The sequence below is a fragment of the Prinia subflava genome, chromosome 11 (genome assembly GCF_021018805.1).
Source record: "Prinia subflava isolate CZ2003 ecotype Zambia chromosome 11, Cam_Psub_1.2, whole genome shotgun sequence".
Taxonomy (NCBI): domain Eukaryota; kingdom Metazoa; phylum Chordata; class Aves; order Passeriformes; family Cisticolidae; genus Prinia; species Prinia subflava.
In genome coordinates, this window is record NC_086257.1 from 8,463,342 (window position 1) to 8,529,211 (window position 65,870).

General features: G+C 46.5%; 2 protein-coding genes across 4 annotated transcripts; one reads left to right on the plus strand and one right to left on the minus strand.

Annotated features, from left to right (window-relative positions):
- Nucleotides 1-4,561: 4,561 nt before the first annotated feature.
- On the minus strand, nucleotides 4,562-8,610 carry LOC134556256 (RING finger protein 223). The gene has a single exon (XM_063408635.1). The coding sequence runs from the start codon at nucleotides 8,474-8,476 to the stop codon at nucleotides 7,634-7,636; it is 843 nt and encodes a 280-aa protein (XP_063264705.1). The 5' UTR covers nucleotides 8,477-8,610; the 3' UTR covers nucleotides 4,562-7,633.
- A 16,791-nt stretch (nucleotides 8,611-25,401) lies between these two features.
- SGPP2 (sphingosine-1-phosphate phosphatase 2) lies at nucleotides 25,402-60,094 on the plus strand. Of its 3 annotated transcripts, XM_063407987.1 has the most exons (6): nucleotides 25,579-25,694; nucleotides 30,905-30,967; nucleotides 40,592-40,750; nucleotides 50,602-50,781; nucleotides 52,934-53,023; nucleotides 58,554-60,094. In XM_063407987.1, the coding sequence occupies exons 3-6, from the start codon at nucleotides 40,733-40,735 to the stop codon at nucleotides 59,094-59,096; spliced, it is 831 nt and encodes a 276-aa protein (XP_063264057.1). In that variant the 5' UTR covers nucleotides 25,579-25,694; nucleotides 30,905-30,967; nucleotides 40,592-40,732; the 3' UTR covers nucleotides 59,097-60,094. The 3 variants fall into 3 exon arrangements, with proteins under 3 accessions (XP_063264055.1, XP_063264057.1, XP_063264056.1); XM_063407985.1 differs by lacking the exon at nucleotides 30,905-30,967 and having other exon boundaries at nucleotides 25,402-25,694; XM_063407986.1 differs by lacking the exons at nucleotides 25,579-25,694; nucleotides 30,905-30,967; nucleotides 40,592-40,750 and adding an exon at nucleotides 40,798-40,925.
- Nucleotides 60,095-65,870: the final 5,776 nt, after the last annotated feature.

Genomic DNA, 65,870 nt, shown 5'->3' on the forward strand with positions numbered 1-65,870 from the left:
CTCTAGCCCCAGCTCCAGCTCCAGCTCCCGGCTCTAGCCCCAGCTCCAGCTCCAGCTCCAGCTCCAGCTCCAGCTCCAGGCTCTAGCCCCAGCTCCCGGCTCTAGCCCCAGTTCCAGGCTCTAGCCCCAGCTCCCAGCTCTAGCCCCAGTTCCAGGCTATAGCCCCAGCTCCCGGCTCTAGCCCCAGCTCCAGGCTATAGCCCCAGCTCCCGGCTCTAGCCCCAGCCCCAGCCCCCGCTCCCGGCTCCAGCCCCCGCTCCCCGCAGCGAGCACTGCCCATTCCCGAGGGGGCCGGGAGCCGGCTGATGCCGCTGTTTTGCCTCCTTCCCCGCCACCCATCCCCTGCTGGAATAGAGGGATGCCGCTCCACAGCTCCCGGCAGTGCCGAGCGCTCACTTCACCGTCGGAGCATCACCGGGCCGAGCGAAGCGCAGCGGGGCGGGCGCAGCGCGACCTGCGGGGCTCGGGGCGCGCTCAGCCCTGCCCCGGGAGCAGCTCCTGGCCCGGACCCTCCGCTGGCCCCGCTCACGGCCCCCGGGGCGAGGGCAAAATAAAATAACCGCCCACAAAAAATAAAGAACTTGGGGTGTTCGTTTGTTGGGGTTTTGTTGTTGTTGGGTTTTTTTGGGTTTTTTATTCCGGGAGCAACAGACACAATTAATATCTGGACTAACAGTATCAGTGATCAGTACCGAAGACACTTTTCTCTCCCCTTCAGAAAGAAAGCAGAAGGAACTTCCAAACTAGAATGTCACCTGTTTTCCAAGCAATGTTGATACTTACATAATGCGGGGAGATCTAAATTTATTCTCACATAGAAAGGTTTGCCACCTAACTAGAAGAAAGCGTGTTTTCTATTTTATGGTTTCATTTAATTTACTTCGAAGTTTTCAACAGTTTCAGATTTTTTTTTTTTTTTTTTCCACAGGGGAATACTTTTTTCTCCTAATATTAACTGTCCAACTAACAAATCTTTAATTTCCACACGGAAACCAAGTTGGCATTATTGCTCAACATCACTTTTCTAAGTCATAAAAAGTTTTGTTCTTCCCATTTTAAAAGAAAGCAAATTTTGATCCTTATCACTCTCTTAATTCCTCAAATTTCACTCACGAAAACACACAATTAAACAAACAAAACCTCAACCTCAACTAAAACCCAAATGCCGTTGTTGCTATTTCTTACTAATAAAAATATCACAAGATAATAACTAAAATGTATTTGTTAGATTTTGCTAAACAATTAAACAACTTATAGGTAGGATGGGGAAACGTAGCTTACATCTAGACTTATAATGAGCTGAAGTCTAAAATTTAGATTTCCTGACGAATCAGAAGGTTTGGGGGAGAAAAAAAAATGAATAATTCAAGTTATTCCCCTCAAATTTCATAATCCAATGAGACTAATCAACCTCGTGGTATTTGATTACTGTAAAAATCTTCTTAAAACAGCTGAAATATTTCTCATTTGAAGCTATTTGTAAGAGATTATGACCACCTTGATGCCAAATCTCTCAATCTGCATGACATGTGAACAGCACGCCTGACACAGCTCAGGCGGAGCCGCTTTCAGAGCCAGGTGTTTTCAGTAAGACCAGATACAGCCAACACTGCTCCTTCCCTGCACACAGGCAAGAGTATTTTATACTGCATTGATCAAAGATCGACGTAGTTGAATGTGTCTAGCATGAATGTTTGCCTCCCCCATGACACAAACCATATTTTGTTGATGCAGTTGAGGCATTTCTTCCAGCTCTCTCCATTTCTACACGCACTGGGTAAAATGTGAAAGCAAGGTAAATTGCAGGATTTTCTAACTTTAACAAAAGCGAGCCACCAAATTTAAATAACTTTCAGAAACATTAGGAACAGTCGCCATGAAAAACTCTTTGTTTTTTTGACCTGTTTGTAACATGAAGGGAACTCTTTTACTGTTTGTGTGAGAATTTTGCACCAACAAACAGGACAACTGACAGGGAGATGCCTCTGATGTGGTTTAAATGAGATGATCATAAGCAAATATAAATATTTATCTTTCTATCTTTTTCTTGTATTTTTAATCTTTATTTTTTTAGATTTTTTGGCAATGTAACATGATAAAAAAATGAACTAAAAGCTTCTCCTCTAGACTGGTAGAACAGACAAGGACAGAATAGCTACAAAACATCCATAACACAGGGGAAAGGGCCACTGAGCTCAGGAAGGCTTAAGTGCACACGAGGAGCTCTGACAAAGTCAGACACATTCAATTTCAATAAATTTTAGGCTCTCAATTTTGTGTCCATAGACATCTCACACCATATTAATAACTGCACTGTTTATGCTTAAGTTGGCAGGTCAGGGATGGTTAAAAACCATTCCCCTGGACACATTCATGTTTAAATATTGGCTTCTCCAGCAGCTGGTAAAATTTTTGGTGATGTAGAAAATACACTGTTATGAGAAAAAGATGGGATTGTGCCAGTCATAAACACGAGGAAGGTGCTGCAACAGCACCTTCCCTTGGCATTCAGCAATTCCCCTGCCCAAGCAAGGCCCAGGTGTGAACACACAGAGCACACCTACAGAGAAACTGCACTTCACACACTTCACACTCCCAATTCCCATCAGTGGGGTTCTGTCTGTCTGCACAACCAGGACAGCCAGCTGGAAGGGTTCTCCCACTCCAGTGAAACCCTTCAGACATGTAGGATTTAAACAGGGAATCCACATGAACCCTGTGATTATGCCTGTACCTCTCAGCCTGTGGTAACTGCCTGTGTGCAGAAACTCACTCTCCCATCATACAGAAAAGGGGTGTTTATACAAAGTGTCATCCCACAGTGAGCTACCCTAGGGATGCAAGCCTTGAAAGCAAGCCCTGTGAATGATGATTTGGGCTACAAAGAAAGCACATTAAGTTAAGAAGCAACAATGTTTCCATTGCACTTGTCCTTCACTGTATTTTAAAAATATCTTTTTACAGTACAAGGAAAAAAATAACAGAAATTTTTTTTTCTGTTCTTTGAAGTATAAATGCAGACAGAAACTCACTTTTCAGAGTAAGATGGTCGAGGTTCTCAGCTCACAGTACTATGATTAATCATGATTTTCAGAATATGCTTCCAAAATGCTGTCTCAACACAGACAAAACCAGATGGGAAGCAAACTACCAGTCACTTTGGGAAATACAGGTCATTGCTCTAACTGGAGAGATGTACAGCCCAGTACCCACTGCTGTTAGCTGCTTTTCTATTATTTGACTTTGTGCTAAATTACAAATTATCATAAACATGGGAGTAACTGCTATGTTGCTTTTCGCATGATAAAACAGAAAATCCTCTCCATAAGCAGGCCTTTAAACCAACCAACTAAATAATATTCCTTCCATGCATTTATGAAACACTTTTAAGTGTTTTTCTGTCAAACCTGCCTTTCCAAGATGAATACCCACCATTATACAAATGAACATTGTGTGATTCTTTACTACTTATGGGCTAGAGGTAAAAATGGAATATAATTTCTTCTCTGCAGCTGCAGGATTTATTAGAGACACTTTCCAAGGAGAGAGCAGAAATAACTGTGTCACTGAAGGTACAGGATTAATACTAAAAACATAACTGTTTTTTAAAAAAATAACTTTTGAGCACAAGTTACACAGAAGGGGAACATTAAAGAAATTGTGGTAGTGATTGCTCCAATGTATCCCCACATACTGTCAAAGGCAGGAGCTGCCCACAAACAGCACATATTGTTCTTTTTCCTGCAGCTGCTGTTTGGTCCACTGAGAACTTTCCTCCAGCAGAAGTTGCCTCCTGTCCCAGGTGAGACAGAAAAGCCCCGTGTGCAGCACATGACTGCTCACCCAGGTTGTTTGTTTATTATCTGGGCTCTTCCCTCCTGATTTTCTTTCCTCCTCTTGGTCTAATCTGACTGACATCTGGCAGCCTATTCCAAATCTCAAATTTCACATTTGATCTTCCCATTTGGAGTCCAGTACACTCCAGTTAGGCAGAGGAACTGGGGGTTATTGCCACAAAAATATTAAGATCTTTAGGCACAACAGGAAACTACAGATCTTTCAGAGTTCACCCAGACTGTGATCGTGGAGAGGTCAAAAAATTTCTGAGCAAACGTCAGGCCTTTGTTTATTTTCTTGGTCTTTCCACTCCCTGTACCCCACACTGGGTAACACAGGAAAATATTGCACAGTAGAAAAAAAACCAAAACAACAACAAAAAAACCCCAACAGCAACAACAAAACTGAGAACGTGAAAAAACCCGAGCCAGCAGCTCGTATTTCCCATTATTTCCCCCATGGTGTTGTGGATTATCCTGCCTTGCCTGCTTTCCCACAGAGTGCCTCAAAGTGACAATTCTGCAGGATGTGTGGATTGTGTGACTGATGCACACCCCTTCTGCTGCATATCTCTGTGTGGTTTTAAACAAGCAGAGCACACAAGTGTTGTGACTGAAATAGCTACAATAATAAAACACCACCAGCCACGCAGATTTTATCTTTCTGTATTTTTACTTAACTTTTTTTTACTCAAACTTGAGCAAAGTTTTACTTTGGATAAGCAATCTGTACACTCAAAGGAACCCAAAATACAATACTGGGATTCTACAGTAGCCAGAGATGTATACAATGCATGATTTATTCTGACTGATACTATGATGTGGATCCAGACTAACACTCCTGAAACCAGTGGAGTTTCCCAAAATTTGTGTAAGCAGAGAGAAGGATTTGGCATAAGATCAGACTGTCCATTTTAATTTGGCTCTGATATATTTTCAAATATATGGGTAAGAACCTGATACGCAATATGATCGTTCAATGTGAATAAGCCTGAAAATCCTGTTTAGGCCAGCGATCGTCAATATTTTGTAATGTGCCAACCTCTAAATGCTTTAAGGTTGACCCTCACACAACAGATTTAAGTTTCTGATGACCAGTTTGCTTTCTTACTTACCTTTCACGGCTCTTTTAGTAGTCCATGGATCCCAGTTGAAACGATTGGTTTAGCCAAAATGGCAAATTCTGTTTACAGAGAAAAGGCAAGAATAAAGCTATGGTGTGGCAAGTGAAGAAGACGATGGAGTACACACATCTTACTGTGTCCAGTGCTTCAGCTCCATCACAGCCTCCGTGGGACAGCAGCTCCTACACCCATTCCCACAGGGGAGGAGCTCCCTGGCAGCACCCCCGGCACACCCCAGCAGCTCCCTGCAGCCCAAGCCTGCAGGACTAAGGCAAAGTAAAGGAAAGAACCATGCAGGGAGCTCCAGCTGAGCTCCAGGAGCACTCAGAGCCACCTCTGGGTGTCTGCAGGACGGAGTTGGAGCAGCGACTGCTGGCTGGGCTCACCTGAACTGCAAGGGGCTGGAGCTGACCTGGCTGAACAGAAATGCAGATACACACACTGCGTGTGCAGAGAAGCACAACAAGGTAAATCATGTGTTGGTGCATATGATGTACACATGTACATATTTGATATATTTATTTTTCTTAGAAAACATTGCTGCTGTTTATGTCCATTAATTTACATATATTTATTCCTACTACAGTATCATTTACAATAATACTTTCACTTCTATAGCACCTCCTCTTCAAGGATCTCCAATTGCTTAAAAACATTAATAAATAAAGCCTCACATCTTGCCTGTGAGGTAGGTCAAGGCTATTATCAAACTTTACAGATGCATTAACCGAAGAACAGATAGGTTAAGGCCCAAATTTTCAAATATTTGTACCTGAAGTCAAGCACCTAAATTCTCATTTAGATGCTTAAATAAAAGTCTCGTGATTTTCTTTGGTGCAGAACATCTACAACTACTGCTGAAGTCAACAGGGGCTAATGGTCAGGCCTGATTTTAGGAGGCATAACCTTTTAGACAGCTAACAAGCAACTCCAAGTTGGAAAACACTGGTCTAAGTACACAAATCTTGGTCAGAGCCACAGTTGATCCCAGTAATTTATCTCTTCAGGGCCTTTATATTATGATATACAACTTTAAAAGGCTGGTGCGGATCTTTTTCAACAGACATAAGTGACACAAAAATCATCTGCTGTTCCCACAAACTGCGTCCATCATCAGAGTCTATACAAATACTGCTTGGTTTGTGGGGTTTCTTGGGTGTCAGGGGGTTGTTTTTCACACATTTGTGATAATCAAGACGTTGCACAGCACACATCACTGGTGCAGTCATAAAACACATCACACATCTTCACCTGCTGCCTTTACATTTCTACAGAATCAATTTCTTTGCACTTGTGATAAACAGAAGTGGTCAAGTAAAGGTCTATTAAGAGGATACTTGTCAGAATATCATGCAGACAGCTTGCAAAATACACATACTAAAAGATCACTTTTAAAATTTTCGAATTGTTAAGCACGAAAATAATTACCTCATTCCATTACAGTACTGTGTAGAAACACGGAATAAGCAGCATTATCTTATTCCCAATAGAATAGATTATAACAACTAATTAAGTTTAAAAAATTCAGGCACCAAATGAATTATCCTGCAACACAGAACAGTATCTATATAGAGTGCTCTCCTTAATATACTACAAAACCAGCTGTATGGCAATGTTTTTCCTTTTCATATCATGAACATCTTGTCACATTTCAAAGACACCTTTGATGTCCCAGCCTCACAGAATAAAAACGTTTTCTACTGTCCATTCCAGAAACTTCCAAGACAGAAGACAAACTTACCAAAAGGGAAAACCACCACCTTACTACAACTATCTCGATCAAATTTTCAATCACAAATTACACTACCGCATTTCACTTTTACAGTGATGCCAAAAGTCCATACTTTAATGTGGGCTCCTCTCACTGCATAAAAATTGAAATCAATGGCCAGTGAAATATTAATCCCTATGACAGCAGTCTCTTAGCTCTGTCTTGGAGCTCCATTAATTAAATAATCTTCCATAAATTGTTTTAAGTGTTCAATGTAATGTTTCAGTCTCCCACATTAAATTAGAATTTCAAAGAATTAAATAATACAGCTTATTTTAAGCAACCGTCAGAGGGCTCAACAGCCTTCTAATAAAATTATAATGAAACCATACTCAGTACACTGTAGGAAACTTTGGCTCAGTCTCTTAAGATAATACACTTCTGTTACAGCTTCTTCTATATATTAACTTGTTAACGTCATAAAAGGGAAAAAACGAAGCGCATTTAACAACGCGTTCCTGTTCTGCTCCTAACCACAGTGAACCTCTCCAATTATCTTCCAGGTGGGGGCAACAGTAAGCCAGTTTTCTTTAATCGCGATCGTGTCCTTCTGCCCAGGAGCTCAGCACCCGGGATGCGCTCCCGCAGAGGCGCGGACCGCGCACCTCTCCGGCTCCCCAGGGAGGCCCCTCCAGCCACCTCTGCGGCACGGCGGGCCCTGCGCTCCCTCCTGAGCGGCCGGACCTCCGTGACTCCTCACCGGGTCACCCTGCAGCCCATCCCCACGGCCTCGGGCTGGGACATCGGGCCGGCGGCCGCGCTGGCACTGTCAGCCCGCCAAGCCCGTGCGCTCCCCGGCCGCGGCCCGCCCGCCCCGCGGCCGCTCGGGGCTCAGCCCCCGGCCGGGGCTCCCGGAGCAGCGGCCGCGCTCAGCCCGGCGCGGCGCGGCCCCGCTCCCGGCGCTACGTGTCGCTCCTGCGGGCGGCCCGGCCCCGCGCGGACCCGTTGGCCGTGGCCCCGCCGGTGGCCGCCTCGGGCCGGTACTTGAGCCAGCAGATGAGCCATGTGACGACCACGGAGAAGAGGGCGAGGATGCTGGCGACCGACAGGCAGATGGGCCCCACCGGCGACGGTGATGCCGCGGCGCCGGGCGCGGCGTCCCCGCCGTACTGGTTGACGAAGATGAGGCCGGTGAAGAGCAGCACCACCATGGAGAGGAAGGAGACGACGACGCACACGCAGCCGGCGCTCAGCGCCGCCCGCTTGCAGCTCTGGCAGCTCTCGTAGCCGCCGCCCGAGGAGCGCGGCCCGGCGGGGGCGGGGGGCGGCGGGGCCAGCGCGGCCGCCGCCTCCCGGGCGCGGGGCGGGCGGCGGGGCGGCAGCGGCGGCAGGCGGTCCTGCGGCACCGGGTCGCGGGCCCGCAGCTGCGGCGGGCAGGCGGCGGCCAGCTTGGTGTTGACCGGGAGGCCGTGGACGCGGTGGTCGGGCAGCGCCGTGCGGTGGCGGCAGAGCGGGCAGGCCAGCGAGCCGCCGGGAGAGCGCCCCGGGCCCGGCTCGGCGCCGGCGGCAGGGGGATGCTGCGCGGCGCGCAGGTGCAGCTGGCTCAGGCACTCCTGGCAGAAGGTGTGCAGGCACTCCAGCAGCTTGGGCGCCCGCCGCTCCTGGTCGAAATAGTTGTAGCAGATCTTGCACTCGTAGTCCTCCGAGCTGGGGGCGGCGGCCGCCGGCGGCGCCGCCACCGCCGCCGCCTCATCCTCCCGCCGCCCGCCCTGCCCTACGCCGCCCGTCTGCGCCGGCTCGGCCATAACATCTCGCCGGAGGGGGACGGAGAGCCGCGGAAAGGCGTGGAGTGCCGGGCGGCAGCCGGGGCAGCCGCGACCCCGCCGCCTCCTGGCCGCGCCCGCGGGCTGCGGCGGGCCCGGCGGGGAGGGCGGGGGAGAGGCAGGGCCGCCGGCCGCCCGCCTGCGTCGCCCGCCGCGCTGGCGGCTGCCGGGGGCTGCTGGCGGCTGCCGCGGGCGGGGGGCGGGATCGGCGCCGCCCGCCCCCGGGAGCGGCCGCCGGTGCGCGGCGGCGGCTGCGGGGCCTCTCTCCTGCCGGCACGGCACGGCACGGCACGGCACGGCACGGCACGGCACGGCACGGCACGGCACGGCACGGCACGGCCCTCCGGAGAGCCGCGATGCCGGTTCCCAGCGCCTCGCTGCCGGCTCGCCGGCGGGAGCCGCCCCCGCAGCACGACCCGGCGGGCTCGGTGCTCTCCCGCAGTCCCCCCGCCCTGCAGCGCTGCGGGGAACACGCCTGGGTGCCGGGCAGCCTTTTTAATCCCGGAGTGCCTTTTTTAAAGCGATCTTGACGAGGATTCCCCACTGTCAGTATGCCTTGGGACCAGCAGTTACCATGACGTGACACCCGCTAGGCGCGAACGCGGCCGATGAAGGGTTAATGTGGAAGGCTGGGTGACAGCTCTTCCAACACCGCAGCTCACAGGCTAAATGGTATTTTACTGCTTTTGGGAAAGAACATTTTGTGCGCTGTGATTCTCGTTCATTGTGCACACTGCAGAGTAAGAGGTGTTTTGGTTTGGAAGCTGGGGGCGGAAGGAGGAGCTGATGTTGTTATTTACATCCTGACATCGGTGTACAATTGAGAGCTTTTGCCCAGTTTACTGAAACCCCATCCAAACAGTGAGACATCCATAGCTGGTAACATCATATATTAAACAACCAATAGATTTCATACATCAAAGTCTGCACTGTCTCATCAGGGAACTCTCTAGAGAAATACTTTTATCTTCAGGTGTAGCAGAGGCCATAACAGTGATTATTTCTCTCTGTAGTTCTGAGGATAGCTCTAGGCAAATAAGGCCCGTGTTTCAGGTACTCTGCATTGCCTTGCCATCCTGCTCAAGCTGCATCTTGGCCATATCAGCTCCGGAGTGAGAGCTGTGTCATCTTGGATGCCTTCTCCCCTCCTCTGCCACGGCACAGGCTGGATCAGGCATGCTTCACAGCAAACGCTGAGGAAAGCCCTCTGCTTCTCAGTGCTGTCTGTGCTAGGACTTTGTTCTTGAGCTCTGAGCATTCTTGAAGAACCAAATAAAGTGAGGGAACCATTGTTTAGAAAGACTGACTTGTTGGGAAGATGAAAAACAACACCTTTGTAAACTGTGATGACAGATTTGATGGTTGTCCTAGCAAAAGAAGGAGCATAGCTTAGCATAAACTGAAATTGTTGGCTAAAGTTGAACAAAAAGTAGGAATGGTCTTTGTACAGAGAGACAGCGTTTTTATAATTTATCCGAAGAGGTGTTTTAAAATCCTTTGAAAATGTTGGTTATGTCTTTCAAAAAAAAGAAAGAGGATGACTTTTGCTGTCATTGTCCATAGTGAGCAGCTACTCAGACTGTGAAGTCAAAAATTACCCTTTTTTAAAAGCCCACACTGGTTTGCAACCTCACATCTGCCTGATGAATTTGGACCTCTTCGTCTAACTCTAGTAACGTCCTTTTTTAAAGTGAAATCTCATTGTATTTACTCAGGCATTCCTATATTCTAAAATGTTTATTTCTGGTACTTTGTCTATTTTGGTTTTGGGGTTTTTTTGTGTGGATTTTTATTTTGCTTTGATTTGGTCTTTTTTTACTTGCTACTCTTTCCCAGTTAGCATCATCTTCCTATTTAATTAGTTCACTGTTAAAAGATGTCAGATTGTCCCAGGCATCATCCTTTTCTTCAATATTACTGCTACTTTTATAACCCTACAACTTCCAACAATTTTCAAAACACGTGAAAGTCCTCAGAGACGCACAAATATGAATTAATATTTCAAGGACATTTTCTTTGAGGCACTGTATCAAATGCTTTAATAAGGTCCAGATACATCAGCCACATTTCTGGTTCAAACTGCTTGGCCCCTACCTTTTGTGTTCTGAGTTTTCTTATCTGATGTGTATCTGCCTTGAGGTCAACTGAAACTCCATCTAATAAGTATATGAAAGTCAGCATTGGGAAAGCTTCCTGTAATTCTGGCATGAAAACTACACAGAATAGATGAGGAAGTTGAGCATAACTAAAAAAATAATAATCATAAAAACAGCTAAATGCAAAATTAGGGTTGAATTTACTCTTTTCTTTGCTAAAATTAAGAATGAGAAAAACTGGAGAGTAGTCACAGAAAGCTCCTTGTTCACAATTACCCCAGTGAGCTCAGCGCTGGATAACTCTGTGCCATGCAAGTGAGGTTATCCCTGCTGTGCAGTCCCTAGGGAACATTATTTAGCACAACATGTAAGGTGCATGGGGCTCACTCCTGGTGAAGTGCTGCTTTGTTCTGGAGCAGCACAACTTCACCTCTTTGTGTCTCTAGTGGCATTTGCAGGTTCTGTCCTTACCCTTCTGCCAGCATAGGAACCCGTGTGATGACACGGCCACTCAGTTCTTGGGGACAGTCCAGCTGGACACTTTTTACTTTTTAAATGAGGTTTTCTGCTGCTCAGGAACAGCTCAGGGAAGCAGGTTGTTGTCTGGGTGCATGAGGTCTGCAGCCAGTGCAAGGGAAACTGCCAGAGGCTGTGTGGTCAGGAGAGGAAATGAGGTGGGAGCACAGCGTGGTTGATTTACGTACATTTACCTTACCATGGAACAAAGCCATGAATGATCTCAGCCCTCCTGTCACAGGCCAGCATCCTGTCATGTGTGTATTACAGCTGTGTCATGGGATGTACAGAGCAGAGCCAGGCTTGAAAGCCTGCTGGGACAAGCTGAAGGATCAGCTGTGCTGCTGCATCCCCTGGCAGCCCTGTCCTTACCTCTGCAGGACAGTGTCCCACTGTGGCTCTCTGGGGAGCTGTGGGATCACCAGGCAGGGATTTGTGCCACATCTGCTCCCTGTGACATGGTGCTGCCCTGGCTCCTCAGTCACTTGGACAGGGAGGGTGCCCAGCCTGGAATTAAAGGTGGCTTCTTACCTGGATCCTTCTGGTGATTTACCCTGTGACTCTTCACAAGCAGAGGAGCTTGACAATAAGTACTGGAAAACACCTCCATGCTGAATTTAAAGACTTCCTGGGCAGGGACTGAAGAGGTGAAATATTTGTTCAAAGTTTTGGAAAAGTTACCATATTTCTGGAGATCCAGATGTATTCTTTTAGTCACTTTAATGAGTGTTTATTATTTGGATTGTCAGCTTGTAGGGACTGTTTTTTTTAGTGGGAAACCTGTATTAGTTATTGTAAGGAAACCCCAGAATGTGGCTGAGCTGATTCTGAGGGCTGACTTTTGTCTGAAACACCACAGGGGACTTTGGATGTTATTCAGCAGAAGTTGTGTCAGAAATTCAGAGCCAAAGTGGCAAACAACCCTTACAAAATACACATTTCACTTAATCATTCTGCAGCTGCTAAGAATTGATTTTTAGTGTGTTAAGTATTGGGCCTGATTTATCCTGTGCAGTGTGCCAGTTTCATGCTGGTGCAGAACTTGATCTAAGAAGAATTGTTACAGTAGAAATTAACTCATTGATGAGTCAAGGCCAAAACCTCATAGAAGAATCCTCCTGTTTTTCAAAAGGGACATACTGACAGACACCCCTGCAGCAATAATGTCTCATTAAGCTAGTTTAATTCCCCAGAAAGTCTGTGTTCTTAAACAACAGGTATGATTTTCACTTTTGATGGGTGGCAAAAGATCTGTCTTATTTTGATGCCTTATCATTGCATAATAGGATGCTGCATCATCTTCCACTTTCTTCACATTGACATTTTATTTCATATAAAGTATTTCTGAATAATTTATAATTAAAGTGCTTTTTTTTCTTTTCTGTATTGGAACTTGTGTAAAAGCTATTACATGTTGAAAGGAACGTTCATTTTCAATAATACTTGAAGGCCGTTTCAGAGAGCTGAAAAGGAGAAAAAGGATTACAATTATGAGCAATTCTACATCGGTCACAGCCATATAAAAATATGTTAATCTCTTAATGTATATAATGTAGATACAGGAATACAATGTTTGACATCACTCTCCCTCTAGAAAAACCTTTCTTGTATCTTTTGAGTACCATCCTATTTCAGTTGACTCAGGAAATTAAAAATGTGTGAAGGACAGACCCTCTCTGGCCACTCACCTCTGCTTGTGAGGTCTCTGCTTTCTTTTTTCTTCTAGGTTAAGTTTTAACCTTCTCCTTCTCAGTGTTGACCTGCAGCCCCAAGCACAGACGCACCCTCGTTGGCATCAGACTGATGCCAAATTGTGCAACAGGTTTATTGGCAACAAAAGGCTGAGGGCTTAAACCTGATGGGAATAATTTCTTGGTTCCTGATGGAAATAATTTCTTGTTGTTCCCATCCATTCCTTTTCCATAATGTGTTTTCAGCACATCCCGAATAGGTGACTGCATTACAAGCTTTTGTTAAGAAAAGATGAGGAACCATTTGAAACTGTGAGGGCGTGTTCAGTGCGTGCATCTCCCTCTCAGATAGCTAAGCTTGAACAGCCCAAAGAGATCCCTACAGATGTGCTATCCATAGGAAACCCAGCTCAGAAATGTCAAAGCTGATGCAGATATGGGCTGGCTCTGCAGTCTGGCAGAGGTGACTCTGCTGTTCCCTGCACACCCCTAGGTTTGATCCAGCCCATGGATATCAGGATGGAGGGTTTGGGCTCCAGAGCTGTGCACCCCTGTGTCCCTTGGGCTGCAGGAGGGACACACACCAAAGGAGTCCCCATCTCCTGTGGTGTGGCACGTTACTAATGGCTCCTTGGAGCAGCAGCTATGTCAGGGCAGATCTGCCCTGGGTGTTTGCAGGGATTTTATTAATCTTTTAGAAAACAATATTTAAATTGCTGCAGTCTTCCAAGCTGTCTGCAGCCTTTGGAACAAATGTATTTGTCTAAAATTTACCTTCTCCTAAGCTAATGGCACTTCTTCAAACCCTGGTGATGATATAACTGAACCAAGCATCCAGGAATTTAATTCTTGGATTTAATTGTTAGGCTTTTCTCAAAAAGGACCAAGCTAAAAAGGGGAAAAGAGGGAAAACCTCAGAGAAGTCATTTGTTTTAGTGAGCACTGTGTTTTCTGCGCTTCAGAGTAATAATGAAAATTTAATCCAGCACTGGGTGCTGAATTAGGTGTCGGTGTAGGGCTGGCAGAGCCTGTTTGGGCTTGCTTGGAGCAGCAGCCTCTGCAAAGAGAGATCTCTGTGGAGCAGGGCATCTTCAGATGCAGAACTGCTGTGTCTCAGTGGCACCTTGTGTTGGCCACAGTAAAGCAGCTGGGTGAGAAAATGTATAAAAACAAGATAATAATTATTATTAATTGTGATTACAGTAATTAGTAAGTGCCAGCATGGCAATTAGCTCTTGGGCAGTTACTCTTTGCTATCCAAATTGTCCTTGCATTGCAATGACACAGTCTATGGAATCACTTTAAAAGATTACTTAGTCCTTTGGGAGCTCTGTTTACAAGACACAGTACACATTCCAGTTACTGATTTGACTTCAGGATATCATTGGTAACCTTGGGTTAAAATAGGGGTGGTTATCTCTGAAGTGAAATCCCGAGCCAGTGAAGCTGGGTAAGAATTTTTGTCATCAGCTTCAAAGTGGCCAAGTTTTTGTCCTTGATAATGACAGGGACATTTTTTTTTAAAGATAGCTTGGAAACAACTATTATTGCTCAGACCACAGTATTATGTATATGTGCTTAAGCCAATTCAGAATAAGAAACAGATGAAGAATTTGGGAATTTTTGTATTCATGCTATTGCATATATGCAGATATTAAAATTATAATTTGTTTGTTTGTTTTGAGCTGAGGTGAACAGATGGAAGCTGGTTTGTTGGTGGGTTTTTTTTGGTTTTTTGGGGGGTTTTGGTTTTTTGGGGTTTGTTTTTGGTTTTGTTTTTGTTTTGTTGGTGGGGTTTTTTTGTTTGTTTGATTGTTTGTTTTTGTTTTTGTTGGTTGGTTGGTTTTTGGGGGGTTTTTGTGCTTTTTAACATATTCTCACAACAGCAAATTTAAACATCACTTGACATGAGCTTAAAACCCACCAGGGTCTTTGCAACCATGGAGAAGCCCAGCCTCTGCTTTTAAAAGAGGTATTAGTCAGAAAGCAAAAACCAAGCGTTAGGGGTGAATGAGGAACGATTCTAGATGACAATAGAAAACATTGTTTTGTTGTTGTATCAGCCACGTACTGAGCACTGTGTGCACTTTGGTGCCTTTCCTCTGGGAAGGAAATGTTCAGGCAGGAGCAGGAAGGAGCAGGGACTGGGGAGCTCTTGTGTCTGAAGGAAACCCAGCAGAGCAGGACCCCACAGGCTCTGGAGGGGGGCTTGGAGGGGATACAAGAGCAGGCTTTGACTGGCTCTGCTGAGCAAGCCAGGGGACTCAGACACAGGGCAGAGATCTCCAGCATCCCAGGGGATGGAGACTGCCAGGGGGATGCTGCCAGCTCTGAGCTGGCCCTGCCAGGGTGACTGTAACTGCAGAAGGACAGAGGTGTCTGGTTTGTTCCTTGGCTTATCCTGCTCTACTGGCCCTGCTGCTGGCCAGAACTCATTTCCACAGTATGGGGAAGGAAGTTGAGAAGCTTGATTCTATTGGGTTGATTAGATATTAAATATTTTGTAACAAAACCAAGTAAGAACTGCAATCCAAGTAAGTCTTTCTGATGGGGGTGAGAACTCAGGATGTAACCTTTGGAGAGAAATCTCTTCAATTAACTAAAAATGCAGTGCTAGCTGAGTCGAGAAAGAGATTCTTTCATCCTAATTTAAAATCTTAATTAAATTAATTGAAGAGTGTATGGTTCCTGAGTTTTATGAGTAAGAATAACTGAAAATTAATTAAATTGCCATTTCACATTCACAATTGTTTTCCCCACAAATATGGAACTAAATTTGTAGACCCAGTAGTAAATGCCAGTTTGGAAGAATTCCACTGGGTTCATTGCAGTTATTCTAGTTGCACCTTCCTTAGTGAGTATAGAATCAGGTACAAGTTTTCCACTTTTAGACCTGAGGGAATATAATCAGGATCCAGGCTGAGGTTCCATTCCAGATCAAATCTTTCATATGCAGATTATAAAATCAGTAAAAAACAAGTTTAGTTTGGCAGGGACTTCAAAAGAGACCCTTGGATGATTTTATCAACAACAGAAAAGGCAATTCATTCTTCATGCTAGAAATCAACACATATCTCATTTCAGGAGATGTGATCTATACTGACTGGGGCTTTTTGTGCAGAGAGAAAAATACCATATTTGAAAGAATTTTCTTTAGGACCACTTCAGGTCTCTGTAAACACTTCTGCCCTCAAAAACCTTATCCCCTAATCTCAGAGAAACATTTTTACCCAGCTTATTTAGATCAATATTTTTGGTTTATTTATTAATGTTGTCTTGTCTTTTTGACTGCCTAAGGCTTCAAATAAAATTTTAGAAGTTTATCCCAAGTTTCTGTATTGATTCTGCAGGAAGCTTGAACATTGAGTTAAGAGTTGTGGTTTGGATTTGTAGATGCCAATGCAAGAAAGCTCCCAAGGAATGCAACTTCTCTCAAGTCCTGCACTGCAAGAGACCTAATAACCACTAGGGAAGGGAGTTAAAACCTGATTTTCTCTTCAGACATTGCCAGGAAAGCTGCCAGCCAGATGGATGGTCTGTGGTGGATGGTCAACAATCATAGTTAAAAGTTCTGTGTGCTGCCATTGCTTTTCAAAATTGCATATTCTCCGAAAGTGCACAAATAAATGGAGAGATAATGGGGTGAGCATGGATGTCTTCTCTAGAACAATCACTGGATGTCTCAGGTCTTGTTGGCTTGCACAGTGTGTGTGCAAGAGCCACAGTAAATGCTGCCCTAACATCCACCCTTCCAGTCAGAGGGTGAGGCACTTCTCAGGTGTGGCTGAACACCTCTCAGATGACATCTGATGTTCAAAAGCTTGATACAGAGGAAATATTTTACTAAGATAGTTTTAAAATATTAAAATGACATTACATGCAGTTGATAGAGTTTACATTAAAGGGAGATGATAAAGTATGGCCATATTTCTCCCCTGAAAAAAAAAATTCAACCTCCCACCCCCAGCCTGCCATTTGGTGATATTTAAATACATTTCAACAGCAAAATGTTTGATCTGGAATGAGGGATAGTAGAAAATCACTCCTCCTATAAGTTATTAGAGGTGCAGGATCATTTATGATTCTGTTCTGAAGGGGAATGAGGGAGCTGCCCAGGCAAACCCCCTGCTCCATCTGCCCTTGATGTCTCTACGAGGAGGTCTCTAAATGGAGCTTAGCCCTGTATTTCTGTCTTCCATATGGGCCCCTTTCCTTTTTTCCTTCCAGGATGGTCACATTTTTAAGAGTTTGCAAACTACTCCAGAAGGGAAGGGCAGGACAGGCTTGGCTCTGGAAACACACTGGTCATACCTGAAAAAGCAGGCAGCTTCATTTACCCACATGTAAGAATAGCAGGGCCCCTGCTTCATCAGGAGCTGGGTAGTAGTTTCTAGAATCAGGGCTAATTCACAGGTTTTTCCCTTATTAAAGGTTTTTCCCACCGCCCTGTACAGTTAATTTCACAGTTCCACTGCTTGAAGTGAGTAACTTGTATTGCTTTTAATGAATCAAGGTAAATGCTGTCAGACCTCCTAATGGTTGTTTCTATCTGCTATATCTTAAAAAATGCACATATGTATCCTTCTTGGTTTACTGCCAATCAATCAATGTTAAAGCGTTGACATTTGGATGTGGGATTTTTTGCTGTCTTTAAAATAGGATCAATGACATTAAGGTTTGTCATGTAAATAGTAGAAATAAAGCAGAAAAACCCAAGAGCTATTTATGTTTTTTAGGATGACATCTGTAGTGTGGGTGGCATAGAATGAAAAGTAGAAAATTTCAAAGCTGTTCATAGCTGAATGAATTGACTGAGCAGATATTTTTTAGCGGTTTAAAAGGCATTAGTTATGCAAAGTTCATGCATGCAAACAAAATAAATATATGAACTAAAGATAAGCCTATGAACTGGCTGCATAAATCTCAATCCATTTATTTCCTCATTTTCCACTCCCATCCTTTTTTTCTCTGCACTGTTCACTCCTGAACAGACTTTTTGCTGAAACTCATAAATTGCCTGAAAAAATGATTTAAGAGGTCAGCAGCTCTCAGCAAAAGCCTCTGCTGCCCTTCACAGGATGCTTTTTATTGGCTGAGTCTCTGCAGGGACCACACAATCCTGATGGCCAGGCTGACCTGCCCTGGCAGTGCCCAGCTCCATCCTGCAAATAGATTTTAGAAGAAAGAGAAGAATGCTGGTCTCTTGTATTCCAAACAAGTGTTTGGAGCAGTGACTCATGCTGCCACAATGCAGGGATAAATAGCTGCAGCTCTAGAGATGATGGCAGCAAGTTTGGTGCATGCATGTAAGATGCCACAAAGGAGAAGCCATCAAGGGGCAGGGCACAGAGGCTTTCAGATCCTCCCTCTGTGGAGAAAATGCTGTGTACAGAGGGCATTTGGAAGTGGTCTCTGACAGGGCAAGGTAAACCACTGCCCCCCAGCACTGAGTATCAATTACTTGTGCCCCAGAAAAGGTACAGGATTACAATCAGCAGCTCCTTTCCCAGGTTTTGTTGGGTTTTGGACGTGCTGGCTGTGAGCTGCCCATTAGCAGCTGGCTGCTCAAAGGCACACACTGTGCTCAGGCTTCCTGCTGTGCATGTGGGCTCAGAGCAGAACTGACTTTTCCAGAATAATGGCTTTCTTGAAGGAAAAGGCAGTTGTAAAATGTAGGGTATTATTCTGTGTTTGATAATAATTACTTGAGAACTGTAATCTTGTCTCCATTTTTACTCCATTCCACTTGCTGAATGAGGATTCATTGAAGAGCCCATGCCAGGAGATGTCTCAGAATAAAGCAAGCAAAGGGAAAGGGTGTTTGCTCAGCTGTGCCCTTCCTGCAGTGCTCTTGTCTCCTCAGCAAAGCTGTGCTGCCAGCCTGGCCGTGCCAGGGGAGCTGCTTGTAGAGATCTGGAGCTGGTCAGCCTTAGCAAAGACCCTCCCAGGCCCTTCTGCAGGACTGATTTACAGAGCCTGCTGAATTCCCCTGTCTTTGTGCCATCCCTTCAGTGCTGCAGGGAGAGATCACCAGACAGCAACATGGGAGCTGCTGCAAAAAAACCACTAAAACCTTTTCCACAGGTTCAACGACGTTGAGGCAACACTCAGACCAGAGAAAAGGAAGTTTTAACCATTTTAAGCTTAGACTGTTGATAAAATCAGATATTTTTTTTTTCCAGAGAGCTGGTATATAGTATTTTAAATAAGATAATCAGACAGGTCAATTCTTATGATAGTTAAGTTTTTAAAAACTCTTAGGGGTTAAGCTCAACATTTCAATACAACATTATTAATTCTTCTGCTGTAGGTTCCTAAAACACTGCAAGAGCAAAGGTCTGGCATAGCCTACAAATAACCAGAAACATTGTGAACACTTCTAGGAATTTCACAGTAGATATACATGCAATTGAAGTGTCCAAGTGATACGGTGCAGAATAATTACTTAAATAACATGCTAATCTTCACTGGAAATTAGCAATACCATTTCAAGCAATGCAAATCATAAGCAATTACATGGAATTATCTGGTTACTTACACTGCAAACAGAAAAGTTAATTATTTCTACCCAAGACAGCAGCCACAGCTTCAGCACATTCCCTCTCTTATTTTTGGAGCTGCTTTCATCTTTCCAAGTTCTAAATTTTGCTTTGCTTTTGTACTTAAGTTCTCTAAAACTGAAAATACAATCACACATATATATATATAAAATAAGGATATTATAATAAAATTATGTGAGGATTATTAACAAATGGGTCTCCAGTTGCATCTTCCTCCATGTCTAAAGTTGCAGGACTTGATGAGCAGTTTGGAGCCCAAAGGACAGATGTGTTTAATACACACTCTGTGCTGGAACTTTACATTTTCTCACCATCTGTGCAATGACAATTGCTGTGTGTTCAGTGGATTGAAGGTTGCAGAGCTAAATTAATGAAGATATTGGCATAGAAAACATATTCTCAGTCAGAAAAGGCCTACAAAATGTACAGACTTGAGACCCATTATAGCTGTGCAGACTCCTGTTGAAATTCGTTCTTTATTGACCTTTCTTGCAACTTTTTTTCTAAAAACATTTCTTCAAATTGGATTTTAATTGACCTTTGATAGGCATTAAATCAAAAGCAAGAAACTCAAGCGCTGTGGAAACCAAAGTCTCTCATGTGTTGGTTTCCAAGGGCACTTTCTACAGATTTTTTTCATCTCTTCACCATATTTCAAAATCTTCAGTTCTTCCAGCTAATCTGAGAAAGCTCCATTTTGTTGCCTGCAAGGTTAGTGGGTGGTTGGGTCTGACATTCAGTACTGAAAGTCTCAGATCCAAAATAATGTGTTCAGTAGCTTGTCAGCTAAATATAATGAAAAAGCAAAAATCTTATCAAAAGAGTACCTGCAATTTGTGGTATTAAACATACACATTTTAATGGCTTCATTCTCAGTGTAAAGAGTAAAAAAATGCAAATTGCCAAAAAATGGTGAAGGAAGATGAAGGTAAGAGTTGGGCTCTAAGCATGTTGAGAAAATGACCGAGGAAATGAAAACACGTGGGATGAAGCTGAAAATGTATTCAAACCTGTTTAAATACAATGCTGTGGTAGTTGATAAATTGGTGGGATTTGTGTCTTCACTTCATGGCCAAAGTGTGTGGGATTTCTGAGTGCCACCCCTCCCTCTGCACAGCCCACATCTCACTGCCAGTGGCCGTGGTCCCAGGTCAGAGTGCTGATGTTTGTAGCTGTGCCCTGCCAAACCTTCAGCACCCTGCAGGTATCAGAGACACTGCTAAGGCTCTCCCTGGAACCAGAGACATCTCATCATGCACTGGCTCTCTACCTGCTGCAGCAGTTTCAGCAGGGCCTTCCATTTGTTCATGTTCCTGTCACTTCAGTGTTTTTTCTGTTTGGAAACCCACGGTTCTGACAATTGTGTTTGTACCCAACAAGCCACAGCCTCCTCAGAGGGATCTCAGCTGAAGTTGCTGTGAGTGTGATCAGTGAAATGTGGTTGGTGTCTGTAGAGTGACAGTAAAAGCTGTGCTCGTATTTTGCTCCTCCAGACCCATTCCCTCAGCTTATGAGGGAAAACAAGGCTTGTCTGGCTGTCAGGATTGCAAGCTCAGGCTGACATCTGAAAACTGAGCTGTGCTCTCCTGGCAGCATCATCCACCCCCAGCCCTGGAATTTGTACTTCACTCTTAACTTTGTTGATGCTGAAGGCAAAATTATCCACCCTCATGACAATGACACCCGTTGCTGTTAAGGAAATGCCTTCAGCACAAGGCACTATTCTCAGCCTTCTCAAAAGTTATCCTTTGTGTTCTCATCTTTCATGCTTTTCCTCAGCCCAGGGATGATTTTCTTCCCTTGTGAAAATGTAGCTAAATACTGACCAGCTATTAGTGAGATATTTTGGCTCTGGATGAGGCAGTTTCACTAGATAAAGCTTTAAAAGCTTTTTTTTTTTTTTTTTTTTTTTTTTTTTTTTTTTTTTTTTTTTTTTTTCTACTGGACAGTTTATAAATAACTTCTTTTAAACACTCTCAGAGTCCTACTCATCTAGTCTTTTGCAGTGACATTGATTCCACTGGTTTTATAGAAAGTTGCCTTTCTAAATCTCTGGAAATCTGTATGGGCCACACAAAGTGTAGGACAGTTCTTGAATTTTTTTAATCGTTAAATCTGGGGAGTTTTTTCTCCAGCAAATCTTTCAAGGAGCCAAATCCTGAGAATTTTTCTTGCCCATCAGGAGGAATGGGAGGTAAGTCTCGGGAAAAGGCCATTAGACCATTGTTCCATAAAGGGAATAGAAGATGATTGATTCATACTCTTGCCTTGAGCAAGAGTAAACAAGTAGTCCTGTGAGCAGTAGAAATGGTAAAATAAGGTTCCTATAGATTTTTACATTTTCTCATTACTAGATATTTTCAGTCTTCTGCCCCTGCTTCTGTCCTCAAATCCTCCATCCTTTCCATGGCCCAAACACCTCCCACTCCTGTGCTGTGGTCCTTCCTACGACCCTCTGTTCCATCCTGAAAACATCTCTCTCTCTCTTTCCCTCTTCCCAGGCCCCCCAACCAAGCTGCTGCATCCTGCAGCTGTGTCCACATCTGCTCAGTACTGGACAGGCAAGAGGCAGGATTCCCTGGAAATAAGTGTATCCTGACTGGGCTCATCAGGCTGCTCAAGCTGTGTCTGTGCTGCACTGCCATTTTTCCCTAAAACCACAGGAGCACAAGTCTCTGCTCCAGTGATGAATGTGGTTTGTATTTGCTAGTAGGTTAAAGTATTGGCTGAGGGGAGGTGTTAGGGGGAGTTTGACTAGACTGATCGTTATCTTCCTAAGAAAATGTCCAAAAGCCACTAATGGGTTTTCTTTGTGTGCTAAACCTACGAAGATGGTGAATGGTCTAGCAGGGAAGCAATGTGAGAAACAGCTGAGGTCACTTGGCTTCTTCAGCCTGGAGGAGACTGAGGGGAGGCCTCATCTCAGTCTGCAGCTCCCTCAGCAGGGGAAGGAGAGGGGCAGGCACTGATCTCTGCCCTCTGGTGCCCAGGGACAGGAGCTGAAGGAACAGCACGAGGCTGAGGCAGGGTTAGGTCCCAGGGTTAGGAACCCACCCCTGTCTCACCCAGGGCTGGCTGGCACTGAGCAGGCTCCCCAGGGCATGGACACAGCACTGACAGAGCTCAAGGAGCCTTTGGACATCGCTCTCACAGACCTGGTGTGGCTCTTGGGGCTGTCCTGTGCAGGACCAGGAGCTGGGCTTGGATGATCCGTCTGAGTCCCTTCCAAGTCAGGATATTCTATAATTCTGTGAAACTGGACCTGAAAAGTTTCTTTCAATCCAGAAATCAGTCTATATTAGAAACATAACTCCCACAAATCCCTTCACTTTCCACAGCAAAAAAAGGGTCATAGACTTCCATTATCAGTTCATGTAGTACTTGTAATTAATCATGTTGATTCCAAGACATGGACAAGGCTTATTCAAATTAACAATAAGTAGCAATTTCCCCCTTATTTTTTCTCTCTATTAAGTTTAGAGTGAGTTTGATTAATAAACCCTGAATTTTCATCAGCTGGATGCTGACATCCTCACTGAGACACACTCCCACTCACCTAAGAGTGCACCTGAAGAGGAATCAGGGAGAAGCTGGCTGTGAATGCTTAGTTCTATTTTAATACCTGGGAAGTATTATAATGACATAACTATGTAGGCAGATCAGATAAATATTGACTTGTGGTTGACAAAGAGACGTTTTAAAATACCCACCAAGTGCTGGCCCCAGCCATGCACTCTCATTCCTGCTTTCCTGCTTTTCACTGTGTCCCTGGATGAGATCCTATCCACTGGCATCAGTGGCAAGGCTCCCAGCTGCACCAGCAGGGCTGTAATTTTACTCTTCAAATTACCATGTACATGTTGATGTATAGGTGAACAAAATAAGAATGAAATAGTTTTGAAGACTCTTTCTGCAACACAGTGAAAATAACCATGAAGGGACTGTGATTTGAATGCATTCAGTCTATGTAGAAGAGATTGACTAATATAAATGCAATTTTTAATTAAAATTCCATGCCTGTGGATTTTTCAAATATCCAAGGAAAAGGGAAAAAAAGATAAATGTTTCCCAGGTTCTTATGAATGTACCTAGTAAATTTTACAGCTATTAAAAAACAAACCCAGATGCAAACTATAAATAATTCCCCCCAAGTAAGAGAGCAGAATCACATAACCTGCTCAGGCTGCCTCCCTCCTCAGTCCCTGTGAGCTGGCTCTGCTGGCAGGGCAGCCCTGTCACCATGGCCAGGGCTGTGTGTGCACACACCAGCACTGGGGAAAGCACCTGACACCTGATGGCACCTGGAGCTCAGGCAAACCTCTACCAGTAGAAGATTGGGTTGGAGAAGATAAAATAAAATGAATCCCACAAACAATTAGATGAGATCTATGAAGTCTGCCCTGGGTTGTGGGTGGGGGTGCTGAAGACCTGCCCCTGGCATTCCTCACAGAGGCCATGTGGCCCATGGCCATGGGCTGGGCTGGCCCCAGCCCAGGCTGGGTGATGGGATGGCTCTGCCACCTCGAGAGCAGTGGCACTCATGGGGCCTGGGTGAGCATCTCCTTCAGGCAGCCCAAACTGTGGCACAGGGACACACTGACTTGCTAAAAGCAAAGGAATGTGGTTTGGGTTTCCAAGCACTCTGGGGAAAAAAAAAAAAAAAAGGGAAAAAAAAAAAGGAAAAAAAAAAAAAGCTGTGATGCAATCTTGCATAATATGGGGTATTTGAGAATGAAAAAAAAAAGGCAACAAACTTTAAATGAGTCTATGTTGAGCAAATTATGATTGTGCAATCCTTGTACAAAATATATTTCTGGGAATAGAAATGGGCTGTTCCAAAAAGAAAAAAAAAATTTGTATTGATGGAACTAAGATGCTGAAGGTTTCAAAAGTAGGAATCAGCAGGGTTCACCTGTGGCAAGGCTTGCAGCCTCAGAACTTGAGGGGCATCTTCCAAGTGATAACTCCTCTTTTTCCGTAGGAAACCCCATAACTGTATTTAAGGGAGAATACATTTAGAGATGTATCCTTATAGGTATATGTGTACATGTACACAATGTAGATGTGCAAAGAAAAAGAAGGGAAAAGAAATAAAAGCTGATTCCAAAACAAAATGACAAAATGAAGCCGGGGACAGCTCAGGGTGTATTTTATACTCATGAGATGAATTGATGGAAGATGAACCCATGTAGCCTGGCATCCACAGGTAAGTGTTTTCCCCAAAGATCAGGGTATGATGAAGAGCATTCTATCTTCACATTAAGAAGATAGCAGGAAAAATACCACGGCAGGAGAAACACCTAAGAAAAGGAACGCGCTGAATGTCCTGTCCTCGCCGGGGGGCACGGTGGGGTTGGGAGCCGGGGAGGAGAAGCGCAGGGCCCGGCCGGCAAGGGGCGCTCCCGGGCGGGACATCCTACCTGTGCGGAAGGGAGGGACATCCTACCTGTGCGGGAGGGGAGAGACATCCTACCTGTGCGGGAGGGGAGAGACATCCTACCTGTGCGGGAGGAGAGAGACATCCTACCTGTGCGGGAGGGAGGGAGGGATATCCTACCTGTGCGGGAGGGAGGGAGGGATATCCTACCTGTGCGGGAGGGAGGGAGGGATATCCTACCTGTGCGGGAGGAGAGAGACATCCTACCTGTGCGGGAGGAGAGAGACATCCTACCTGTACGGGAGGGAGGAACATCCTACCTGTGCGGGAGGGAAGGGACATCCTACCTGTGCGGGAGGGAGGGATATCCTACCTGTGCGGGAGGGAGGAGAGGGACATCCTACCTGTGCGGGAGGGAGGGATATCCTACCTGTGCGGGAGGAGAGAGACAGCCTACCTGTGCGGGAGGGAGGGATATCCTACCTGTACGGGAGGGAGGAACATCCTACCTGTGCGGGAGGGAAGGGACATCCTACCTGTGCGGGAGGGAGGGAGGGATATCCTACCTGTGCGGGAGGGAGGGAGGGATATCCTACCTGTGCGGGAGGGGAGGGACACCGCACCTGTGCGGGGGGAGGGGCATGGCACCTGTGCGGGCGGGGCGGGCCGGGGCGGGGCGGGCGCACCTGCCCGCGGCCCCGCGGCCGGCGGGGCGCGCTGGGGCCGCGCTGCGCGGAGGCTGGCGGCAGCATGGCCCGCCTGCTGGGCACCTTGCGCAGCTCCCAGCCCGTGGCGCGCTTCCAGCGCTCCTGCGGGCTCTTCCCCGCCGGCGAGGAGGGCGGCGGCAGCGGCGACCCCGCGGAGGGGCCCCGGGAGCGCGGCGCCTGCAATGGAGCGGGCGCGCTGCGCTGCGCGGCCGGCGCTGCCCGCGGCGGGGTGCGGAGCGGCCGCGGCCCGCAGGTGAGTGATGGGGGGCCGGCTGTGACTCAGCAGAGCCGCCCCGGCACTGTACGCGCAGGTTCGCCCCGGGAGGCTCCCTCCGCATCCCGCCGCCTGCCCGGGCCGGGAGGAGGGAAAGAGGATTCGGGCTGCGAGCGGGAGAGCCGTGCGCTGCCGCAGCCCGCCCGCAGCCCGGCCCCGCCGGGGAGGCGTCTTTGGGCTCTCCGCGCTCTCCCGCCGCTGACGCCCCCGGGATGGGGCGGTCTGTGCGAGCGGGAGTTGCCTGCAGAGGGGCCTGGGGCACCGCAGCCTCTGCCCGGGATGCGCAGGGGAGGAGCAGCTCTGTCCTTCCTCGGGGTCTCTCCGTGCGGGGCGCACCTGCCGCGGTGCCGCGCTGTGCCCGGCCCTGCCCTGTGCCCGGCGTGCGGGGTGCCCACAGCCCGGCCCTGCTGCCCGCCCGGCTCCGGGCGGCTCAGCCCTGCTGCCCGCAGCCCGGTACCGATGGACACAGGCTCAGCCCTGCAACCCGGTACCGATGGACACAGGCTCAGCTGTGCTGCCCGCAGCCCGGTACCGATGGGCACAGGCTCAGCCCTGCTGCCCGCAGCCCGGTACCGATGGACACAGGCTCAGCCCTGCTGCCCGCAGCCCGGTACCGATGGGCACAGGCTCAGCCCTGCTGCCGGTACCGATGGACACAGGCTCAGCCCTGCTGCCGGTACCGATGGACACAGGCTCAGCCCTGCTGCCGGTACCGATGGGCACAGGCTCAGCCCTGCTGCCCGCAGCCCGGTACCGATGGACACAGGCTCAGCCCTGCTGCCGGTACCGATGGACACAGGCTCAGCCCTGCTGCCGGTACCGATGGGCACAGGCTCAGCCCTGCTGCCCGGGTACCGATGGACACAGGCTCAGCCCTGCTGCCGGTACCGATGGACACAGGCTCAGCCCTGCTGCCCGGGTACCGATGGACACAGGCTCAGCCCTGCTGCCGGTACCGATGGGCACAGGCTCAGCCCTGCTGCCCGGGTACCGATGTGCACAGGCTCAGCCCTGCTGCCCGCAGCCCGGTACCGATGGGCACAGGCTCAGCCCTGCTGCCCGGGTACCGATGGACACAGGCTCAGCCCTGCTGCCGGTACCGATGGACACAGGCTCAGCCCTGCTGCCCGCAGCCCGGTACCGATGGACACAGGCTCAGCCCTGCTGCCCGGGTACCGATGGGCACAGGCTCAGCCCTGCTGCCCGCAGCCCGGTACCGATGCGCACAGGCTCAGCCCTGCTGCCGGTACCGATGGACACAGGCTCAGCCCTGCTGCCGGTACCGATGGACACAGGCTCAGCCCTGCTGCCGGTACCGATGGACACAAGCTCAGCCCCCCGTGCTCCCCCGGGCCAGGCAGGTCGCGGCGTTTCCCGGAGCGGTCTGTAATTCCCCTGTGTATCAGAAGGGAACAGGGAAGGGTATGATGCAACCCGTGTGTACAGGTCGGACGACCTGCTTTTTCTCCTACTGTAATGACTTGAATTCATTAGCAGATCGCTTTGTGGTGCCTTTTGGAAAGCAGGTGATAATGGGCTTCCAAACTCTACCTGCAATATAAACATGGACCAGCCATGAATGTCACAACTCTACCACTCCTTCCCTTCCATACTATTTTACTCTTCCTTGTTCCACATCCAGTGCTCAGATTCTCATGTCAAGCATCTAAATTTCTTCCTTAGATGCTGCTTCTTGACTCTTTCTCAATTAAATAGAGTTCAGTCTGTTCACTTCTGAACTACAGTAAGCTCTATTTTGGGTAAACTATGCAGATAATTCACTAAAAGATTTATTGTCACTGCTTTCTTTTGAACAGTGACGTAGTTCATGTAGCAGTGTTGATACTGAAATCCTGTCCAAGTTAATGCTTCATGAATGCAGCTGTTCACCTTGAGCAATTGTTTTGGGTTTCATGAATTAAGGCACAATTACCTTTATGTGAAGGGTGAATGTGTTCTGGGTGAGACTCCATCGAACTTGGAGGTAGAAGCAGAAGCATTTGTTTCCCCAGAATTATGACTGTCACTTCTGAAACATGAAAGTTGCATTGAAACACCCCCCAAATGGAGATGGGAGTAATAGATTGAACAGTGAAGTGCTAGAATTATAAAGACAGGCTCTGTCTGTTTCTTTTAATCGAAACTGGAAATTAAAAGTCCATTTTTACAAGGAGGGTCTTCTGCAACCTGACAAGAAACATGAACAGTGAATTTGGATCTCCCTTAGGCTAAGGCTCAGACCCCCTGCTTTGTTGCTAAATGACCTAGGGTTACCCTGATGTATCTGCAAATAAGTAGGTTTAGGATTCTCATTTACATAACAAATTCTTTGGCCATGAGTTCTCTATGGACAGTGGCATTCTCTTGCTGCTAGCTGCAGGTGTTTGGAGACAGGTGCTGAAGTGCTGCTCCTGCATCTCCCTCCTGGAGCCTTGTGTGGCTCTGTGCTCATCCATCCCTTCCTGGGAGTTTCACAGTCCTTGTCACCAGGACAGTTGATTTCTATAAGGTAGTAACGTTCACACTGCATTGTCTTTACTGTCACAACCGTCTTGAAGGTTCTCAGGTTCTCCTGTGTAAGTTCTTGGACAACCACTGGGTTATACCTGTGAAAACAGAGCACACTGCATGCAGTGAAGAAGATGTAAATGGCTCTCTGGGCGATGGGACTGCCACAGCTCCATGTCTCCAGGACATGTCCCCTTCCTCCAGTGCCAGCTCTCAGGCCCCTACATCTGACATGGGCTGGATCATGGGCCAGGGTGGCCCAGCTGGAGAGACTCTGGGAACACAGAGCTGAGGGCTGGTGGCAGTTTGGGAGGGGATGATGCCATACTGAATGGAGAGGAGAGACGTCTCAAAGGGGTAAAAAAACAGAACTGCTCTTCCTCTGGAAGAAGGAAGCTTTTAATTATTGCACACATTTGTGCCAGGAGTGCTGCTCGTGATTCATCATCGTCTTCGTTTATGTATAACCTGGAGATTAAATGTGTGTTGGAAAAAAAGCCACAAGGCCTGATGACAGTGGGCAGCAGCAGCATGAGTGGCTGTGTTTCTGCATCTTTGTAAATCAGTCCTGCCTGCCCCACAGGAGCTGCCATGAGATGAGACAAGGAATGAAATGCTTAGATGTGACAGCTGGGCTGCTTGTGTTTCTTAAATATTGAATCAGTCACCTAGCCCATGCTCTTGATGTTCCTTGGTTACCAGATCATTTAGAATCACTTTTTAAGACCTCAAATGCAAACTCTGCTGTCTGTGGATGATACAGGATGGTGCCAGTCCAACACACTAACAGGGATTACATCCTGGCTTGGACTAGATACTGAATCTATGGGCTTTTAGTGGAGGAACTGTCTGGGTTTATTACTACAGAAGACAAGAGAGCAACTTCTTGTAATTATCCTGTCCCTGGCTAATACTAGTTTATTTTCTGTGGTGCTTTCTATTATTAGGGTTTTGTGGGTTGTTTTTTTTTGTTGTTGTTGTTGTTTTTTGTGGTTTTTTTTGTTTTGGTTTGGTTTTTTTGTTGTTGTTGTTTGTTTGTTTTTTTCACAAGGAATTTATTTTTGGAACAGCTAAAAGGTATCTTTTCCTGATGCTTTGTAGGAAACCCTCAAGCTGTGCTCTTAAAAACACCAACTTACTACTTGAAGTTGGTGTTCTGTGAGGGACCAAATAAAGGCCACATGCATTTAAAAAGTGGAGCTTTGCTTATCTCTAATCTCCTGGTGGACTTTTGCTCCTGAAATTGATAGCCTGAATGAAAGAGTACAAAGGAAAAAAACAACCTTCTAGTCAAAGTTCTTTGTAGAGATTTGTTTGTCTTTCTCCACTCTTCCTTTCCCAGATGCTTTATCATCTCGAGATCTGTCTTCCGGCCTTTGAGAGAGTGCAGTTCATGTTTACACTGTAGTTATTCCTTAACTGTCAGAACTGCTCCGAACTGGCACAATGTTTACAAACTGCCTGATGGTGTTCAGTGATTATGTGGCTCATGCCATAAGTGAGGAGGATAATAACCAGAATAACAGCCAGGTGATGGTAACAGGAACAGAGAAGGTAGGTACAAACTGCATATCCATCTCAGATGTATTGCAGGCCCCCAAAACTACTCAGGCTCAATTACTTGCAAGATATAGATGAAAACACTGTTTTTGCTGTGATGGGATGGCAGGTCATTTGAAGCATGCTTGCTCTAGAGCCTGAGTCAAGGCCTCTCTTCTGTGGTAATCCCTTGCAATAGATTTTTACATCAGCCTCAGAGTCTTGCTTTTTCTTTTTAAATTGCTTTGCAGGCTTACTTTGTTTCATGTTGTTTCCCTCTCCATGCAGCAGTAAGTTGGTGGTAGCTGAGGTAGGTTCAGCAGGAGAGACAAACCCTTGTGAAAAAAGCCCAGGAGCACTGCTAGGAGAACAGGCAGCAAGGCATTTCTGCCTCATGTGCTAACACTTTGTCCCCCTAGAGAATACAGCTGAACTTTTGGAAGCTCCACAGTTTGGAGCTGCAGCTGGGGAAACATGAGATGCAGTTTCTGGTTTCAATGGGCTGAGCTCAAGGCTCACATTCCTCAGCATCCCTCCCGTGCTCTGGTACTCAGTGTTCAGATCTCCCCTACCTGCTGTGGCTGCCCGGGGAGCTTGACCATCCTGCACGTGTCCAGTTCTTGGTTTGAGGTTTAAGCAGCCAGTAAGGGACAGTGTTAATCTAGGTGAAGGAGGTGGTTTAATCAAAGAGTTTTGGCCAGCCCTGAGTGACAGTCCTTTGGGAGATGACAGCAGAGTCCCATCCAAGATTCAGGCTGAGTGTGGCAGCTCTGTGAGACTCTGTTAGCACTGATTCTGTGCTACCTGCTGCCCTAACCCCCTATCTGTTAGGGTTTGCCTCTCCTGGGAGCAGCCTTGCCTCCCCTCTGCAGAACAGGCTGCACAGACAGGTGTGTGCTGTTTGTTACCGTCTCTCTTCAGATCTTGCTGCAGAAACTGCTGAAGCTAAGGAGGGTCTGTGAAGCTTTGCTGATTGTAGTGGGTACCCTGCGTGGTGCCTGCTGCTGAGAGTGGGTGCTGGCACAGGGGCACACGAGGGGCCGTGCTGCCAGCCTGGGTCCTTACACTGATGATGATGATGATGATGATGATGTGCTTCATGACTCAGTGCTTCCTGGCTCACAGCCTGACTCATCTTTTAGGAGGCCACTGGACCTCATAATGAGGAGCTGTCAGGATCCTAGGATTAATTCCAGTGCTTGGAGGTGAGCCACTTACTGCTTTATAATTCTGCTGAATGTCTTGGGCCATTAGTTCAGATATCAACCAGAATAATAAAAGTTAATCTGCTGTCATTTTTCTTGTTTGGGTCTCTGGAGAACAGCAGTAGATTTAACAGACAAGAAGCCAGAGAAAATGTGTTCTGGAAAATTCTTTTGGACACCCAGTTCTTTCAATTTATCTTGTTTTTATGCTCTGCAGAGAATGTGTATGGGTCATCTGGGCAGTGGAAAGTGACTGATGACTGCCATGGCAAGTAAATCTGAGGTCTAGAGGGTACAGGTAGTGTTGTCTAAACAATGAAATTTTTGTTTAAAATGTCTGTTCACTTTCCTGCTTTAAAGGGTTTCATATCAGTCCAGTTTGGTTAGCACCTGTAACTTGCTTTCCCAAGGTAAACTGCGATTGGTTTAGATGTAGAAGGTTGTAAATGCTTTAATATGGAGCTAAATTACTGTTTTATATTATTACTAAATTTTGGAATCTTTATTACTAGACATAAAAAATATAAAATATGTTTAATCCCTCCTTTTGAAGACAGCTGGCAGTTGCAAACCACTGTAAACAGGGTTCCCTGAGCCTGTGGGTTCTGGCACACAGGAATTGGTCACTATCACCCCAGGCCAGGTCATTTTTTATCCCCTTTGCAGCTTGCTCCACTGGATGGAATTATAACTGCTTACTTAAGTCAACCAGCTGATGAGGTGTAGTCCCTTTAGTGTTCCCCACTGCCATTTCCCTTTGCAAAGTGAGAGTGTTGAGGTACTTTATTTTACAGGAGGAGTCAGTGTCAGACACCTCAGCTGTGCCACAAGAGCAAAGCCTGGATGTTTGCATGGAAAGGGCCCAGAGGCATTAGTGAGGAACCTGTTCCCTGACAAATCTACAGCCCACCCACCAGCATCTGTGGCACAAAGCAGAGAGCAGAGCAAGCAAAGGACTGAAGGAAAGGGAGGAGAAGGGAGTCCTTACAGAAGGGCAGCAGATACCCATGTCACCTGCAGGTGTGAGGTGCCAGGGTGAATTTTGAACTGGCACTGACTGAAGTATTGAAGCTTGCAAGCACCTGCCCAAAAGCGGCCCCAGCACTGTGCCAAGCACTGCTGGCTGGGGGGTGCCAGGGGGCTGCAGCCAGAGGGGCTCAATTAGTGGAGCAGGAGAGCCAGGCCTTGAGGCAGCACTTGGCAACATCAGCTCACATGTTGGTCTCCTTGTGTGTTTCTCCATCAGAAACAGAGCTGACATCAGCGTGGCCTGCACTAATTGCAACTAATAATGAGGCAGCAAGTGAATTAAAAACATCTTATCTGCAGCTCTCCTCCCAGGGGCGGGCTGGCTGCTGAGGTGTCCTCCCATGTGCCTCTCCACAGCCACAGTTTGAACACATCCCTTCCTCCTTACAGGGCTCTGTGCCTTTTGGAAATGCATGGAAAAGGCTCTTGTATATTTGTGATGGCACTTAACCCAAAGCTATATTCGGCCCTGCCTTAGGAAACTGCTCTTTGACTTGAATCCTGGAATTGTCAGCTGGCAAAAAGTCACTTCACCTTGTGCTGGTGCCTGATTGTCAGAGAATAAAGCAAAGAGTTTAGTTGTCTGAAAATGGTATGGTGTTACTCTGTGTTCCAGAAGCCCTGCTGCTCTGTGCCTCTCAGAACAGACCTCTGCCATGGAACTAATCTTTGTGCAAAATTAGCTGACTGGATTCATGATGCTGCTGTGTAGAAATAAGTGATTAATCTATGGTGTCAAACTGCTATAGTTAATTTCTAAAATAAAATCTTAGTGTGAGAACAAGCTTTTTGCTCTGAAGAGAAATGCAACAGTGAAGTCCTGGTTCTCCATGTCACTGGCAATTCCTGCAAGCTTCTGTTGGGTTGGATTAGGTTAGGTTAGGTTAAGTTAAGCTTCTCTTGAGGATCTCCTCAGACCCAGTGTGCTGGGGCAAAAGTGTGTGAGAGTCTTCCCATTCCTCCTGCTCAGCACCTCCGCAGAACACCTTGGGAATCCAGCAGCCATGCAGGCCCTGGTAGCACTGACTCATTTGGTTTTGGCAGGAAGTCAAAACTCAGAGGTGGTGGTGCTTGAGGGGGATGGGTGGGTATGTGGGCAGGGTGACCATCTAATGTTGTGCTGCTGGAAAACTGCTGTCTTGTGGCACATCCTTCTACCCAAAAACAGTTTTACTAACTCTGTACCTCTGGAAATATGAAGTACAGTAAGTTTCAGAGGAATCTGGTATCTGTTTTGAAGCTGGATCCCCATCTTTCTGAACTGCCTAAAATTTCCTTTCTCTGTTTCTTAACTTGCCTTTTCCTCCCTCTGTCCACAGCCACTGGTGCTACCTAATCCTTAAAATACCTTCCTCAGACATTTCCAGGTGCAGGCTCTGTGCTGCACCCCACAAAATTGCAGCCTAATTCTCGTCAATTAAAATGCAATTAAACAAACCTGTTCTTCCACTGTAAAATGGGGAGGAAGGAAGCCTTTTCCTTCTGCCCTTCCCTCACCTGCCTCTCTTGCCCTGTTGTTTCCATATTGCACAAACTGGCCAGTTCTTCCTGGAATGTGGGAGGATGCTGAAGTGCACAAGAAGCTCACGCACCACATCTGTCAGGGCAGCTGAAACAGCCGTGTCCAACCTGCCCAACCTCTGCCTGGCAAAGCAGGGCTCAGGGAATGAGGGAGGTGAGCTCAGCAAGGAGGAGAAGTGCACGGCCCTATTTATGCTGGTGTTGTGCAGCTTTCTTGGCAGAAAAACGCTGCCAACACACATCAGTGATTCATAACAAAAGTATCAGAACTGGGATTCTGGGGAGTTACTCCAGCAACTGGAGTGACCATGAGAGGAACAGCTTTCCATAAAGAGCAGGCAAGGAAATAAATGCAGAGGTGTTATTCTCCATGTTGGAATGGTGCTTTCAGGTGTATGCTCAAAAGCCTGAAGATCACGGTGGGAGGGAGATCGATTAGAGTTCCTCAAAATTATACTGCAAGAAAAGGGTGAAACATAATTCTGATCCCATGACACCACTGTGTGGAGGAAGGTCAGACCTCCTTGCCTTATTAACAGCAACAAGCAAAAGCTCCAATGTGAGCTGGTGGGTTTGAGGTTTGACTGGATGGTTTTTAAAGGTCCCCTTCCAACCCAAACTATTCTGAGATTCTCAGAATTGTGGATGACAACTCTCCAGGTGTGTGCTAAGAAAGGAATACAGGGAGTTAAATGGCCTGAGAGTTTGAGTGCCACGATGGACACCTTTTGATGGAAAGTGATGAGGGTCTCTTCAGAACAGGTTTTGTAGCCATGTGGAAATCATTAGGTGAAAAGTAGGTGTGAAAGGCATGATGCCTGTGAGATGAAGTTAGGAGAAGGTGCAGTTAGGCTAGAGGATGAGAACAGAAGTCAAATAGTCTTGTCAAGGTGAAGGTATGGTTGAAAATTGACTTCTATTCAATAGATGCAGATACTCACTGAAGAAGCAGGTGTAGACTCAACTGTAGAATGGAATAATAAATGTGGTAGAGATTTCATGGAGAAAAAAAGTTGTTTGAAATCACAGCTTTGACATGGTTCAGTGGTGACAAACCTCTGAAAACTGCCCACAAAATGAATGGCATTGTGCAGGACTGTTCCTTCACCATTGCTGAAGTGTCACATCTGATCTTTGGGCTCTGTAATTCAAGACAGGCATGTTAGGTGCTGTGTCTGGAAAATGCTCAGTACCCCCTGTAAGAATTACCAGGTGATTAGGGTGTGGAAGAGAGCACAGTTATGTTATTTTTAAATGCTTATAACAACCTTCTGCTGTGTCAGCCTTCACAGGAAGGAAACAATTTGTTCCTTGTCTGCAGTAGATAAGAAAATAGCCGTAGGTTTTAATGTCAGCAAGAAAGTTTTAGGCTAGGTGGCAGGAGAGCAAAGCACTTGGAGATTACCTGGAGCAAGCAGTGGAGTTTCCACCTCTGGTTCAGTAAGGACAGGTTAGACAAACTTCCACCAGAGTGGTGGGAGTGTAAGCCATCCATCCTTGGTGGACAAGCTGGACCAGCCCTGGTTTAGGCTGTCTGTCAGGAAATGAGAGGCTGTCCTTTCCAGTGACTGCAGGCATGGGCCTTCACGAGCAATCTCAGCCTCCTAAGCAGCCACCCCCCTTTGTATCTGAAACAGACTTCCTTTGGTTTCTTTAAGACAGTTTTCTTTATGGACAACGATATAATCAATTTTTCCTTCCTTGATTCTTTCTATTAATTCCCTAAACAAATGCTCTGTCAACTCTAGTCTTATGTTATTCTATTTTATATTTAAATGACTTGTCAGATTCTGTTACTTCTATGTGTGTTCCTTCAGCACAAGGAAGGAGGTTATGATGTTACTTTTAGAGCAAGATACAGAAATAAAACCTGTAATTCAGTCTATCTCCCAGCTACTAACCAGAGTGGAAGGGAAATAACACGAAAATTAAAAATTAACTGAAGTGTCTTAACTGTGTTCTGGACTCATTCCAGCTTCAGTGTGCTCTGTGTGTGTTGATGTGCAGATGTGTATCTGTCTCAGCTGGCCATCCTTTACAGCCTGAAGGGGAGACTTTGGATGAACACATCCCAATGCAGGATGTGGTGACTGGATGAGCACTGTGGCCAGGGTGACAGCATTGGTGGGAGACCTTTCCCATTATCTATCTGGGTATTCTCAGCCTTTGGCCTGGCAAAGCATAGCCCCTTTCAGCCTGACTGCTTCCAGCCATCCCTGGTGCTGTTGGCTGTGCAGCTTTTCTGTTGTACTTGCTGAGAGTTTTATCTAATGGCCTTTTGGAGCGAGTTAAGAAATTGCTGAATACTGCCAGGATTCTGCCTCATTTTTAGGCTCCCCACTGGTTCTTTACCTGAGACCACTGAAAGTGCTGTGACAATCTTGAAGCTTGAGCATTGTTACATCTCATGCAATGATTGTCTTGTTTCTGCACCAGCTGATGGTTCCAGGCCACATCCCTGCTCTTCAGGACAGGAGTGCCTGCTGCTGTCTTTTCTTGCAGAACAGCTGGGAGCTGGATGTGTCCTCTGTGTGCTGCTCAGCAAGGACCTGCTGCCAACAGCAGAGCTGGACAAAACTTTGTGTTATTGGAGGATTTTCTTGTGATTTCTGTTTGTCTCCCTCTCCACATTTTTGAGGTTTTGGTTGGCTCTAGCTGTCCTTCTGTAAACCTGGACAGCTATTGAAAACTGGCTGCCTCATTTTCTGCAGAGGCTAAAAAATTAATTACTTGTTTTAAAGCATTTAAACAGAGTGGGAAGCTGCACATATGTATGAGCTTGGTCAGGTGTATTTTTGATGCTTTGGGGCTCCCTGTGTGTACTCTGTGTGCTGCTGTCCTGGCCCTGGTGTCTCCTGAGAGCTCTGCAATTCCTTCCCTGACTCTGCTGCTCCTTTGCTGGCTCCCCCCACACCCTGCCATGGGTGCTGAGCACCCAGCGAGGGGCTCATGGCCACACCAGGATCGCCCCTGGGGCACAGCCCCTGTTCCCTGGCCAGCCCATTCCTTCCCCATGGAGCAATGGTTGCAGTGTTGGTGCTCCCAGGGAAGGTGAATGCATAGGTGCTGGAGTGTAACTGGGTGCCCTTGTGTGCTTGATGTGCAGCTGTGCAGTTGGATGGAAGAGCTGAAGCCTTTGATAATCATGGGGTTTGCGTTTTCTTATTTTCCAAAATCTAAATACCAATATCTATTTTTTTGTTGTTGTTATGATTTAATAGATTCCTTTTTTAACTTGGTACAGTTAATAAACATAAAGTGATGTAAAACTGACTGCTTAGGTAGAGTACTCCAGTACAGAAGGCTTTTTCCCACTGATTTTACTCTAAACAGTACAGCCCTATGGGGTAAATTGTCTGATTTATATTATCTTTGTGTACAGCAACATCTAGACTGGAATTTTTGATTTTTTTCTTTGTGCCTGATTTTTGGTGGCTTCTCTAAATGTAGAACCCCTTTTTTTCACCACATTAGAAATCCGTAAAGTGAAAAGTATGTAATGTGTTAATTAGGGACTTTGGGAGGGATACTCCTAATCTTCTGCAAGGCAATTCTGTTGGCACTTCAAGAAGTTCAATTAAACATGTACATCTTCTGAAAGACCCGAAGTAATTGAGAGCTGAGAACAGAGTGTTGGTTAATGGGATCTCTGGGTCAGACTCTGAGCCTTAGAAGTCTGATGCTGTACAGCTTGTCTCTAGAGACAGGGCAGGAAAAACTGGGGCCTGTTTTGCTCTCTGACAAGAGATCTCCCAGAGGAATTGCAAGGAGTAGTATCTCTGCACAGCTACTTTTTTTCCCCTCTAAAAATACATTTTTAATCTATTATGTTAGTGGCTCAGCTGCTGTTCCTTTGCCTCAGCTTTGAAGGCTGAACACTACATATATACATGGTTTCTAAAATGATGGATTCCTCATGTGCTGTGTCATTGTGTGTTATTGTATCCCCAGAGCCGCCAGGGTGTTTGCCCTGCTCTGCTTTCCCTGTAGGAACGTTTTGGGGGTGCTCCCATGCTCCAGGGAGGTTGGGTGGGTGCTGTGGCAGCAGCTGGGGTGGGTCACCCACCCCTGTGCAGAGACTGCAGATGTGGGATGACCTGCAATAGTCATTTTTTGTGCCAATAGCTGGGTAGTTTATTTATGGAGACTCATATATCCATGAGAGTTTCTTGTAGTCTGTGCACTTGAGGTTTTCCAAAATAGATACTCTACAGTTGATGAGAAGGGTCATTTTGTGAAATTACCTGTCTTCCATGTCTGTGAATGTTGAGGATTATTGCATCTTGCTTCTGAAATGCTCTAAAAATTCTGACTTTATCTACAGCCTTAATTGCTGCCCATTAAAACCTCTCTGATCCAGGCTGAATAGCAATGGAGATGGATGGAAGGGCTGATTTACTGAAAGGGCTTTGAGCATTGTGGAAGGCATCAGGTCACTGCAGTACATTACAAATAATCAAGTCTAAAGATAGGAATGACTTAAAATTAGAGATGGAATACATTTCTGGGAATGTTATAAGATGTTAACACAAATAATGGATTTTTCTGCACTGGGGTTAGAATGAGAATAAAAAGAGAAGACACTCCACAAAGCACTGCACTGTTTTCTTTCTGCAGAAATAGTGGGTGTAGATAGTAAGTGTGAGCTAACTCAGTCTGAAAGTGCATGGAGGAGGCTTGCTGTACTTGCAGTGCTTTGGGATCACAATAAGTGCAAACATCACTTTATTGCCATGCACTACCAAGCATCAGGTGGAGGGATTGTGTGTCACTCTGTGTGCCTGACATGTGGCTGCTACCATCGTGTCACAGACAGGCTCTGTTTGTCTCCTGCCACACATTGGCTGTGCACAACTGCTTCTGTAGAGCTAAAAAAAATGTGCTAAAAACCCAACCAAACGTGTGTGTGTGTGTGATTTCTGATAGAAAAGGAGTGGAAGGAAAAAAAAAAAAAAAAAAAAAAAAAAAAAAAAAAAAAAAAAAAAAATTTAAGAATCATGTGGAAGGATTTAGACCTGTCTTCAGTCTGGATTTTTTTTTAACTCCACATTTCTTTTAGAACCTGATAAACCATACTTTCTCCCATAAAACACTTAGTGGAATTAGAAAGTTTTATCCCTGATCCCATGAGGTTGCAAGTATAAAAGCATTACCTTAGGGATGTGTCTGATCCTCTCTCAGCTAAAGCACACAAGCACATAATTCCCAATACCTTGGAGATTAATGCTTAAGTGAGGAGTTAGTGGTGCCAGCAGAGGGCTTTCTGTGGGGCCTTGTTAAGTGTCACCAAATGCAGTTTCAGGAGCTCAGACAGAAGCATTGGAGCTGCTAATTGTGCTGGGGATGTTTTCTAAGTGGCAGCTGAGACTTGAGCCACTCAGACTGATTGCTGTGCCAGGCAGCCACAGCACAGAGCTGTCATCCTAGAGGGATGCCAGGAACTCCTCTGTGGCCTCTGTGACTGAGAGATGGGGGACCACTCCTCTGACCCTGGCATTTCAAAAAGTGTTGACTCATCTTTTCTGTTTATTGGTGCAAAAATCAATTCAAGGTGTGGGGGTTTTTATAATAATTGAATGGATGCAAGTTCTTTCCATCTTGCTTTTGTCACCTCTGTGCAGTTTGCCTCATCTCTGCACTAGAAGCCGATGAAGAGACTGAAGCTTCTAATGGTTTTTGCAATGAGTCACAAGTATGTGTCTAGGCTCCTTAGACAATTTTTGTTTTCTCACTAGCATGTAGGATGAGAGTTTCTCTTTAGTAAACTAGTTACACAGCCAGCTCCAAGCATAGCAGTTTTCCTATTTGGAGAGTTTTACAAGCTTATGCCAAAGCTGTATCTTAACTTAGTGTGTCTGTGCTAAGACCTTCATGATCCCTTCTCAGTTCTCATCTTTAGGAAGTTCTTTCATCTTGTACTTACATAGCTAACGTACATATTTTTAATTTTTTGGGGAAGATGGAGTGAGACTAGATTGGTTCCTTTGCTCCTCCCCTGAATCACAGCTCCTGCCTATCTATCTATTTCCTTATTTCCTGAAGTGACAGATGTACTTACAAAAGGTGATTTACTTGCCTGTTGCTCCTGCAAACAGAGTGAGGCTTCTTGTGGTGTTCTAATCCCAAATGGCAGCAGCAGCAGCATTGAACAAGTTCCCAAAGTCATGGCCTAAGCAATGTGTGGCTTCCCAGCTCTGGAGGGCTGGGTGTCACCTTTTGGCAGAGGGAAAACAATCATGTTAGGTGGGGTATAGCTAATGAAGTCATCTGGCTGCCAAATCCAGAGACTGACTGAAATTTCATGCTAAATAAAATGAATAAAAAAGTGCTAAAGTGTTGCTGTTTGGAATGTATCTACTGGTAATGCTTAAAAAGACAACCTTGTGGTTGTTACTTTGAGTGTTGGAGTGAAAATCTGATGGTGACAGGTGCATCTCTCTTCCCTGCCCACTCAGACCTTGTGTTCCCCTGGGTCTGGTCGTGCAGCTGTGGTTGCTGAGCCCAGTCCCACACAGGAGCTGAATCTTCCAGCTGTGGCCCCTCTGTGTGGGTGATCCCAGGAGACCCTGCCAAGGGGAGCTCGGGGCTGTAGCACAGGGAAGAGCTCAGTGTTGAGGGCAGTTGTCAGTGGCACCTGGCAGCAAATTTTGGTGACTATGAGGCAAATTTTAAATGAAGTAGTTCAATAATTGTAGTTTAAGTTTTTCAGCTCAAAATGCATTTTCAGAGAAAGCAGTGGTGGCTTTGTCTACTGATGTAGAAATTTTGAACTTGGCACGTCAATGCCTTTAAAGGAATACACCTGATTATCCTGGAGGAAAGGCTGATCCCATCTCCTGAAAGTCTCTGTCCATGTGACTGCTACCTTAGTCTGAACAGATTTCTGCTCTGCAGGAAATGTAGCCACGCTCTCACTACAGTCTTAATTCTAGTATTAAAGTTGAGCTTCATTTCTTGATGTTTCTTATAACAAACTGTTTGGTTTAAGGACTGGGAACTGTAGCAGTTATTATATTTTAAGTGTTTGTTATATTTTTCTACTTCACTAAAATGATAAAATTCTCTCCTTTCCAGGGTTGCTCACAGAAGTATATTGTGAAGAACTACTTCTACTACTACTTGTTCAAGTTTTCAGCTGCTTTGGGTGAAGAGATTTTTTATATCACTTTCCTTCCATTTACCTACTGGAATATAGATCACTCTGTGTCTAGAAGAATGATAATTGTTTGGTCTGTAAGTATTTCTATGATTAATTTGAACTTTAATTCTGTATCCATAGCAAATGAATATTTAAGAACAAGAGCAACCCTTCAAAGAAACAAAATCCTTTCAAACAAAAGAAGCACCAACACTATGCATGTGTAGCTTGTGTTTAGGAAGAAAAGGCATTGCAATACTGAGAGAGGAGGTAAGAGGCGTTGTCTGACTCAGGGTTTCTTCATCTCTGTCACATCTTGGACTGACTTTTTTTCACCACATTCACTGACTGAGCTGCTTTTGATAGAGTTTGCACAGAACAGTTGGGAAAACACTTCCTTCCCAGTGCATCATAGTATTTCAGGGATGGTTTTCCATCACTTTAGAAAATCTTTCTCTTATTCTCATTTCTTCTGTGTAATTTCATGTAGTTCTGGCTTGGTAGAAATTACTGTAAACCTGATAGTAAGGGGATATGCAGGCTGCAGTGGAATAAGCAGGGTGTCTCTGCAGTCACTTGAGGGGGAAAAGATCAGATTGTCTGTTGAAGGCTAAGACTTGAAAGCATTGATTTTTATTAATAGGAGAGCATTCACAAATTATCTGACTTCAGCATTGTTTCAGCTTGGGTTTGGGGTATTCAGAATAATGTATTTCCATTCTAGCTCTGAAAAAACATGAGATAACAGGGCACTTTAGGCCAGGACTGGCTGTTTTGTCATTGCCATTGCTCATCGTATTTATCAGACATTGCTGCCCAAATAAAACCATTTTAGAACAAAGAAGGGAGGTAGGGAGCACCTCTGCCAGCTGGCAGAGCTTGGAGGTTTAACTATCAATCTACACTGATTTAAGAAACTGAAGCTTGGTAAAAACTCAAACATGATATCCGAGTTTATTTCTTTACAGTGAAGCTTCTGTGGGATCTAGTCATTCTGGTTAATAAGACTTTGTCTTTTGACCAAATGATATGATAAGAAATAATAAAACCAACTTGAATTGGGTCATACACTTCAAACACACCTGGTCTTGGAGAGAAGACATCAGTTGCTCTGTGCCAGTAACCTTAGTTAATACATTTTATAAAGAATACATGAAAGATAACTTGCAGATGAAATTTAGAAGTAGGTGGACACAGTATAACTAGAGCTGGGTTTTGGCCAGGAGTACACCTACAGCTTCTGGAAATGTGCCACAGAAGATGAAAATTGCTAGTCACTGCCTTCTGGGTTTGCATATTGCTCAAAAAGATGAGTCTTTGGAGTTCTTTACATGCATTTCTGTAGACTCGCCTTGTCTTTTTCTTGCAAGGAGTTCATCTGAGTATTGGCCAGATCTAGTGTGACTTAGAGTATTCAAGCATCTGATATTATGAAAATTAATATTATTTTTCCCTTAATGAGTTGTGTAGTTGCACTTTATACTGAAAAGGGGTAATTAACATTTTAAATACACAAGCTTGTGACAACCTTTATTTTTAAAACATTAATTATATGTAATTGTGAAATGGCTAAAAATGTCTGTACAGGCCATGTGTTGATGTTATGACGTGCTCAGCTGGGAGGGTCTCTTGCTGGTGGGCAGGTTCTGGCACTCACAGTATTGGTGTTGGTCTGTCTAACACAGTCATAAAATCATAGAATGGCTTGGGTTGGAAGGGACCTTAAAAATCCCCTGCTTCCACCCCTGTGCTGTGGGCAGGGACACCTTCCACTAGACCAGGTTGCTCCAAGCCCTGTCCAGCCTGGCCTCGGGTGCCATTAATAAATGGCATTAATAAAATATTAATATAAATCAATGGTCATGGATGTGACATTTGGCCCAGCTGCATGGAGACACCAAGGTGTCAGTGGGACAAAGCTGTGCTTTGAACTGAATTGGAGAGTTTGGTGATGGAGTTTTGAAGAAATGCTTCTGAATGCATGATGATGATGTGTGGCTAAGAAGAACTGTGTTAGATGACAGTAAAAATCCAGGCAGCCTGATAGTCTGTGACAACAGAGGAGTGGAGGGCTGGGAAGAGCATGAAGGGATAATTGCAGGACCCAAGCATGTTCTGCAGAAGGCTCTTCTCCATCTGGGGAAAGGAACTGGTACCAAAGGGGGAGCCCTAAGGGAAAGGTAGGAGTAGTTCTCCTTTAAAGGGGGTGCTTGGGATGAGGAGAGGTTGGTGGTGAAGCTCTTCAGCAGGGAGAGTGGACCAGCAATGACTTTTTCAAGATCCTGGGGCAAGGCATACAGATATGTTGGAAACATGGTTGTCAGGGATGATGGTGACACAGAGGGTGACACTGCTGGCCAGGAGAAGTGGCTCTGGAGAAGTAGAAGTGGTGCTGAGGGTGGTACTTTTTGTGCTGTTTCCCACTTAAACCTGAAAGTTTCTGCTGCAATTTGGAAATGACAATGTTGGTGTCCCAGGATGAATCAGGGGAGTTTCTTCCCTTAAAAATTAAAGCAGCATTAATGCTGTTTACAAAGACTTCCTGCCATCTTATCTGTAATAGTTTATGCGGAGCCAGTCACCCCCATTTGAGAAAGATAATTTCAAATTGGAGCAGGGCCAGGGATGATTAAAGAACAGACTATTTTCTGAGCAGAGACCGAAAGCTTAGATAAATCCCTAGCAATATGAAGCTGAAGAGAGAATGGGGCTAGCTGCAAAAACCATGGGAAGGAAGGAGCTTCTTAAAATAAAACTACAGTCACAAGAAGAAACATGCATAAGGCAGTCATAAATCATTTCAGCTGAAGCCAAAGGTTGTGAAATAGCTCTAGAAGGGTGAAGGGCAGAAAGAAAAATTATAAAGAGTTTATTTCAGCAGCAGTAGAGGAGAGGACTTGGGACCCTGGAATGTCTTCCCCAGCTCTGGGTCCCCAGAGCCAGCAGCTTGTGCTTTTCTGTTCAGGTGGATGGCTGCGGGAAATGCTGACTTTTGCTGCATGCAGATGCTTTGGCAGCTTAAAGCAGCATGTTGTGCTTCCATGGGGCCTTGCCTCCGAGGGTTCAGAGTAAATATGCAGGCTTTACCTTTACCTTTGTGGACAGATGGAAGAAATAACTGTATGAAACCTCTGAGCAAGGTGCTGAGTCAGTAATGAAGGTACCCTGGTGTCTTTGCTTCTCTTCTCCAGTAATTTGAAGTAAACACTCTTGAAACTTCACAGGCAAGGCTTTGATGCCTGTGACACTTGCAATTTCAGCCAGGAAGTGCAGAGATGAAAAATAGTATCACACAGTCCCTAAATGTACTTTAAATTTACTGTACTTGTCAGCTCCAGAGGTGAAAGCGCACTTTGTTTCTGTTTGTTTGTTTTTAACCTTTTGCACTGCTTCAGGTATAAAATCTTTATTTTGGTGTGGAATTTCAAAGGCAGAGACCTGGAAATCTCTTTTTCTGTTTTGTTGGGTTTTTTTTTTTGTTTTTTTTTTTTTTTTTTGGGGGGGGGGGTTGTGTTTTTTTGTGGTGTTGGTTTGTTTTGTTTTCTCCTCACACCACACCTCTTTATACACTATAAACTTTAATTTATGCAATGTAAATAAGAGCTGACCAGCACAGACTTTGTTGGGGCAGGTGTGGAAGCTTTGGGCATGTGGCAGTGATAAGCTGCTGACTCAGGGGTAGGTGGCACCTCTGAAGGAAGGCAGAGTTTGGGTGTCTGGTGATGCCAGGCTGTGTGTGCTCCTCGGGGCTCCCTGAGCAACACTGGGCGGGGACATCTTCAGCAAGTGTGAGAAGATCTGGGTCTGAATCCACAGCAGTTTAGCTTTCCATCCTGCTTTTCAGAGGAACACTTTTCCAAAGGCTGTCAGCACTTAGTTACTCAGCAATGATGAGCTCTGAACTCCCTCTCAGGGTAACCAGGCATTTCCTAATCAGCAGGAGTTTACCTGCAATTGTGGTGCCACTGATATTGCTGTGCAGTGACTGAAAACACACTTGGAAGCAAACTTTGGGTTTAACAATTCTTATGTGCTTGTTAGTTTTAGCACCTTTGCAACACCTCACCAAACAAGCCTGGAATTGCTGACAAACACAGTCACTTGAAAGCCAAGCTCCTTAAAGCACCAAATGTTGCACTGCACAAGTACATGTAAAACTGTATTCAGGCACATAAGTAACTACATGTCAGAATACAAATATAAATGGTGTGTGCAAGTTGATAAAGTGTTGATTGAAAAGGAATTTTGCAAGAGCTGGTAGCTGTACTCCACCCTTGAAGAAAAAGTGCCAATAAAACTTTCATAACTGAGACCGGCTGTGAATCATTTAAGGTGAAGTTTAAATTGGAAACCTTTTGTATTTCAATAGAACTTCTAAGTGTAACAGTCTGCCAGTTTTAGATGTTAGATGACAAACCAGATCAATGTGACAGTACTTTTCCCTACTACCAGGAGCCTGAACCCAAATTTCCTTCTCTAAGCTCATTATAAGATAGTCAACTACTTATAGATTTTGTCTAAAGGCTTCTTTTAAAGACAGAGTGAATGTGTTAGGGTGTTGGCTGGTTGTGCTTCTGGAGGTTCAATTTCTACTAATTTTGTTCTGGTTTTGTGTTTCTGAAGCCTGAATTGAGATAAAGTCCTCCTTCCTTATACATATATATATATATACACTTATGTATATATATTAAGAAGCTGCCCTTGCTATGTCTTTGCTGTCCCTCTGCCTCCTGCTGCTGCCCTTTGCTGTGATGTGAATGCTGTGCTGCTTGTGGTGGGCTGGAGACCTGCCTGTTGGATTTGCTGCTGTGGTGGCTGGGACAGCCCAAGGGTTTGAGCTGAATGTGACCCTGAATGTCACATTGACCCTGGCCAAACCTTGAAAAATTCCCATGCAGCCAGAAAAAGGTTGATGTATTTTCTGGGAAACAATACCCATGCTGGAAATGACAGGTCTTGGAGCTCTAGGAGAGCCAGCTACCCTCTCCCACAAGGTGTGTGTGCCCCGAGGAGGATCCCAGCCCTGCTGCTGGGATTGGCACATGGGGAGCAGCCCGGTGCTTCAGGAGGGGATGGGGAGCAGGACACAGTCTGAGGGTGGCTTAGGGCCCCAGGCTGGCTGTGACTGGGGCTCCTCTGCTCTGCAGGGCTTCCTCCACCTGGGCTGCTGCCAGGGCAAGGGGCCAACAGTGCTGCTCAGTGACTTTCATGGTGTGCTTTCCCGAAGCCAAGCCTTAGTTCTTGGCATTGACTTGGGGGTAGGAAGAGTACCTCCACAAGAACATGCTCTTGCTTGCCCTGTTCCTCTCTCACTCTGACCCAAGTGATGCTCAAGGGACACAGTCACAGCTAGTATCTGCTGCAGTGTTTATGTGGTCACTTAACCTGGGGGGTGCTGAGAACAGATCAGTGCAGGCAGGGTGCTTGGCTTAATTTCTGTATGGTAAATCAAAGTCACGCCTGCCTCAGCAACCACATACAGGCTTCTGCTTGACTAATCTGCAAATGTTTATTAATAGTGCATCTTCCTTTTTTTTTTTTTCTTTAATGTGCTTCGTCACTCCTATCAGTGCACAGTGCTTGTGAAAGAAAGTAATATCATTTTCAAACTGTGAATTTCCTTTCTGGGAAGATGACATATACTACTGCAGGCCAGGGTTTCTACAGCCAGGCTATAGAGTTTCCATTTTGCAGCTAAACCAACAGATTCAAAGTCAGGCTGCCACACTGAGTCTCAGGGAAGAAGCTGCCAATGCTATTTGACCGTGTGTCTTCTCTAGAATTTTGTCTTGTCCTTTTAATAGATCAATAATGAAGATAAGGACAGCTGCAAAATCAGAAGTTGAAAACAAATATGATCTGGTTACCCCTTTTTAGCTGAAATATTACAGAATACAAAAAGAGTTGCTCCTCCTGACCTTCACATGCTAGTGGCAGGGTCAGGTGTGTCCATTCTGTGTGGAGGTTGTAGCAGGGCAGGGATGAAGGAGGATGTCCCACACAGCCCACCTGCAGCACTGAGCAGGTTTCTCAGCCCTGCCAGGCTCGGGGTCTGGGCAGCTGCCACAGGAATGTTCCACAGGGGAAATTGCACTCTGTGGCAGTGCTGCCATGCCTCTGCTCAGGGATCTGCCTTAGTTGTGCCTATCTGCTCCATGTGGTGGTAAATCTGCTTCCAGAGCTCTTGCTTCCTGTCATGGGAGTGATGCATGTGAGGAGGGAGGAGAAATCATTGCAAATGCCAGACAACACCTGCAGGTGAGAAAAAACTCCTCTTAGATGGTTGACTTACACACCAGAGGTATGGGAAACAGGCAAAGAGGTCACTTCACGGCACTCAGATGCTCTGAAAGAGGGGAGCAGCCTCTCCACAACCCCAGAGAGACCTCCTGCAGATGTTGGAACAAATGAATAGGGATCCACACCTGTGTGGATGCTAATGCCTTAAATTTAGTTCTGTAATTGTTCACTAAAGCAAGATCTGTTCAAATACAAAGATAGATTTCTCTTATTTATCCTGATGCAAAGGCTCAGGTGAAGAAGTATTTTTGGAGATAGACCATATGACTCAGAGCAGATTTAGAGGAAGCTCTCAGAAAAAGACTACAGAGGCTGTCTTGCTGCTATAGCAACTGCCAATTGCCTTTGTGTAGTAAAATGTAATGCTGTTCACCCAAAGTGGCAATAACGCCTTGCCTTTCCTTCACCTGCAGTCCTGGCTTACTGTAAAGGGTTGTTATTGCCTATTGCCCTCAGCACAGGCCAGCCAAGCTGTAGTGGTGAACACCAGAGTTTGAGGAAAGTCTTAGGTTTAAGTTGCTTACAGTTTTGGGGGGTTTATTTGTTTGTTTTATTGCTGCTTGCATTTGTTGCAAGGATTTAAACTGGAAGAGTTCAAAGTCATTTTCATTGTGCTGGGAAAACATGGATGTATGTGAGAGAAGGGCAGGGGTGAGCACTGCTAGATGGGTCCCACTAGTGCTGCTTCTGCCCTGCTCTGTGGCACAGGGCTGTCCCCAGGGAGGGCACCCCACTGTTGGGGGTAGGCAGGTCTGGCAAAAGCTCTGTTTGCTTTGCCATGCTGTGAGCAAAGAGCCTATGTGCAGCCTGGGCAGTGCTGTTCCCCTGCAGCCTGGGCAGTGCTGTGCCCCTGCAGCCTGGGCAGTGCCTGGGCAGTGCTGTGCCCCTGCAGCCTGGGCAGTGCTGTGCCTCTGCAGCCCGGGCAGTGCTGTGCCCCTGCAGCCTGGGCAGTGCTGTGCCCCTGCAGCCTGGGCAGTGCCCGAGCAGTGCTGTGCCCCTGCAGCCTGGGCAGTGCCCGAGCAGTGCTGTGCCCCTGCAGCCTGGGCAGTGCCCGAGCAGTGCTGTGCCCCTGCAGCCTGGGCAGTGCCCGAGCAGTGCTGTGCCCCTGCAGCCTGGGCAGTGCCCGAGCAGTGCTGTGCCCCTGCAGCCTGGGCAGTGCTGTGCCCCTGCAGCCCGGGCAGTGCTGTGCCCCTGCAGCCCGGGCAGTGCTGTGCCCCTGCAGCCTGGGCAGTGCTGTGCCCCTGCAGCCCGGGCAGTGCTGTGCCCCTGCAGCCTGGGCAGTGCCTGGGCAGTGCTGTGCCCCTGCAGCCCGGGCAGTGCTGTGCCTCTGCAGCCTGGGCAGTGCCCGGGCAGTGCTGTGCTCCTCCATCTCCAGCCGCAGTGAGCATCCCGTGGGTGCAGGTGACACAGGGCACCACCTGTGCAGGGTGGCCTTTGGCAATGTGCACCTGCTGTTGTTCTCTCAGGAAGCCTGCCAGATCAGCTGCTGGGGGGTGTCCTACCCCACCCACAAGTGCTGCTTCTGCCACATAATTCAGGACAATGTCTGTAAAGTCATGGGCACAGTACCCAGATAAGCTAAAGGCAAAGGCTGGGTGCCTCAGAGATCAGTGCTTGGTCTGAGCATATTCTGGAGTCCCCTGCATGTTTTATGAAGGTCGTCTCACCTCTCCTTACCATCTATGCCATGTGTTTCTAAAAAGTAGAAGGGTCAGAATTTAATCTGGGATGCCAGGAAGGGGAGGGTGTTGTGAGGATGCTGGTATTTTCATTTACCCATCCCACCTCCAGCATTCAGCCTGTTTTTCACCATCACAGGAGTCCTAGCATAGCCTTCATTTTTGAGATGACTCATTTCCTTTTCTGCAATGCTCTTACGTTCTAGTGCTAATAATACTTCCACAAGTGGAAGTCATTATTATAGAGGACTGCTGATAAACTGGCTCATCCTACCTTGCCTCTCAGATGGTATCACAAATGGCAGCCTCAATGTTCTGTGTTCTGCCCGAGAGAGTAATTTTTCTTTCAACCCTGGAATTTAATTAACTTCCAAACATGTGCCCACATCCATTTGGAAACTGATGGCATTATCTAAATAAACCCACACAGTAGGTTTTTAAAAGACGTTTGTTCCTTGAGCCTTTGTTTACTGAACAGTCTGGGGCAGGGTATTCACTGTCTTCCCTGTGCTGTGTGTGTCAGCAGGAGCAGCCAGGTGTGTCCCACCTGCTGCTGATAACAAGGCAGTAATGTGATTCACACAATGAGGGATAAAGGCTGCAAAGGCACCAGCAGTCACTTTTCCAGCCCTGGTGCTGGCTGTAAGTCTAGCACTCTCTGGCATGTGCTTTGCTGTAGAGAGAAGGATGAAGAAATGCGACTGGTTTTTACCTGGTCCTGACTTGTGAATCCTGCCATCTTTTCTTTAATGTGAAATCATTTTTTAAATGGCTGATGGGAGACAGAAGGATGCAATGTGCGTGGTGACGAATGTGGCAGCGGGCGATTGTGTTGCTGTTCCAGCATATGGCCAACACCGGTAGCAAGGGAAGGATGTTATTTTAAGCCCCCTCCTTTGCTGGTGGAAGCATGAGAAGCAGAAGAGCGAGCTGTCTCACACAGCAACTGAGCTCTCATGGTAGACACCAGTTAACCTGATTTTTGTATTAAAAAAAAAAAACAAAAACAAAAAAAAAGGTTTGCTTGGCTTTGTTTTAAAGAGCCTCCTCTGCCTATGTGTGCCTAAATTATCTAAAGGGAGAAGGGTTACAACAGAAAGCAAATACATCCTGCTGGGACAGCCTGGCTAACTTTTCTCAGATGTCCTGACTGTGGATGCTGAGAGCCTGCTGCCTTTGGGAAGAGGGTGTGAAGGAGCCACAGATGCCCTGGGCATGGCTGAATCTCACAGGGATACTGGATAGCATTGCCCCTTGCCTCTGCTTCCCTTCTGACCTGAGAATGCGACATTTCCCCTAAAAGTACTGTGTTGCTGTGCTCGGGAGTTAATTAATGCAGCCCTTGCTTAAACCTCTGGTGTCCCAAGCAGGGAATAAAAGCCTTTTACCTGGGAGTTAGAAGGAGAGCTGGTACCTCACGTTACTTGTCCAGTTTTCCCTGTGCTGGCTGTGTGAGGATGCCGAGGCTGTCATTTAATAACCACAGGGGTGGTGCATCCCAGCAGGGTTCCTGCAGCAGTGGGTGGAGTGGGAGCTACTGGGAAGGGGGAGCTGGTGCTGGACACGGCTGGGCAAGGCAGTGATTCAAAGGCGGGGCTGGAAAAATTTCTCTTATGGCTGTTTTCTTTGCAGGAGAGGGGTTGTAAGGGAGAGGGAGGAAACTTAAACTTCTCTGGCACAGGATGGAAGCCAGCTGTCTGTCTCACACTGTCCTGGATTGCTGAATCTCATCAGCCAACCCTCCTTTTGGTCCCACTTCTGCTCAGGTTACCACACAGTGCAGCAAAACTGCCACTTCCTTTGCTGGCTGAGCTAATGGAAACCCCTTTAATAATTCAGGGGATAAATTCTCCACTTGGAGGGGTGGGCTCTGCAGGAAAAAGCACAGAAATACAGGTGGTTCTTGGGTGGGCTGCATGGGGATTGCCTGTGCTGACTGACAGCCCTGCGGCCTTTCCTGTCCCCAGATAGTGATGTACATAGGCCAGGTCTCCAAGGACATCCTGAAGTGGCCTCGGCCCCTGTCACCACCTGTCGTGAAGCTGGAGATGAGGACGAATGCAGAGTATGGGATGCCATCCACCCACGCCATGGCAGCTACAGCCATCTCCTTCTCCTTTTTCATTGCAACCAGGAACCAGTACAAGGTAGGAGCATAAAAAGAAAACAGAAGAAGAAAAAGAAAATACATTTTTAAAAGCCTGTGTCTGCTTCCAGCAAGGCACATAAAGCTTGCAAATCCAAAGATGTTGCTAATTCCACAGGAGTTCTGTATTTATTTTCACAGATGTATATTCTTCCCCGTGCTTACCTGTAGCTAGTCAATAATAGACACAAAAAGAAATTTAGTGGAAATGTCCTTTTTTTTCATGGACTCCTCTCAGAGCTGCTGGCAGGCTGCACTGCCCTACTGTCGTTTAGTTGGTTCACTGTGTTTTTCCACGTGGGGTGACCATGGAGGGAAGGTCCTTGGTTGCCAGCATTTTGTGCTCACCCCATGCCCACCAAGTCAGTGCTACACATCGGGACATGCTGGCTCCTAGGGAAACCAAAGGAGCTCTGTGCCATGTTGTTTCTATATGAAAGGAAAAGCATCCTTGGAAATCCACTGGCTCTAACCTGGATTAGACTAACAGCACACAACATTATTGGAAAGCCTGCTTATCAGACCAACCTCACTGCACTGGAGCTGTAGGTTTTTTGGGGAAGTCTCATCATTTTTCCTCATCATCTTTCTAAAAGGTTTATTTCCCAGAAACTCATTTCTCCATTATGATTATTTTCATTCTGTTTAATGAATCCAAGCCTGTGTTTCCTGTACTCTAGCAATAATAATTTCCTGGCTGCATTGTATTTAAGAATGTTTTTCAGCCCTCTCAAGGGATAAACCTTGGGATGTAACCCAGAGGGCTCCTACTCCCTCTGTGGTAACTGGTCAGAGCAGCTTGACAGTGGGATGGGCACGAGGAGCCCATAACATTCTGTAAGAGGGAATATTTGTCAGCCCTGGAAGGCCAGATCCATCCCATGTGTCAGAGCTGCCAAGAAGACCTGGTCATCATCACCTCCTCCTCAATCCACAAGTGGCCAGTGGGACACTTAGATCTTCACAGGCTGTCTTGTGCTTCTTGGAAACTGCCATGAAACAATAAAGCTGCTGTCAAATAATTAAATGGTTTAATTGCCTCTATTAGGATGGAAAAATCTCCCAGTACATTATGCTGCTATCTTCTCAAGATGTCCTAATCATCAGTTACTTATCTGGACTAGCTCCCAGGCTGCCTGCTGAGGGAGAAGTCAAGTGGCTGTAAATGCTCCAAAGGCTTAGAGAAATGAGGAAAAAAGTGTTTTATGAACTGGGAATGACATCTGCAGCTGGGTCTGAGCTTTCTATTCAGGGGGCTGCAGTATGCCAGGGGAAAGGGTCAGAAGAGAGCTGTTATGCTTAGAATTTCCACAGAAGCATTTTTCTGCTGACCTGTGACCACCCTGGTCAGTTGTCAGCCTCTAGCAGATGATGGAGACTTTGTGTCAAATTGGATGAATTAATTCCATTTATTTATATTTTGAGTTGGTTTATTTTTTACAGAAAAATCTCCCTTATGGGCTGAAAGAAGCCCAGTAGCCCACTTAATTTCAGGGTTTGAATGAGTGGATTAAGGGCTAATATGTTAAGCTTATTCTTTACCAAACATGGAGTTTTTTCATTTTTAAATGTCGATTTATTTAAGTGCTTCTTTCCATGTTTTTAGGCTACTCAGAGAGGGTATTAAGCAAAAACAACTTCTTAAGAAGATGATTAAACCTTTAAGTGTCACGGGGAAGAGTGGTCCTGACTGCTCTAATAGCGGGATTGTGGTTTCAGCCCAGACATTGATTCTCCCCACTCAGCCCACTGCTCCAGGACTATTGATCACACTTCTGGTCAGGCTCTGCAGCTGTCACAATCCCCTTGGCCGAGCTGAGACTGCGCTGCTACCTCAGGCATGGCTTGTACAACACGCTGTGCCTTTTTCCTTAAGCTCTTTAGCACTAACATGGTTTCTGCAGTCAGATATTGTAGGGAACAATTCTGCAAATCCCATCTATTTCTCCAGAGCGAGACCAGGTCTCCCAGAAGCAGGCAGTGAAATCACCTTCCAACAGGGCTGTGTGTTGATTGAGAGGAGGAATTGTCTCAGGTCACATCAGTCTCTTGGGGAAAGCACAGCTCAGGAGCCTCTTCCCAGCACAAGATCCTTATGTCAGTCCAGCTGCCTGGTTTAATGGGTGTATTTAATTATTTTTCCCTTTTCACAGTATCCACTGGAGCTCGGCCTGGCAGCGGCGTTTGTGTTTTCCACGTTGGTGTGTCTGAGCAGGCTGTACACAGGGATGCACACAGTCCTGGTAAGGATGTGCCTGCAGCTCTGCCTTCTGCAGCAACTCTCATCTCCCACTCTTCAAGCGATGTACGACCTGCCTGGGCCGTGCCACCACGGGAGGAGATGAGTTGTGCCAGCTTTTGGGGCTGTGCACTGAGAGGAGTGTGAGGAAGCCCTCGGGCTATTGCAATCCGAGGCCGCAGGGAGTGATTTACAGCGGGGAGGCCGCGCTGGGCCTGGGAGCCGGCTGAGGTCAGGCTGCCAGCCCAACTGGAGCTCCCCATTTCGAAATTTTAATTGCCAGGAATGCGCTTGGGCAAGTGACGCTGCTCCTTAGCTAAGCCCTTTGTGCAATAGTATCACTGTTTTCAGCGAGAAATACCCGGGGCTGCTTTAGCCAGGGAGTGCCGGGGAGGAATTGCAGCCTGGTGAGTCACGGGGGTAAAGCTGGTGAGGGAGCTGCCCTCGAGGGCCTGGGCAGCAGCAGGGCTCCTGGCGGCACACAGGCACAAGGCACAAAAATGACAGGTTTCTTGTTTTCAGCTGGAAGGAAATGAATTCTTAAGGGACTGAGATGCACAAATATTTTGCCTGAAAATAATGACAAGATATCTGTGACTTTATACGACAGGCTTGCTGGGCACAGTTGCTTAGAGACATCAGTGCTGCTTTAGGAGCAAATTTCAGTGTGCTGTGATAGCTGGTTCTTTCCTGATGAGAGGAAACTTTATGGATCTTGATATTGATATATGGTGGTCAGAGGGGTGGTCCAGCTTCCCAAATGTGAATAAAACTTCTGGCTATTTCCTCACGGGAGCTTGATACGCGTTGTTGGTTGCATTAGCATAAGTAATTGAATCTTTTTTACTAAGTAATAATTATGTTTTTAATGAGACTTGATGACTGTAAGAAAGGGAGCTCTCATGAGATTAAGGTTAGCTATAAAATATAGCTTGACCTTTCCTTTCAGGCCCAGTGGATCAAAACAATATCTTACATCGAAGCTGCAGACACCCTTTCTGGGCTACTGACCTTAAGTCAATCAGTAAAAATTCTTTGCATACTTCTCGTGCTGGCCCATCATAATGAAAGACCCCTCTAAATTTAGATGGATTTTAGGGTAAAGAAGAAAAAGTCCTTTGTGCTTTTGACATGAGAGAAAAGGGCTGTAAAATAAAGTTTTAAAAAAAGCTTCTTAGCTGAAGTGTGAGCAATGCTGCCTTTCAAAGGGCAAATGTACTTGGCTGGGGTCTTTATCCTGTGTGTGCCATGGTGGGGATGGAGCTGGGGAAAGGCGCAGTGGTCACAGCTTCACAGGCAACCCCTCTCTCTGCAGCAGCTTTCACCACAGTGGCTCTGCTGCCCCACCTGCAGGGATGGTTCTTGGGGAAGAAGTGCAGTTCAGAGCTATTTCTGACCCTTGGTGGGACAGCTCCTGCCCTGAGCTGTGATGTTACAGGGCTGGGGCACAGCAGTGCCCAGCCAAGCCATCAACTGAGTCTCTGGGTTTTTAACTGAGGCCTTAATAGAAAGGGTGTAATAATGTATGCAGTGGTCATTGCATTTTAGTAAAGCAAAGGAATGGTAACAAATATCCATGGGTGTGGTATAAGTGAATTTCTCCTGTTTGAGGAGCCAAAGGAGGTTGCATTGGTTGCCAAGGACAGTTGCATTGTGCTTGCCTGCAGCTCCAGTGTAGAATCTCATCTTCTTTAATCTCAGCTCTACAAATCTGTTTGTATTTCAGCACTGCTGGCCTTGCTTTTGAATGAGGAGTGGTATCAGAAAGCACAGTAATGTCATTAGAAGAGATATTACCAATAAAGACCTCCTGGAGAGGCAGTCAGCTGGTATGGGAGCTGTCTGCACCCTTCCAGCTGTACCAGAATGAATACTATGCTCAGGGAAAAGGGAACAAACACCCATGGCCTGGGCTGTTACCAGAGAACATCACCCAGCCAGAGAATGGGGTGGCAACAATGCACTGGCATTGCTAACAGATAATTTAGTTACAACCACCCATCTCCATCACCTCAACATCAGAGTGTCCCGTGTGTGTGGAAAAACAGGGAAATGCAGGGTACTTTCTTGTGGGTCTTAAATGATGGAGTCTGAGGAGCTGGTAAAGAGGGGATCTGGAGTTACCTGGGACAGGCAAAGTAAAAAAAAAATGTAAAAATTTGGACACATTTTGAAGCAGCGGATCTGTAAGTTTTTGGGTTATTTTTGAGAAACAAAAAGCAATTGGAGATTATGTGACTGGTAATTGTTGTTGTTTGTCTTTTTTCTCCAGAGAGTTGTATTTCAGAAAATATTACTTTGCTTTCCATCTTAAAACACTGGCCTGATTTTTGGTCCTTGCCTCAATGCAGTGAACAAGTTTTCCTGTCTCACATCTGCTGAAGCCATTCTCTCCAGAGCAGTTGATGTGCTGAGAAACTCACTGGCACTGAGTTACAAGCAATAATATATATATACACTATATTATATACCATTATTATATATAAATAATATATATAATAATGGTCCTGTGCTGACCAGCATGGTTATTTTTTATAACCAAAAAACCCTGAAAAGGGTTTTTCCCCTGAGATATACACATTTAGTGTTGATGTATTTATTTCTGATTACACCTCCCACGGTTGGGGCTGTTCTGAAGCTCCCACCCTGCCCCTTTGCTGGGCCATATTTCAGGGTTTTTCATTCTACCATTAATCCTGAAATTATCTTAAATATTTTAAAGCTGATAAACACACAACATGTTCTCAGTACTCTACACACTGTGTAGTACAGCCCTGAGGAGTGGAGTTCAGGCGTGTGAGTGAAATGAAAATGTAAGGGAACTCAGGCAGTAAGTGACCATGTACCAGACAGAATAGGAAAAGTGTTCTTTCTGCTTGGATTGGCAACACCAGGGAAGCAGGGCAGATGTTTGGGAGTAGGGCTGAGCTGCACGGCAGTGGAGAGGCTTTAGGGGAGGTAGATGAAGCCTGGGGAAGCCTTGTCTGTGCCGAGGGAGCTGGAGCATCCCAACAGGGCAACCGGAGGTTTTAGATTTTGCAGGTAGTACTGCACCTTGAGCAAAATCCGTGCCTCCTTATTTAAAAATTCCTTTATAATTGCGGGCTTGGCGAGAGACTAATCTGTTTACACAGGCAGACAGGCAAGAATGTGCTTCCTGGGCGTGCTAAGAGCAGCTCCTCCCCGGGGAAAACTCAGGTGCTGCTCCGGGGCCACAGCAGGGAGAGCCCATGAAGCAGTTCTCGCAGATATGGGAGCCATCCTCCTCTTCCCACCTTCTCCTTAATTTAACAGGCAAGGGGGGAAATCATTAATTCTGCACTGGTAAATGTAAGTGGTGATCTGCATCTTGTCCACCTCCTCTGGGTCTTCAAAAAAATCAAACCTGCCCATGCACACCAGGACTGAAGGGTGTCACCACAGCCAGCCACGGCATGTCCTGAGCTCTCCAGCAGCTCCCGGTGAGGAGCTTCCAAAATGAGAAGCCCAGATATTGGTGGATAGAGGGGAAAACTGGAATAAACCACTGGCCTCCGTATATACATATATACTTATGAATATATGTATATACATTATTTACATTATACATATATACATTATTTACTTAATAATTGTTTACATGTACTACTGTACTGAGACATTATAAACCACACAAAGTTAACAAATATAAGGTAATGATGAAATAAGCACTACTTTTTAGAAATGCATGTTTTATTCTACTTATGAGCAGTGCCAAAAGTATGTTCTCCCCCCACCAGCCCCATGGGTTGCTTTGTGCACCCAGTTTGGAGACCACTGGTATAATTCCACTGGTCAGGGGCAGAGCTGATTGTCTGGGTCCTGCTTAAAACTTCCAAAAGCCACGTTACTGTACTGGGGCTGAATGGGAAGATAACAAAATGCAAAAAACTTTAATCAGGTTTGTAACTAGGTACTGTTTGCAACTGGATTGGAAACTGCTAGAGTCAGTTTGGTAAATCTGAGCAAAGCTTTTGTGAGGAAATGTTAACATTTGATTACATTTCTTTAGTTGGAACAGAAAAGCATGTGAACGTCTTTTGAGTTTTGCTCCTTCATCACCCATAGAGGGGTATTGAGGACTTTTTCTTCTAACATGAGGTGAACAAACATCTGTGTGAGAAACAGATGTACAGAGTGGGGATGGGATTTCTGAACATCAGTGCTGAGAGCAGGCCCCCAGCTCTTTTGTGCTGAGGCAGTTGCTTAGTGTTGGGCCAAATCATGCTATGTGTGTAAAGGTATCATCTAAGAATTGACATCAAAACATTAATTACTGTGATATATAATAGAATGGTATTTTACATACTAGACATCTGTGATCAAGTTTGTGTATTTCCATGGCTAGTCTCATGTTTTGGATGAGATAAATGGAAATTTGTATTAGGAATATGCAGAATGGCTGTAGGAGTTGTTTAAAACCAAATGTGCTGTGAATCTAATGGAAGTTGTAAACAGCTGAAGTTCAGCCATACAGGAGTAATGCATTTGCCAGAATGTCATTAAATATTTCTGTTGTGAAAAAGTCCCCTCATTCCTGCCTAACTTGAAGTGAAGCTCACATAAATAATTTTCAGACTGTGACCAAGCATGGTAGTAGTCAGCTGTCATGACTCGTGAAAAAGATACAATCTTAGCAGAGGACATTTCTGTCTGGGACTAACTTTAGCTCTTGCAGAGCATTTTGTGGCTGTAGTAACACTGCTGCCTCTACGTGACACTGGAAGGGCAGCACAGGAGAACTTGTTTTATTGCATTTTACCTGGCTGCTCTCATACAGATGGCTTTTGTTAGGGGCTGCCTCCTTTCTCAGCTTTGTGGCTGACAACAATCAAGTTCTCAGAACACCTTATTTGCCTCTGTTAATAAATTAGGGTTTAACTATATGCTTGCTTCAGGCACTGTAGTGAAAGCTGGAATTCAGAGACTTTGGGCAACAAATTTCTCCTTGCTGTATCCCTGCCCAGAGGTGCCTCCCTCCCACTGCTGGCAGCGACCACGGCACACGCACCACATCCCACAGCTCTGCACTTTCCATCCCTGGAGCTTGTGTTTCTGGGATGGGAGCCTGTCTCTGGCAAAGGACAGCATCTCCCCCTTTATGCAAAGCAAGCAAGGGATAATCACACTGATGTGATGAAATTGCTTGTAGGGTTACAGGAAGGAAAGGGTTTATGTGAAGGCAGATCACTGCAATGTTATTCCCGACATGGAGCTGTGCATGTGCCTTTTCCAGGGTCATAGGTGGAGAATGCCCTCAAAACATGAGAGCAGGTGAGGGAGAGAATGACAGACACATGCATGTGCATAGACTGAGGTTGGATTTGTGGACTGTCATGTTTTGTTTAGCACCAGGCTTCAGGTTGTTCTTGCACGTGCATAATGGCATCACTGGATTCAGGGTGTTCCTCCACTGCTGGGCCCCACCAATGCACATACTGGTCCTTTATCATCACCCAAATACCTGGTTAACATTCCAGGTCTCACAAAGCCTTTTAAATGTGATTTCTTTCCAGGATGTGATCGGAGGTGCACTGATTTCGGCTGTGTTGCTCATGCTCTTGTATCCTGCGTGGGACACAATAGATCACTTGCTGTTGACCAGCCCCTTCTGCCCACTGTTTTCCATAGTTGTGCCTCTTGTCTTGTGCTACAACTACCCCAAACTAGACTATTACAGCCCTACCAGGGGAGACACCACTACGATCTTAGGAGCAGCAGCTGGAGCAACTGTGGGATTTTGGTTGAACAACCAGTACGCTGCTTCAGCCTACAGCAGCAGAGGTGTTCAGCCTGGATTTCCTGTGAGCACCAGCACCATGGTGTTTGTGCTGGCCAGGTTCCTCGTAGGGATCTTGGTTGTCCTGCTGACACGCTGGGTCATGAAGAGCGTGGTCCTTGGCGTGCTGGGCCATCGGTACAAGTTCCCCCTTGGCGACCTGGAAGCCCGGAGACGCCTGGAAGTGGAGGTGCCCTATAAGTTTGTGACGTACTCCTCTGTTGGCTTCACGGCCACCGTGATTGTGCCGCTGCTGCACGAGCTGCTGGGACTGATGTGAGCTCAGCTCCTCCTCACCGAGCCACCCGCGGCACCACCGCCTCGGAGACCTGATAACCCAGGCCAGGGACTTGACCAAAAAATGTTTCGTGCCTTTCTGCACTGGTGTGGTGGGTTTGGCTCTGGCTGCATGCCAGGTGCTCACCAAAGCTGCTCTGTCACTCCCCTCTCTCCAGGGAGAAAAAATGTAAGGAGAGGATCATGGCTCAAGACAAGGGCAGGGAGAGGTCACTCAGCAGTTTTACTCTCACAGGAAAAACAGACTTGGCCTGGGGAAATAAGTTTAATTTATTATCAAACTAATCAGAGTAGGATAATAAGAAATAAAACCAAACATTACAACCACCTTCCACCTACCCCTCCCTTCTTTCTAGGCTCAACTTCCCTCCTGAGGTCTCTACCTGCTCCTACCCACCATCACAGGGGGATGAGAATGGAAGTTACAGTCAGTTCATCACATGCTGCTGCTCCCTCCTGCTCAGGGGTAGGACCCCTCACACTCCTCCCTTGCTCCAGCATGGGGTCCCTCCCACAGAAGACAGCTCTCCAAAAACTTCCCCAATGTGAATTTTTCCATGGACTGCACTTCATCCAGCATGGGTCCCCTGAGGGATCAAAAGTCCTGCCAGGAGCCTGTTTCACTGTGGTCTTCAAACCCTTCTTAGGGCATAACCCTGCCCCAGCATGGGGTTCTGCACTGATTGCAGGTGGATCTCTGCTCCCCGTGGAGCTCCATGGGCTGCAGGGGCACAGCTGCCTCACCATGGGCTGTACCATGGGCTGCAGAGGAGTCTCTGCTCTGGCACCTGGAGCACCTCTTCCTCTTCCTCTTCCTCTTCCTCTTCCTCTTCCTCTTCCTCTTCCTCTTCCTCTTCCTCTTCCTCTTCCTCTTCCTCTTCCTCTTCCTCTTCCTCTTCCTCTTCCTCTTCCTCTTCCTCTTCCTCTTCCTCTTCCTCTTCCTCTTCCTCTTCCTCTCTTGGTGCCTGCAGAGTTGTTTCTCTCCCATATCTTCAGTTCTCTGTCTGCCTGTAGTGTGCAGGTTTTTCCTCCCTTCTTAACTCTGTAATCCCAGAGATGCTGCTGCTGCCACTGATGGGCTCAGCCTTGGCCAGCAGTGGATCTGTCTGGAGGCCAGCTGGCATTGGCTTTGTTGGACACAGGGGAAGCTTCTGGCACCTTCTGAGGGAAGTCACCCTTATAGCCACCCGTGCCCTTGCCACACAAACACAAAGCAACTGGCCTAAAATATCTGACGTGGAGGAGTCATGGGAATTGCTGTGCACAGATTACTTTGGTTTGGAAATCACTGACCCCCCTGTGTCCTCATTGTGTCCCTGAATTGGACACCCTTCACCCAGACAGCTAAATATGAAAGCCAAAACCCCTGCCAGAGCAGTAGTAAAGGCTGTTTTGCTGTGGGATTGGGGTTGCTGGGGAGCAGGGCTGTGCCTCTGCCTGCCTGGCTGTGGGGGCTGCTCCTGAAGCAGCAGAGCAAGCCAAAGCAGGGCTCAGGTTTGGGGCATCAGGGAAAAAGTGACTGGTGGCAGGGGGGAAAGATGACCAGCCAAGAACAAAGGGCCATCGTCGGGCAGAGCTCATGGTGTCTTCTGATGGCACTGCCAGACCAGGCTAGTCCTGTGTAGGTGGTTTTACCCATTACTACAATCTGAAAAACCCAAACCCAAAATGTAAAAGAGAAGGAAAAGCTAACACAAAATGTTTAATGTGAATTGCAACAAATTTACCTTGGATATCAAGAAGAAAGCCTCCACTAAAAGATTCTTTGCCTACAAACAACTGAGCAGTAATTATCACAGCACTGAAGCAGAGTTCAAGCTGTTTAACTCCGATTCAGTTCCCCTGGCTAGGGGAAAGGAAAAAGTCCTTCCTGTCATGCAGGGGTGACAAGCAGAGTCCATAAACTGCGTTGTGGAAGGAGCTGAGTAGTGACTCTGGTGACTACAGCGCGTGACAATGATAAGATGCCATCATTTTCTGCTGCTGCACAACATCACAGTTGGTCTTCCATGCATCCTGCCGCACTGTGTGTACACTGGTAGAATAGCAGGGAGGCGTGTTCATAGGAAAGTCATCTCTGTAACTCAGGCTACTTATTTAAAACAATGTATTTCAACTGTTGGACCAATGAGCTGTTGAGAAACACAGCAGTGAACGTGGTCTGCTTGGCTAGGCAAATGTGCTGTGCTATTGCTGCAGAGCTTCAAGCACGGCCCCTGTGCCTTGCCTGGCAGAATGTACAGTGAGGGCCAGCTTTCTAACCGTGTCCATTTGTCTTCCTGGCTGCGAGCAAAATGAACCTGAAGAATGCAGAGGAGGTGCTTTGCCATCCATTGACTGCCTGGATAAACATAATGAATTCCAAAACTGTAGCTGGGAGTTCTGTCTGAGGAGTGCAAGGCATGCACGTGAAAGAGCTGTGCCACTCTAAACCCAGGTTGCCAATCTCCAGAGGAAATGCAGGCAGAAATTGTAACTATTTTTAGATTTGCTCAGGCTGTGGATAAACTGTTTTATATCTGGTTGTATGGACTTTACACGTGCATGCTAACAGCTCCAGCAAGCCTTTCAGCAGGGCACATGGCCACTGGGTGAGTGCTGGGCATGGGCCACCACAGGCACGGAGTTCCATCCTCAGCCTCTCTCCCTCCCACACACCACAGAAGTGCTGCCATCAGGTTAAATACCTTTACATCCCTTGTGCTGAGTGCTGCATGCCACACTGGTGCAGTGCACAAGTGGAGCCCTGTGGAGGGACCACATCACAAAAGTGGGAAAAAACTTGGCAGCAAGATGAGCATTTAAGATGGGGATTGGAATTACTCCCAAGAAAGGTATAGTTTGACAGGGACATTCATGCAGCTTTATGTGTAAAATTTCTGTTCTGATTCACAGCTATTTTATGCTATGAAGATTTTATAAATGATATATAAATGCTGCACACATATTTTTATAGTATTCACCTGCATGTGATTCATGCAATAAAGACAAACTCTATTTGGTTCAAATTTTAAAATAAACGTATTTTGCAGACTTTGGTGTCTGTCTGTTTGTTTTACATCCTTTACTGATACTTGTAAATGTCTGACGTAAAGGCAGTGGGTCCCAGCTAAAAGAGCTTCCCAAGTACAAGCATCCACCTCTCTTCCCAAGCTGTCCTTCCTGCTCCTTGTTTCCTGCTCAGTCTAGGTCCATGCTTTGGCTCCTCCAGAAGGATCCTGCTTTTTAAAAAACATTTTAAAAATAGATTACTGGTCTACTAATGACTATTTATTGCAACACCTGCAAAAATAAATGAGTTGCACGTAATTAGTGCTGGGAGACTTTTAGGCACTGGAATCTCCTTCACCTGCAATATCTACTTCTAATAGACTAAACAGTTAGCTGGGAGCCAATTTAACATGTGCAATGATAGCATGACAACCCATGAACTGCAGAATATTTTGCATTGGTTGAGGAGCCTGACAAGATTTTGTGGTCAAAAAGTGTATTTGAAACCAGATAGGGCCTCATCCACCCCTCAGCACCACATCTTGCCTGGAAGTGGTGTCACTCCCAAGTGCCCACGGCTGATCAGGATAAGCCCAGTCACTGCAGCATCCCTTGGCCAGCTGGGTTAGGCAGGGCTTTCAGCTGGGCTCTGTGCTGAGGCTGTGCTCCTGGGGTGCTCAGGGGACCAGAGCCACTCCTGCAGGGCCACGATTGGAGAGACAAGTCTGCCAACAAGGTGAGACACATGGCCCTTTCTGTGTTTCACTAACCTGAAGCACCAGCTCCTCATTGCAATTCTGTGTCTTTGCAGCCTTTGGAAATGCTCCCCACCTCTTCATCCCTGCAGTGCAGATGCCTCTGCATTTCCAGGGTGGTGGTAGAGAATGAGGCTTTGTGGTGGGTTTGCTGGCCATGTTCTTTACTTGGTAAGACAAAGGCGCCAGCTGAATCCTCTCGAGTAGGCACACTTGTGTTTTAGAGTAAAACACTGCTTTTGATGTGAATGGAGTGGGAGGTAACTCCTAGAGTATCACAGCCTGGGCTGTTGTGTTCTGGGTTCTGTCTGTGCAATCAGTTCTGGTCCAGCACTACAGCTCCATCCTGTGCCTGCCTTCAGCTGGAGGGGTGATGCAAGACAATCTAAGCTGCCTTTGTTATGCTGTCAAGAGGGATGTCAAGGCACCTCACCCATAGCTTAGTCCACTCAATCTTGCCTAGAGGCTGTCTTCTCTTGACCTGCTTACTTTGCAAAAAGCTTTCTGGGGACGTGGTGCTGACCCAGGCTTCCTCCTGTCTGGGGCATCTCTGTGTGCAGGTGCCCCAGTGCAAAACCAGCTACTCTGTCAGAAGTCAAAAGTATATTGCACCTTTTGGCAGGGATTAAGAGCCAAAGCAGCAAGCACTGAATTTCCCTGCTTTAATTTTCCAGCAGTAACTTTGTCATGACCCCGGTCTCCTAATCCAAGCAAGTTCCTATGCAAAATCACAAGCAAGCTCATGACTTGCTTTTCTAGATGTAGTTGATGTAATTTAGGGAACAGAAGAAAAGTCTCAGTTTCAGCTTTGCCCCTTCTCAGCTGTGCTCCAAGGAGAAGTTAGAAAACTCAGGCAGCTCTCTGAACAGGGTGGAAGTGCAGCTGGGCAGTGCGTGGGATCCTCCCATTTGCTGAGCCATGAGTGAAGCAAGGCCCTCGCCTGCTGCCTGCTCCTGTCAGAGCTCCCCTGCTGTCTCACTTCTTCCTAGCTGCCCACTGTCCAGGGCCATCCCGCTGTCACCCCGCTGTCACCCCGCTGCCACCCCGCCCTGGCAGCAGGCTCAGTTTCAAGGTCACTGGGCGGTCAGAGGTGTCGCGTGTGCCAGGCCATGATCCCCTGGCAGCGCCTGTGCCCGGCCTGTTCCATTCTCACCTGCCAAACCAAGGCTGATTTAAATTTCAAGCGAGCACAGTGCCAGCCTGGAGATGGAAACAGTCCCAGGCGTCACCTTTACATAAACACCCTTGTGCAATAGCAAGGGTAACCTGCAGGCACCGGGGCTGCAGCCAGCCTGTCTCAGGGTTCTGCTCTTTGGAAAATCACCACCAAAGCACAGCAAGGACAAACCCAGAGCTCAGAGCTCGTGTCCAGCAGAATGGAGCCCAGCAGTCGCCCAGAGGGCACACTAAACCAGCTCTGAGCTCTCTGTCACCAGCTCTCCAGCCTTTTCTGCTTGTGTTCAGATCCCCAGCAATGACCCAGTACTCACAGGGAGCAGGGGCAAGCCAGAAGTAATCCATAATTGAGGAGCAGTAGTTAAAAATCCCACTCCCAACTCTTGTTTAAAAAGAAAACCCAAGTTCAAAAGATGTTTAAAGACTGCTCAGAAGTCCCCACCAGCAGCAAAGGTTTCCTTTGCCAGAGCCCATGGCTACAGCCATGGGTAAAAGCAAATTTCAGTGCTCACAGTGGCTGGCTCCAGCACGAAGCTGTGTAATAACTACCTCGAGTACTGCACCCAGCTATGAGCAGGCTGTAAATACCAGATAATTGCTTTGGAGCTATGAAAGACAAAGCCTTGCAATAAATACACCAGACTTATGTGAAGTGTCCCACTCATCAGGAATCACAGTTAATCCTGAGCACAGCACTACAGCAGAGCTTGAATTTCATTGCAAGGCGGTTGGCACCACAGTTAACTGGAAGGGTCAGGGACTCTGAAGAGGCTTTTTAACCTTTCTCTCTATTCTCATCCTCCACTTTTAGCAAGTAATGGTACTTACCTGGGACAAAGCTCATGCTTTTGGAGCATTTAGCTGCATGAGCAAATGGTATGAAAAAGAAATGATCCCTAAAAGCCTCACAACACATGCCACTGCAGCTCAAGCCCTTAGTCCCAGCTTAATCTAGTCTTTACACTCAAAGGACAGCTAAATTCACAGGAGAATTGGGACACCCAAAGAGTCAGAAAATCTTGTGCAGAGAAATATATTTAGTGCACGCAAATATGCCTCCACTCTGCTGCAACGCAAATCTGCCTTATTGTCGTCCTAATCCCCGTGCATGACACACCAATAAACAAGGGGGGGTTAATACTTTCCATCTGCCTTACAGATTGCTTCCCACACTGCGAGCCTGCCTGCTTACAGTTGTGTAGGCATCATGGAGAGAGAGATCCTGCAAACGCCAAGCTGCCTAATCCCCTGGGAGGTTTAAAATGTGAGCTGCAGTTTTCTCACTCTCCGTGGGCACTGGAGTCAGTCGTGCAATGTATGGCAATAGCGATATTCTCATTTCACGTCTGTCATGCAGAGATAATTAAAATCTACACTTCCATCTGAGGGGAACCGTAGGGTTTCCAGATGCGTAACTGTAGTGCATATTTCATACTGGATTATCACTTGTACCAAAAAGCCTTGCCTGTTGCCTTCCCACCTGTTGAGATTATTGATGGGGCTGCCATTGAAAAGCCCTCGTGGGCCCAGTGATAGGGGTCTGTGCAGCTCGTAAAACCACAAGTTTACCTCCCCACTGCACATCTCTCTGCTCAGTGGGGCAGTCATCGTGGCACTCTTCTCCAGCAACTCCCAGATGTCCACTCTTGGACAGCCCCTGCCAGCTCTCACAGCAGAAAGGAGCCACAGTGGCCTAACACTCAATACTGGCTGCTGTTAGCCTGCAGCATTAGCAATGGTTATAATATTGCAAAGGAGGGACAGCTTCACAAGCCTGCCAGTCAAGAGCAGCTTCAGTGTGCTGAGCTGACCACCCACTTGGTGACATTCCTGCA

Bases quoted from the DNA above. Each gene is read 5' to 3' on its own strand.
- LOC134556256 (XM_063408635.1), bottom strand. From the start codon at position 8,476: ATGGCCGAGCCGGCGCAGACGGGCGGCGTAGGGCAGGGCGGGCGGCGG.
- SGPP2 (XM_063407985.1), top strand. From the start codon at position 25,485: ATGGCCCGCCTGCTGGGCACCTTGCGCAGCTCCCAGCCCGTGGCGCGC. The intron at 40,751-50,601 runs GTAAGTATTTCT...TCCTGTCCCCAG, and splicing joins GAATGATAATTGTTTGGTCT to ATAGTGATGTACATAGGCCA. The intron at 50,782-52,933 runs GTAGGAGCATAA...CCCTTTTCACAG, and splicing joins CAACCAGGAACCAGTACAAG to TATCCACTGGAGCTCGGCCT.